Source organism: Aotus nancymaae, unplaced genomic scaffold (genome assembly GCF_030222135.1).
Source record: "Aotus nancymaae isolate 86718 unplaced genomic scaffold, 86718_ANA_hifiasm-v0.15.2.pri h1tg000044l, whole genome shotgun sequence".
In the NCBI taxonomy this organism is placed as follows: domain Eukaryota; kingdom Metazoa; phylum Chordata; class Mammalia; order Primates; family Aotidae; genus Aotus; species Aotus nancymaae.
In genome coordinates, this window is record NW_026988458.1 from 4696750 (window position 1) to 4768838 (window position 72089).

Below are 72089 nucleotides of genomic sequence, written 5' to 3' on the forward strand. Positions count from 1 at the left end.
GAACTAGGAAAGGGATAGCATTAGCAGAAATACCTAATGTACATGATGGGCTGATGAGTGCAGCAAACCACCATTGCACATGTATACCTATGTAACAAACCTGCACATTCTGCACATATATCCCAGAACTTAAAGTATAAAAAAAAAAATCCTGAACTGATTATGTTTCAAGTTCCCTGTTTAAAGATCCTCACTTAACATAAGTTGCATCAAAACTTTGAAAACTCAGATGCTTTATTCTTAAACTGTAATATAGAATCAGTGGTTGGTAAAGATAAATCTCACTAAATGAGTCTTTCTGAAACTACACTCACTTGGCACAAAAAGAGGAGGGGAATTATGTAACTTAAGCTTCAAGGTGGGGTGTTTGTCATGAGAATTTAATGCTGAATTCTTGTAATACACTACTCATAGACTGCAGAGATCCAGCCAACAGCAGGCACTTTTTGCACGACCATTTTTTTCCAGGCACAATCTGAACCCTGGTTATTCAAGGCTGAATAATACAAAGTCCTCCTTACAGAGTTCAGGACCCAGCAATGGAGGCCAGATCAGGGCAAGCTGAATAGGTACATCCATTGCTCCTCCAAAATTTCTCTGTAGGTTATAATCGCTTTTTAGAGTTTATTTGAAATTTTTCCATATCAAGTTCTTTTTCTTTCAGTTTTTTTTAGAGGGTCAGATGAAACTTAACATTTATCTTTTTCCAGTCTTACTCTTTTTATTTTTATTAAGTAAAAATTGTATGTATTTATAGTGTACAACATATTGTTTTGATATATGTATACATTATGGAATGGCTAAATAAAGTTATTCAACATATACATTACATCACACACTTTTTTTTGTAGTGAGAACACTTAAAATCTGTAGTAGCATTTTTCAGACACGCAACATGTTGTTTTTAACTGTAGTCACCATGTTGTACAATAGATATCTTGAATTTATTCCTTCTGTCTACCTAGAGTTTTGTATCCTTTGACAAACATCTCAATTCCTTCACCCTCAGCTCCTGGTAACCACCATTTTACTGTATCTATGACTTTTTTTAGATTTCACATGTAAGTGAGATCATGTGGTCTTTGTTTTTCCGTGCTAGGCTTACTTCATCTAACACAACGTCTTCTAGGTTCATCCATGTTGTCACAAATGACAGAATTCCCTTCTTTTGAAAAGCCAAATAGTATTACATTGTCTCTACAAAAAAAACACAAAAATTTGCTATGCATCATGGCGCATGTGTGTAGTCCCAGCTACTCAGGAGGCTGAGTTGGGAGGATTGCTTGAGCCTGGGAGGTTGAGGCTGCAGTAAGCCAAGGTCACACCACTACACTCCAGCCTGTGGTAGTGGTGGCATCAGTGTCTGAGGAATGCCACCTGTGGAATGGCCATGGTGCTGAGGCCTGAAGCATAAGTGTACATGGAAGGGGGCAGTAATGCCATTGGTACCCAGGGTGCAGGCAACCCTTCTGCTACTGCATTGGTAATGTTTGTGAGAGATGAATGTCTTTGAAACACCTGGGAAGCTGAGAACAAGAGCACAGGTGTATGCAAAGTTACAGTGGTTCTGGGATTGGGATGAGGCCTTGTTATATATGGCAGCTGAGCTAGTTCCTTGAATATAGATATGAGCATCAGGAGCTTGGCTCTAGGGCCAGGGTGCCAGCTAGCTCACTTTGGTGATAGCTGTTATGTCTGACACATGGCAGGCCCAGCATTGTCACAGAGACTGGGTCTGGAATATGGGTACTTGTGAGAAAGTGAGGCTTCAGGACTAGAACATGGGAGGACTTGGGAGAGGTGGTGGCCTCTTTCCTGAAGCAGCTCATCATCAGCTGCTTCTTGGAGGAGGAGGGATATGCAGGCACATCTCCCTCTCTGGGGTTCCTTGGTGGAAATGGTTACAGGTTGCTTCAGTGGCAAGAGATGTTGGTGTCCTCTGTCGAGCAGGACACTGGGGACCATGGTGGCTTCTAGTATGTCTGATGCCAATAGCTTCTGCCTTTCTTCTTTGCTCTTAACGATCTCCTGGCATCTCCGGGATGCCAATCTCACCAAATAGCCTTTCTATTTGAATCTTTTTTTTCTCTCCACTGTGTTGCTGAAGATTCTTTAATAGTCCCTTGAACCCTCTCTGGGCTGGTTTGGTTTGTGAATGACTGTCCAGTTTTGTTTATTTGTGGGAGAATGAAGGTTGGTGTCTTCATACTCTACCATCTTGGTCTTTCTTACTCTCAATTTAGTTTCTTGAGCTTATTTTTTCTTCTTTTCTCTGTTCCCATCTCTTCCCCTTCAAAGTTAGTGTAAGTGCAGAGGTATTGGCTGTATTTGCAAGTTGGAATGGGCTCCAGGTTCAAGGCAATTGGCTTGTTTGGAGGCATTTATGAGTAGAGTGATGCTTTCTTATTTTAGCTTGGCTTGGAAATGCCAGGACAGCCCTGGTTGTAGTCTGGTATTTCTGTTGGGGTTGCAAGGGAAATACTGAGGTTTCAGAAGTAAAACTTCAAACTGTTAACCAAATACTTAAAAGTTGACAATTGCCCTAATCATACAGTATATATATTGTGATAGGAGGCCAGGGGTGAGCTTGGGACTGCTCAGGCTTGTATATCTCTGTCTTAAAATATGCCTGACAATCAGGTCTATAGAGGAAAATTCTTCTTTGGCAGGTTTTGATATTTATTCCTTTCTACTTATACCCAATTCCAATATACTTCCTCCAAACTGTAACATAAATATTGAGGCACCTGGTTGCTTTCATGATGGACACAGTACCCTTTTTTCTCTTTATTTATTCCATCTTCACTCATTTTAAAAATGTTATTTAATAAATATCATGGTGGCCTTGTAGGTGCCAGGCAAATGCATTATACCACTGGCACAGGATAGTATGGTTGTACTAGTTGTAAAGTAGCTCCTATTTTGAGATTTCCAGGTCCACCTTCTGCTCAGCTACTATAGAAGATAGCATGGTCCCAGTACAACCCATAACCCCAAATACCTCATTACAGTAGCACCATGTAGATTCCCACAAATGCATTTCCCACATCTATTGCTGTGTCCTTGACATAAAGGAAACTGAACGCATGAAGGTTTGGGGTTGTGCTGCTGCCGACACCAACGATGGGTGCTGCTTTTCAGAGCAGCGGGGATATGAGGCAGAAACACTTAGGTAAAAGAAGCGACAAATTAATTAGCTTGTCAAATTCTTCTTTTCAGAGAGAACAGATGCAATAGACTCTTGCATAATGAAGTATCATTCCTCAGCAACGCTGAGCACCTAGGTGTTCTTCCTTCTCTTCAAATGCTAAATTTCATTCCGAAGGTTGTTTGTGAATTAGCGCACGTTTTACAACAGTTGTGTGAGGTGGACTAACATTTTGTAACATTAAATAACTCAAATAAGTCAAATTTCTCTTAACTTTATACACACACACACACACACACACACACACACGTGCGTATTTCCAGGTATTTTAGAGCACATAGCCAATTTTTTTACATGGAAACTTGATGGATATTGAACACAAAATTGTAAATTTTGAGAATAAAAGTATTTAATAAGAGTTTTATTAAATTTTCGAAAGGGCATTTTCGCTTATTTACATATTTTGGTGTAGAATTTGTTATTCATTATCACGATTTGAATTTTGCATGACTATCATAAAGAAGATTCATGTGCAAATAATCTTCAAATGAATTTCTATATAGACTGTTCTGACCATGAACAACATACTTCTATTTTTGGCTTAATTTAAAATTCTGTTGCAGTGAAAAACTTGAAAGGAGAATTTAAAAAATACTTTGTGAACCTAGTTACTGATTTAACTAAAAATTGCTTTGTAAGTTGTAGTCATTTTTATGATGAAAATAAAATGCTTTTATATTTTTTGTAACAACGATAATTGATCCTATACAAACTTACTACAATGTTTGAATGCTCAATGTAATGCCCATGGCTTATTTTCAAATTTACAAATTAATCTGTGAATTTTATCAAAATACCAGTGTCTATTGCTTCAGCAGTGTGATGTTTTTCCAATCTAAAATAACAGAAAACTTCCTACAAAAATTTAAAAGCTGTGGTGATCCCCTAAAATTGCTTACTTTGTGTCAGTAGAACACACATTATGTGGAAAAATCTTTATTATAGCCCCCTAATTAGTGAATTTTCTAAAATAAAGGCAAGAAAAATTGTATGAAATATAACTTATGAATTTTGTGTGTAACTATTTTGCTACTTATCTAAACCTCTCCAGACTAGCGAGACATTTAGGTCTATGCACACTCCATTTATTTTGCAAGTATAAAGATATGCCTCCCAGTTAGAAGGCAGATGATTCTTTATTCAGTAGTTTGCTAGTTTGGTTTGCACCTTTTAAAGATGGAGATGCGGGCCTCGATCAGTACTCCCACACTTGTCTCTGTGGTGTTCCACATGGGTGAGGTGAACACGCAGCTACAGCCTTCCTTGGCATTGACATTTGTCTCGGGTTCTTAGGCTTGTTTGTGGGAACTGTTGGGGAACGTATTTGAAGAATCAGTTGTCCGTTGAGGTTTTCAATGAAAATAATTCTGCTATTTAAAGGACCACTAAGTTTCCCACAGTTATTCCCGTAGCTTTTTGGTTCAGTTGTCAGCTAAGGGTACTGGTGTTTGAAGAGATAAGGAAGCCAAGATAGAGTTAATCTAGAGATGTAGTAATCCATCTGGAAGTGGTGTCAACATTCCAAGCATCCCCTTTTGTTTCCCATTTTCATAGAAAGATAACAGATTGTCAAAGGCAAAAAAAAAAAAAAAAAAAAAAAAAAGAACCTCACTAATTAGGACTCAGAAATTTGACATTGGGAAATAAGGTGGAGGGAGAAACCAATTTCCTCTGTCAGCGAGGCACCCTTTGAAGGTACCAGTACTATCAGAAAGCACAGTACCTAACACGTAATAGGTATTCAGTGAATGCACTCACTAATCAACAAATAGCAGGATGAGTGAAATGGACTTACACATGTGAATAACCACATGGAATAACTAAAATAATTAAATCCTGAGACAGGCTTGAAATTATCTTGATGCTAAAGGTGAAGTGAGAAACTGTGTAGCTCAGGCAATTTGGCATCTCTCAAGGTAACCAGTTCTGTGTGACAAGTGTTTTATCAGGACCAGGGTTGAAGAATACAACCTTGTTCTCAGTTGTTGCTGCCGCTGGGAGGCTACTAAACTCCTAAAATAGAGGAGAAAGTAGCTGATGCATCAAAACGTATTTTCTTTCATCTTTCTGCATCTTCTTAGAGTATTTAGTTGTCGTTACTATCTGTTTGGCCACTTTTACATACTGCCTTGATTTCATAAGCAGCATCTTCCAGAATTCAAAGGCAAAAACGTGAGGGAACCCCATCTTCCTATTTGATCCTCTTCATTTGAGGGCAGTGAATGCAGAAAGAAAAATGAGATTTTCCAGTTCCTACGATGTTTCCAGGGTTGAGGAATGCTCTCCAGAAAGCCTCCTTTATCAGGTTTCAGAACATAGTGGTTTCACTTAACACTCTTTCTTGCAAGTTACAACATAATTACAAACTTAACTCACAAATCACCAGTGGGCCGGGAATGCAAATTCCAATTTTATTTTTAAAAATCATCAAAAAAGGTGTGCTTATATGACTAGTATTCATTAATCTTTAAAAAAACAAAAAAGAGCAACTTGTTAAACTTTAAAAAGGCTGAGGTCAGTTGAGCCATGTAGGACTGCCTATGTAATCATAGCCCACGATTTTAAAAATCAAAAGCAGCCCTAGATCACGCTAGAGTCTCTGAGTTGGTGGCCCTTCTGGCTTTCTCATGTGCACATGGAGCACAGCCCTGCCTGAACTCTGGTTTCCTTATGCTGGTGGTTCCTTTGCCCGACTCATTGAAAGTTCTAGAACAATTTTGGCAAGTCCCTCCATTTAAGAAGATAAGAGTGTGGCACTTCCAAATCATATGAAAAAAATTCCAGAATAAAAAAATAAATTGATAAAAAGACTGGAAATCCAGCAAATCTTATGAAAATATCAGCAACCAGATTCCAAATGGTTTTACGAGTTCCAAGCAGTCTTGCATTTCATTTTGTGTGCACTCATTTACTAATAAATCTTCCCTAATTCTTTAAGACAAACTTAGTACACCACCAGGTCTAAAGCCACCATGAACATTTACTAATGTGTCTATATCCCAAAGAGTAGATTTTAAAAATTTAATCTTGACTGACTTTTAAATGTAAGCCATCCTAAAAAGAGCCACTATTAGAAAAATCTAAAGCATAATGTATTCTTGGTAGAGGCAGAGCAAGTGCTGATTCCATATGCAATTACGAGCTCCCATTCCCTCCTCTTTGGAGAATTAACATATTATGTAAATTATTTTACAAATATGGTGCAGATGTCATTAATAAAACATGAAAGTGGGATGTGTAATGCCAATTAGCATTTTCTTTGTATTTCCCGTCCAGTTGCGGCTTACAGCTTACACTGCCCTGAGAAAACTGTGTTACTGTCATCAGAAACCTCTGTTTAGTGGTTACAGCATGAAGAGTGTCTGTGCTGATGCTGGCTGGGGAGGTCTGATGGAGGGTCAGGAGGAGGACAGAGGATGGATGGTTGGGTTAAGGTCAGTGTCACCATGGCCTATCCCGGTGCCACATTCCAACTCCACTTTGTTTTCTGAATGATGACATTATGAGCTTGTTTATGGATGCTTGCTAAGCAAAAGGTCAAATTTAGATATGATAGAGTTTATGTTCTTCTATGAGGTTGAAATATTATTAGGTTGTGGGATTCAGAATTGTCATTGCAACATGGTTTGACCTTGAGGGATTCGTTCTTTTACTTTTTGTTATTATATTTTAAGTTCTGGGGTACATGTGCAGGATTGTTACGTAGGTATACACTTGCTATGATGGTTTGCTGCCTCCACCCACTCCGGGCACCTACATTAGGCATTTCTCCGAATGTTATCCCATCCCAACATCCCCATCCCCTGCTATCAGTCCCTAGCCCCTCATCCCCCAACAGACCCCAGTGTGTGATGTTCTCCTACCTGTGTCCATGTGTCCTCCTTGTTCAATATCCATGGTGTTTTTGTTTTTGAGGAGCAGATGCAAATTTTCTCAGTTCTAGCCTGGAGGTTTCTGATAGGCCATTGTAGAATAAGCCTGAGTTGCTACTGTTGTGGACACTTAAAATGAAAGCTGTTCACTTCAAAGTAACCCACATCTCTCAGTCCATCACGCATACTGTTTCAAAGAAAAAGAAGTTCATTTTTTTTTCATCAGTAGTGTAGGAATTGCTGTCAACCTTAACAGAGTCTCATGCTGATAGATAAGCAATGTTGATAAATTGCAGTGGAAAGCCCTGGATGAATATTACGCTGAAAGTTATGTTCCAAGTATGCATCATAAAATTAATTTCTCAGTCTAGTAGAAACAATACTCCTAATAATTAAAAGGTGTGTACTATCAAGGGGGCCAAAGGAGAGAGGAATGTAAATGTCTTGGCTCAGATCAACTCAGATGAAATTACATAGATTAAGCAGGGAAGGGCCCCTGCTGTTGCCTCACTTAACCAGATTACTGGGGGTAATGTGATGGTGACTGTGGATAGGGGGTGAGTGAACAAAGGCCAGAGGGTAGTCTGGTAACCCAGCCAGGTTATCCATGCTGACAATGGCCAATGACTGCTAGCATTCTCTTTCTCTGAGCCCAGTGGACCTAGGTAGCCAATCATTGCATACTTCCTCTTATGTTTTGGGGTTCTTTTTTGTTGTCGTAACACTTTGTAATGTCCTCAGCAGCTCAGAGGTGAGAAGGTGCATGCAAAAACCTCTGTTGTCCAGCAGGTAACATCCAAGAGAAGAAAATGACTAGTCCAGGGCCAGCAGATGTGCCAGTTCCCATGTCTGACAAAACGCTAGCAGGAGGCGGTACCCTCAGAGCTGTGGCACGGCTATGCCCTCTCTGAAACTTGAGCTGGTATTTAGTTTTCAAATATTTAACTTTAACGTGTTTAATATTTAGTAAGGCTAAAGGAATAAAATATGAATTATTGAGGAGATTAATGTTTTAAAAAACCAAAAAAAAAAAAGAAAAGTCACAGTCATGCAGCTTTGTATCAAAAACTCATTTCACAGGCATTAATTTTTTAATAACATACTGATTGTATGGTGAAGTACAATGTTTGCTAATAAGCTCCAATATTCAGCAGGAAGGCTTTATTATTTAGGGGGCGCTAAATAAAATCTTAGTTGAATGCTTTCTCATGTCGGTTTTAGAAACTGTTGAAAGAAATTCGAAGGGGTAAACTCTGATTTTTTCTTCTGATTTGTAACCTGAGTGGACATTGGAAACCGTCTGCCATTGGAAGCCTTCCCCACGAAGGGGAGGACCTGCTTTTTCAGGACATAACTCTGCAGACAAAGGGGTGACCATTAGAAATTATGTTTTCTGTGGGCAAAAGAAGAGGGAGGGGACCCTGGGTGGGTGAATGAAAGCAGAGTCAATAGGTGGGGCTTTGTTAATCAAGATACCCAGTGCAGGAGTGAGTACAGATGGCAGAGTCGGGGAGGAGCAGACGTCTAGGTGAAGGAAGAGAAAGGCCTGTGTTAATCCCCTCTTTTTGTCATAGATGTAATCTGCAATATCATCTTGTATTCCTCTTTTATATCTGCATTTGAGAAAAGGGAAGATCTTTCCTTCTCTTATTACAACCCACAGAAACTGTAATGCTTCCTAGCGTAGATATTTGCAATGGTGTATGGAGGTGATAATGCTAGAAAACCTCAGTGGCATATTGCTTTAAAATGAATATGGTCGATGGGACGTGAAAACAGTGTAGGTCAATGAGCTGCAATTTGGAGAACATTGACAGGATTTAGACCAACATTTAGAAAACATTGTCACTGGAAGAAAATTTTAAGGTTATACAATCAAATTGAAAAAGAGAGAGAGAGAGTCTTGGCTTTCTAAAATAAAAAGGTTAAATTGTTTTAAGGAGAAAAAGAGAAAAGACTTAGCTCTCGAGGCAAGCGCTGTGATTTCCTTTGTGCATCGCGACAGTGTATGGGGATTTATGCTTGCCCTTCTGCAGGGATGCGTTTCTAATGCATATTTATAAGTCTTCCTGAAGCCTCTGCAGCCGAGAAGTGTGGCATGTGAGGAGCCTGATCAGGAAGTGAATCCTGTGCCCTGGGCTGAGAGACTTCAATTATCACAGACGAGAGACCCTCTGTTCTCTTGGGAGAGACCAAAGCTTATGTCACTTTTAAAGATCTTTGAGACTCTACAAGAGCCATGTGCCTTGTTCCAAAAGATGGCATAGGGGTGCAGGCAGGGAACATTGCATTGGTGACAGAGAAAAAAAGAGAGTTCCAAAGTAAATGGGAAATGGCTCTCTAGAGATTCTATTTCAACATTCTGGACGCATTCCTTTTGTGTTTATTCTTTTGAGGGAATGGAAATTAGGTCCTGAGGTGAAGGGCAGTTGTAGTTGTGACAGAAACACACACTCCGGTACTTAGATTTTCATTGGAGAAAATTCCAGAGAGTATAAACACCTTTTTAAAAGACATCAATACCTGCTATTTATAGAGCTGGTAAAAATGGCTTGAAGTCAAAAGCATTAATGGCCAATGCTTTTAAAACTCTACACATGCGAAATAAACTTACAAAGATCTTTTAAACATGGGGTCAAAGGTCCAGAAATGTACATCTAAGTCAACCATCTCCATTTTGTTTTGTACTCATGGAAGGAGATAGTTAAAATGACCCTGAAAAGCAATTTTTACAGTAACTCTCACAGTCTGGTTTGACCTAACCTACATGTTTGCTTAAGAGATTTCCAGAGAATTCTCTTATGATTTTTTTTGGTAGCTTGTATATTTTATTTTCCTGAGATACAACTCATATTTGGGGGAAAAAAAATCTCTCAGGGTAGGCATTACAGTTATGAAAAACCTTTCACTGCAAATGTTTGTGCCTGGTTGGATTTAGAATTGCAGAAACGTTTTTAATCAGTATCATTTTATTTGAAGATTATGAAATCAAATAAAACTTTTCCCTTGGCCAATTTTTTTTTTTTTTTTGGAGGGGGTGGATTGGAAGCTTGAGAAGTTAACTTAAAAAACCGTTACAACACAAAGACATACATGCACACACACACAGGCACACACACAGGCACATACAAGTTTGTATAACATAGTTTATTTTATTTTATTTTTTTTTGAGACAGAGTCTCACTGTGTCACCTAGGCTGGAGTGCAGTGGCACTTTCTCAGCTCACTGCAACCTCCGCCTCCTGAGTTCTTGCAATTCTCCTGCCTCAGCCTCCCAAGTAGTTGGGACTACAGGTGCACACCACCATGACTGGCTAATTTTTTGTATTTTAGTAGAGATGGGGATTCACCGTGTTGCCCAGGCTTGTCTTGAACTCTTGAGCTCCAGCAATTGGCCTGCCTCGGCCTCCCAAAGTGCAGGGATTATAGGCCTGAGCCACCGCTCTCGGCCAAAATAGTTTATTTTTTAAATCTTTGGGAAGTTTTTGTGTGTATGATGTGGTTTTTCTGGTCAGATTGTGTAAATTTACTTCACATACACACACGGCATAAAGAACTGAGACTCATGAGGCAGAGTCCCGAGCATCTCAGGACTACCTATCGGTGTCCTCACAGAGGAAACAACAAATGCTTCTCCATTCCTCAGGTTCTTCACCCAAGCCCCAATAACTCTCAACAGATGGCCTCGCCTGCAAGACGTCAGGTGACCAAGATGTCAGGTGACTCGATATCTCCCTTTTCCTCCCACTGATCATGGCCTTTCGTGTTTATACCTCTCGTGCTGCTTCTTCCCTCATTCTTCCTTCTCTAGCTAGGAATATCCTCTCTCCAGCAGTGCTCCTCTTGTGCCACCATCCAGGATGTTCCAGACCTCCTCTTCAAGGCCACGTGTGTGCTAAAGCAACTTTCCCTCCATCACCACTCCCGATCATTGACTACGTGCAGCTGGCCCTCTAGCCCTACCACTTGATTGGAACTATTTGTGAAAATTGTTCACACACTTAAAATCCTCTGGTGCATTCTCCCCCTTTCCTCCCTCTCTTCTTTTGTCCTTCCTCCTGACTCTCCGTTTTACTTTCCACGATCTACTGCTGTCACCTTCCCAATTCATTCTTGCACTGAAACTTCTCATGGACGTGGATCCAATAGACTCTTCCCAATTGGAAGTTTCCTGACCTGGAGGTGGGTGAGTGAACATCTGCTAATCCTGCTTGAGACACTCCCTAATGCTGACTCATGTCCTCCCTCTGTCTCCGTGACTCGAATGCCTTTTATCCTATCTGTCTCTTGGACAATGTTCTCCATTTATTTTGCTCAGTCTTCTTTTCCTACCTGAACAACACATGTTAGCATTCCAGGGGTTACCTCTTCATTCCTCACGCTGCAAGTTCTCATTCAGCTATCCCATCTGGAATCACTCATAGCACCTACAGGGCACCTGTGCCTGGTCTTGGAGTTGTTTCTGCTTGTGTTATGACATCCCTGCCTCCGGGAGACAGATAGATAAGGAAATTGTAAATTGTCATTTATACTGCAATGTAAATGAAAATTTTTTGTCTCTTACAAAGAGTCAAAAAAGAGCACTGTCTTGCAGAACTTGTAGCTCAGCATGGCTGGAAAATAATAAAAAAAAAGGAGAGGAAAGTGGTATGAGGTGGGAGATGGGGATGTGAACAGGATTATGATGCATTTTACAAACCATTTTAAAGGCGTTGGTGCTTTAGTGTGAGTCACTTAAATATTTCCAGCAAAATACTAAAATATAGTCAGCCCTCTGAATTTGTAAGCTCCACATCTGTGGGTTCAACCAACCAGATCAAAAATATTCAGAAAAAAATTACAACTGTACTGAACATGTACAGACTTTTTTCTTGTTATTATTTCCTGAGCAATACAGTGTGACAGCTATTCACAACGCATTTACGTTGTAGGATTGTAAGTGATCTAGAAGTGATTTAAAGTGCATGGGAGGATGTTCGTTGGTTATGTACCAATACTATGGTATTGTGCATCAGGGACGTGAGTGTCCTCAGATTTTGGTATCCAAGGGAGATCCTGGAGCCAATCTTCTGAAAATACTGAGGGATGACTATGATCATCTTTGTACTTTAGAAGCTGAACTCTGACAGCTGGGTTGAAAACAGACCAGTGCAAACACACATGAGGAAGCAGAAAAATCAATGAAGGGTCCAAGAGACAACTTGAAAACAGTTCAGTCAAGTAGGCAGAGAGCATGGTCGTGTGAATTAGCATCAGGGCAGCTAGGACGGGCAGACAAAGAGCTTCTTGGCAGGTGGGAAGCCCACTAAGAATTCTTAACTTACTGCTAGTTTAGCATCGTCTGCAAAATTTGTCAGTGTTTATTGGTAGCTTTGGTAGGAGAATCCTTGGTCAGGTGGTCAGCCTTTGATTGGCCGCAGTGGTTCGGTGGTGTGGAACGGAGTAGGGTTCTTTGACTGAACAGCCAAGGTGGGCAGGCCTGGGCTGAGAGGCAATGTAGCGACCCTATCACAGGAAAGGTATTCTTGATGAGAAGAAGAAACAGAAGGTAAGAAATGTAAAACAAAATATTTCTGTGGCATAGAGCTCAGCTTTTTTTTTCTCCCATTTAAAAGCACCTCTCCTGCATTTCTGGCTGCATGAGAAAATAAATGTAAATTAAAAATATCTGTTTTAAAAAATGAAATTACAGGCTGGGCAAGGTGGCTCACACCTATAGCCCCAACACTTTGGGAAGCCGAGGCGGGTGGACCACTTGAGGCTAGGAGTTTGAGGCCAGCCTGGTCAACACAGCAAAATCCCATCTCTAATTAAAAAAAAACACAAAAATTAGCTGGATGTGGTTGCATACACCTGTAATCCCAGCTAGTCAGGAGGCTGAGGCACGAGAATTGCTTGAACTTGGGAGGCAGAGGTTGCAGTGAGCCGAGATTGTACCACTGCATTCCAGTTTGGGCGACAGAGCGAGACTCTGTCAAAAAAAAAAAAAAGAAACAAAGAAAAAGAAAAAGAAAAGAAAGAAAGAGAAAAGAAAAAAAGAAAAAAAAAAGACAGTCTTTTTCACAAAATGCTTAACACATATCTAAATAATTAAATGCCCCCACGTTAGGTTGGAATGTGTCCCCTCCCAAATTCAGGTGTTGCCAATGTGATGGTGTGAAAACGTGGGGCCTTTAGGTTGTGATGAGGCCATGAGGGCTCCTCCCTCGAGACCTGGATTAGGTCCCCTGAGAGAGGCCTTCTCTGAGGGAGCTCTTCTCGTTCTGCCCTTTTGCCTTCTCCCTGGGAGGACGTGATGCTGAAGGCCAGAATGAAAAGCAGAGAGCAGCCCTCCCCACACAGCCAAAACTCAGCGCCTGAATCTTAGACTCCCGGCCTCCAGAACCATGGGAAAGCGATACCTGTTGCTTATCAGTCCCCTGGTCTGTCCTGTTTGTTACAGCAGCACAGACAGACCAAGACACTGCATCACAGCACACAGTTCAGTAACGTGTGCACAGCTCTGTCTTCAAACAGAAAAAATTAGATGCTTTTATTGCTCAGAGTAGAACGTTTCTAACTCATGAGCACCTTCCGGAAGCAAAGTCCCCCTTGCCTGCAGAACCCCTCTGTTCCTGAAATCACATCCATCATCATGGGTGCTCAAAATTCTATTGTTCAGAGAAGAACGTTTACCTTTGTTCTGCCAATAGTATGTGAGCCCCCCTAGTCTGTGGCAGAGCTCTGCTAGGGCTGCAGATGCAGAAATGAGTCAAATTACCTGCGGTGGTGAAGGTCACTTCTAGGAAGACGAATCTGTGCGATCCCAGCCACGGTGCAATAGAGTGAATGCTTTAATAGAGCACCGAGAGAACAAGTCGATGCAAAAGGTTTCTGATCCCAAGCATCTGTTTATTTAAAAAATAAAAGAAGTTACACAAAATAAAAGTAATTTCAAGATATCTTATGTTACATGATACGCAAATTACTTTAAAGCTAAAGGCTCTCGTTTGGGAGGTACATGTGTGGACATCCACAGCCTCAGTGGCCCTGACTGGCACACCCACCTACACCCCGTACTTCTGAGAGAGAGGCAGATGCTGGGATCGGGAAACACACCAGTCGTGATCCTGCCTTCAGAGAGACCCACTCACCCAATCCCAGCGTGGTGTGTTTTAGAGAAGACTTAACAGGATGCGCAGATGTGGCGTGTCCCATTAAGGGACTAGCCTTTGCTCACAGTGGTGAAGAGATCATTTCAGTGGAATCTGATCTTGAAACATGGGTGAGTGTTTATCAGTCAAACATTCTGTCCTTCCTCAAACAGGAGGAAACATGGGGCAAAACCAGAAAACGGAAGCTCTCTTTGAAAGGAACTCAGCGAGTGAGGAGTCTCCGGAGATGAATAGCTCTAAATGCATTCTTTGAAAATGTGTTATTTACTATTATTATTCTTTTTATGGCAAAAAACACATCACAAGAAACCCACCCTCTTAACACGTTTCTGAGTGTGTGGCACAGCAGCACAGACTCTAGCAACAGCTGATCTCCAGAGCTTTCCATCTTGTGAGAGGGACACTCTGTCCCTGCTGACCTCTGCATCCCTGCTGACCTCTGCATCCCTGCTGACCTCTGCATCCCTGCTCTTTCCACCTCCTCCAGCCCCCGGGAGCCATCTTTCTATTTGGAGAATGTGCTGTTTTTTGATATTCCTAATTTTAAGACAGATCTTCATGTGAATAATGTTTATTAAATATAAGGTTGTGGTGATTTGGGGTGGGTTTTGGGGATCAGAATTCCTCCTCGCTCATTCTGTTCTCTGAAGATCCCTGCTGAGCTTGCTATGCACAAAGATGTCTACAGCTGAGAGTGAAGTGGAATGCAACTTCCCAGGCAGTGGGACAAACCCCTGATGCTCCCTGATATCTGGTGACTGCTGAATTCAACAATTGGGGTTAATGATTTAGCCAAGTAAAGAGCCAGTAAGCTAGGCTTTTTGCTTCCTAGTCTTTCCCTGAAGCCAGACTCCATTTAGCCATGTCACTACAGAGGGTATCAAGGCAGGCTGGGGATGAGGGGCCTCGCTCAGCCTACTGACTGCAGATCTCATCTGCAAAATGCCAAAGGATCAGGCCATCTACCAAAACAACTTCATGGAAGAGTGTTTTTCTTTTTCACAAGGCAGCGATCCTACCCACGACTAAGGCCTGGCCCAAGAGTTTAACTAGTCGAATTAGAACTTCCTCCAACGTGGCAGAGGGTGGGTGGCTTAGCGAAAGTTGTATGTGTGTGTCATACTTATAGCTACAGAGAAATGAAGAGAAACAGAGGGAGAACTTCCAGCCCAAATCCCTTCCTCCTTTGGGCAGACTCAGAGTGAGAACAGAAGTGAGTCCTTGCCTGAAATCTCATTAGGAGTGAGGAAGAAGGGGATGAAGAAGATACAGGTAAGAACCAGATTTCCCTGACTGCATTATTCTGCCCTCAGGGAGCTTAGAGTCTAGAGTGACACTGATTAAACAAAGTGATAATTGATAATGCAAATTAGCCTTATGCATAAGTAATGTTACACATGTCCAAGAGTGAGGATACTAATCTGGTGTAGTCAGAGAAGATCTCGTATTGGAGGCAGGATTTTAATTAAACTTTGAATGATGAATTCCATTTCAATAAAAAGAGAGAGAGAAAGTCATTTTAGATAGGTGAACCTAAAGCAATATTAACTCTTAAGTTTGTTATCTGATCTTTTAAGAAGTCCTCAGATATTAGAGTTTTGAAGTTGTGACAATGACCAAGTAGCCTCACAATTTATATAAACATTCCCATTTGTTTTGTAGAAAGAGATGTAGTTTTTGTAGAAGTAACCAAGAAACAGGCCTTCACCAAATGTCACCCTCTTCCATTTAACGGCTATTCATTACAGAGACCACGGCAGTAGTGTTAGCTATTGCCCAGATAATTAATAGTTTTTTTTTGTCATGAAGCACTTTAGTGATTGTAAATCTAGAATGGAAAATGTTAAAGATTCCCCAAGCATTAGAGGAATGGAAGTAGAAAATGTTTGCTGTTTGAAATGGCATCTCCTCACCCTCTGTCCAGAGGAGGCTGCACTTGGTGTCTTTGAGCCTTGGTGTATTGGATTGTATGGTCAGAGTGCTGCTACAGCCACATGCCCTGGGCAGGAAGTCCACCATAAACATTCCCGTCATGGCTTTGGGTGTGTGGGCTTTGGGCATTGCCCTAATCTGAGACAAAGGTGTGTGGAATTAAGCAAACTGGCCTTCGTCAAGGCTCTCCAGCATCCCACCATGCAGTCACTGTTAGCATTTTCATTTTTCAGATGAGGAGAAACCAAAAGCTTCTTGGAGATTCATCTGGATAAAGCTGGGTGTGTTCTTCACACTCCATCTCTCCAGGTCCAGCTCCAAGAGCCAGGATGCAGGATGTGGTACCTGGAGGCAAAGTCAATCTCATGTCACTCTTACCACACATGCCTGAGAAACTGCATCCCCTCCTGACTCAGGAACCCAGAGATTTTAGACCAAGACATTTACATCTGCATGGAGAGTTGGAAAGATCACTTCTTCAGAATCCAGTTATTAATTAAACGGCCTTCCAGAAATGATTAGAAGTCTCTCAGCCTCAATTTCTCCCTCTGTAAGCATCAGGAATCATGACATTTATCCCATATGGAATTATGATAATGTGTAGGTAATTTTACTATGTGTATATCTTTTTATTAAATAGATTTGCTAATTAATCAAACCCTATTTGTCAAGTGCCTACTATGGGCCATGAATGATGCTAGCCAAGGTGTAAGAGAGGTGAATACAGCAGATCCACTTCCTCTCTCATGGAGTGTACAATAGAAGAGGCAGGTGGCACACTTAAATACAAAAACAAAGGTGTGCGAATAGGTGCTCTGAGGGAGATTGCCATGAGAGTCCAGTTGGATTTTCTGAACCAGGGTAGTCCTCTTTGAGAACGTTGCATCAAAGCTGACATCTGAGGAATGATTGGGCAAATCCAGCAGAGAGGGAGATGGCACGTTCCAGGCAGATGCATGGGGAGAGCCCTAGGGTGAAAATGAGCATGGTGAGGGTGTGAAAAGAAGCCACTGCGGTTCAAGTGCACTGCACCAAGCAGGTGAGAGGTGTGTGGAGGCGTGGCGCGGTTCACGCCCTGGATGTCCCATGGAGAACAGGGGCTATGATCAAAGCAAGGAAAGCCACTCAGTGCCACTGCCTTCCACACCTCGTCCCTCTAGATTGTAAACTCCGTGAAGCTGGAAACCAAATGAACGCATTCATGCCTCTCCCATAGCAGCAGATACGTGGATTTGTTTGCTAAATATTTGCTAACTAGCATGTTGCAAGTAGTGTGGCTAGGAGAAGTACTTTATGAAGTGTATCTCTCAGGCTTAACCACAACGTAAAAGGGCCTTGAACTGCATGAAGAATAGAATGTTAATCTGTTCCATTAAACCAGGTGTGTTGCAAAATTAAAGGCAAATACTTCACCCAGTGTAGTCTATATGTATATTTGAGTAATGACAAATAGCTCCACATATTACATTTCCTTCCTTTTGAAGTGTTTCAGATTTGTTATTTCTAGTTCCCTTCGGGTTCTCCAGGATATTACAGTGATGCTGGTGAATGTTTCACGTAGCTCTTGGCTGTCATTTCACAGAAAAGAAAACAAATACAAAGATCTCAGGGTAATTGTCTATATGTTCTGGACAGGGATCAGTAGCCATTCTGTAAGCTTGCATTCCTTGCCTAGCAGACATCAAACCCAGCAGTGAATGTTTTATTTCATTGCTTATAATGTGAGCACTGGGGGCTTCTTCTCTGCGGACTTCATCAGAGTCCTGTTATGATTCCTCCTGCTACCTTTATTTATTGCTCTTAACACCAGAGAATGATAATTTGATATCTCCCTCCACAAAGGGTTTTGAAGAAGTAGAAAAGCTCGAATTCTCATTATGTTTTATATGTTTTCTCAAGGTATTTCTTGATGAATACATCCCTTTGTAAATTTATCATTAAAACAATTAGGCATAAAAATGGATTTGATGCAAAATTCTCTAAGCGGTTGATCACACAGTCGGGTTCCTTTTTCTCTATTTTGAGTAAAATAAATGCTGAGGGATTTGCTTTGCTTTCACTTAAGCCACCATCGTCATGTGAAAAGTGTTTTATTATAAAATTTTTTTTAGTGTTATCATTTAAGGAAAGTGAATGTTTGGGGGAGGGATAAATGGTAGGCTGGTACAAAAGAAAATTAAACTTTGTGTATACTGGGAATTCAGTTGCTACATAAAGCTTTATGTGTTATGACATTGAGAATATTATTACATTGATAAATATGAATTGAATGGCAATGAAGATACAGTAGTGACCAAAACAATGTCGTTTCCTTTTTTTTGTTTTTTGTTTTTTGGGATGAAGTTTTGCTCTTGTTGCCCAGGCTGGAGTGCAACGGTGTGATCTCAGCTCACAGCCATCTCCGCCTCCCAGGTTCAAGCCATTCCCCTGCCTCAGCCTCCCAAGTAGCTGGGATTACAGCCATGTGCCACCATGCCTGGCAAATTTTGTATTTTTAGTAGAGACGGAGTTTCACCATGTTGGCCAGGCTGGTCTAAAACTCCTGACCTCAGGTGATCCACCTGCCTTGGCCTCCGAAAGTGCTGGGATTACAGGCATGAGCCACTGTGGCCGGACTGCAATGTCACTTCCTTAGGGAGCACCAGCACCTGCACGTGGGTATTGGTACCAATATGAGCTAATTTAAACCACTTTGGCAGTTCCCAGTTGTCAAGTTCTGCTGTTTGCAATGACTAGAATCAGGAAGGTCTATAGATTTCCTGCCCCATGGTAGAGCATCTTGAAAGCAATTCACAGGCCAAATTCCACCACATTTTGAAACTTTCATTTTCCAGCAGGCAGAGAAGCAGTGCTACCACACAGGACGCAGGTCTTCGCAGTTTGAAGGCTGGTTGTCAGTGAGGTCTCGGTTACAGATAGTAAGAAGGCACCATGGTCAAAGACATGATAAGGTGAATGCACAGGATGGGGAGGAAGATGAGGAACATAACAGAGGTGAGTTTGGTTTGAGTGTCATCCTGGCATATGTGTTTTGACATTAAGGAGAGACATTCTGTGAGCACCTGGACGCTGGGTCTGCATCTGGACGCACCTGGCCACCTTCCTGCTTGCTCCCACAGATGAAACACTTGCTCTTCTCTGAGAATACCCCTCCCCTGTGCCTTTGGCCCATTACCTCTCCTGTAGTAAGGACCTCTCCCCAGCCCTTGCCACACTCTTCGTCATCAGCTTCCCCCTCTCTTCGGCACCAATACCATAACTGTATAAACACAATTTCTCCCCTCTTAAAGCAAACGCATAAACCAACACACTCTCAACTCCACTTCTCTCTCCAGCTGCCTCCTCTTTATTTGCTTCTCTTTGCAGCAAAACCCTTCAGAAGAGTGGCCTCTACCCTCTGTGTACAAATGCTTTCCTGCATCCTCACTCAAACACACTGATCATACTGTCATGGCCACTTCTACAGGACATTGCTGGTGCCAAAGGTCCCCGGTGACCTCCCTCTTACTAAGTCTGAAGGCCGGGGCTCAGCCTTCACATCCTGTGGCCCACCGTCCCAGTGTTTATCACTCAGGTCCCCCCTCTCCTTGGCGTGCTGGCTTCTCTTGGGTCCGGCACACGGCTCTGCATCTCCTCTGACACTGTTGGCTGTCCTGCTGAGTCTCTTTTGATGGCCATTCTCTTCTCCTGCAATGGCGTGGTCTTGGCTCACTGCAACCTCTGCCTCCCAGGTTCAAGTGATTCTCCTGCTTCAGCCTCTCGAGTAGCTGTGATTACAGGCCCGTGCCACCAGTCTGGGTAGTTTTTTTTTTTGTATTTTTAGTAGAGACGGGGTTTCGCCATATTGGCCAGGCTGGTCTCAAACTCCTGACCTTGTGATCTGCCCTCCTCAACCTCCCCAAGTGCTGGGACTACAGGAGTAAGGCACAGTGCCCGACTGCCTTTTTAATTCTTTAAGAACAGTGGTCTTGACCGTCTTCTCCTCTGGATCACTGCTCATTCTCCTGGTGATTTTTGTCCAGTCCCAGGGATGTAAATGCCATCAGTGTGCTGAGGCACCTGCAGGCCTCTTTCCCAAGCTCCAGCCCATTTAACTAGCTTGCATCTCAGCATCTCTCTTTGACTGTCTCATGGACACCACAAACTCAACATGTCCAAGACTGACTTCCGATCTGTCCCGTGTAAGCAGCTCTGTCTGCAGCCTTGCCCTCCTTGAGTGAGGCAGCAAGTTTTCCTATTGCTCAGGCCACCAAACCATCTATTAGAAAATCCTTTTGGTTTTGCCCTCCAAATACTCTGCATTTAAAACCAAACACTTCTCACTCCTCCACTGTGGCCCCTCTGCTCCAAGACACCAAAAACTCTTGTCTGGATTGCTCCAATCACCTCCTCGCTGGTCTGCATTCTTTTACTCTTCCTTGCTTCTTTTCCATTCTCACACAGCAACTAGAGTGAACCCTTTGATCAAAACCCTGCAGAGTCTCCCTTTCCAAGGGGAAAAACTGCCAGTTTTCAAAGGACTGCTAGGCCTACCTGGTCTGACCTCACTGATGACAACACCTCCCTCTTTTACCCGCTCTGCTTCAGCCACACTGGCTTCCTCCCTATTCTTTAAACAAACCAAGAATGTGCTGGCCTCAGGGCCTTTGCACTGCCTGGCTCCTCTGCCAGAACACTCTTTCCCCAGACAGCCTTCAAGCCATTGTCCAAGTCCTCTCAATGAAGTTTATCCAGACAACCCTGTTTAAAACGATGGCCTTCTGCTGTCCCTTCTGGCTCTCTTTAGTCTGATATAACTTTTTATTCTTCTGTATCATGTAGCATTTTCTAATCTGTTCTGTAATTAATTGTCTATTATTGCCCAGTATTTATTATGTATCTTCCTTCTGATAGAATGACAACCTATGAAGGAAGGCAGTTGGGTCTATTTTGTTCAGTAGTGTTTATCCGAGAACTTAGAACAGTGCTTGGCACACAGAAAATAAAATAACCAGTCACTAGCATTAGAATGACCACTGAAGAAAAGATAATGTTCCAATGTTGAAATAGAGGGTTTCTACTTACATCAGTGTTATGATGGCATGCAGACAGCAGTGATAAAAAACCGAGGAAAACTATTCTCTGATGGTGGGGGAGAAGAAAAGCCTTGGAAGGAGGTTCTGGGGCTCAGCAATTTGAGTTAAGGAGAGAAACAGAGCGGTTAAAAACCGAGAAGTGACAAGTAGCCCTTGGGCAGGAAGAAGGCTCTGTGACTTTTGAGACTTTATGAGTGAAACTGAAGTCAGAGGTTAAGTGGGGGCTTGATGAAGGCAGGTGCACATTCTGGAAACTGATAGATGTAACTCAGGCATTAGTTTCTAGGATGAGTGAATTTGTTCTTCTCTACCTCATTTTCCCAATTTGTGGAATGGGAATGATCTTGCTTTCTGAGTGCTTTCAAGTGATATCAAGTGCAAAAGAGAATGGCATGGAACAGCCCTGTAGGTGGGTGCTCCCCAGGGTAAGGAGCTCTATAAATATCAGGTTTTGCTGTGACGGTTCAGCAAGTCTGTAGAGGTGCAGCTGGTCATACCTGCGCTGCAGGCCTGCTTTCAGTCTGACCTATCAAAACGTGTGACCATCAGCAAAACACTTTCTATCGCCTTGCTTTTGCTGATTTGCATCGTATACTATTTATTGTTCCTCTGACAACAAGAATGCCCAGTGATTAGAAAGGTTAATATGGAAAAAATGGCTGATGCAATGAAGACCGGCTTTAGCTCAGAAAGCTCCCGAGAATTTCATATTCCAGAAGAATCTTGGAGTTAAAACTGAATAAAGTATTTTTCTTTCTGTTAGGAAAGAGACAGAAGATATTCCTCAGCCTTTTAGTATTGCTACTTTAGGAACTACGGTAAATTACATGAAATGCTACCCTACTTCAGAAGGATTGCACATTAGCAAATCTCTAAGTACTATACCTTTTCAGTTTTTAAAATAGGTTTTGCCACCTGATTGTCAACAGTTATCTATTGAAGTTTTTATCCTCCAATTAGATGTGAAAATGCCAGCAGAAAAATCTTTAGCACAGAGTTTTATATACTGTGAAAGTGATATAAAATTATTCATCAGTGTTTGTCTCCTGCATTAATTCTAAAAATTGTTATGATTAAAAAAATCTATGTGCAAAGTATTTCATTAATGTCTGGGTCAATTCTATAAGTACAAGTCAGTGCCTCTAATTTTGGTGGATTTAATGCACAGGATGAAACCACACTGAGGAAAATCAGAGAAAGGACATAGGCTACTGGACAAAAGGAAGCCTCACAGATGAGGGAAACTGTCATTGAATCTTAGATCTGAAGGATGTCAGTCCAAACCTGTCCCCTCAATTATGAGAACATGGAAGTAGGAAGAAGGATTTATGCAAAATGCAGGTAGAGTGAAAATGAACTAGCATCTTTAGCTGACCAGCAAAAATGTTAGTGCTTCTTTAATGACACTGGAAACTATAGATGGAGAATATTGATGGTACAAATAAAAGGACTGGAGACATAATCACCAGCCAACAGTTTGGGTTAGTTTACCAAAGACCCAATGGTCAGATCAGATGCCTGGTCTGAAGCGGGCGGAGGCTGGGTCTCACAGAGCCAGCTCGCAGGAGCAGAGCGGTTGAGCTGGTGTCATGGCAACAGGATGGCACTGCCTCACCTTCCAGCACAGACAGGGGAGGCCTCACTGACTTGTCCTTCCCATTGGTTCTTTCACCGTCCTCCTCTAGGCCCTTTGGACTTCCCTTCACTCCATCATTCCCATCCTGCCCCTGACGGTTCTGCTCACTCGCCCAGCTCCTCACCAGGCCCCATAAGGCCTCTGCAGGCTGGATGCAGCCAGCCTTGCTCGCATGCATGTAAGTGTTGATGGGATTTCCTTGGTTAGTCTTTTGCTCTTTCTGACTATTTTTTCCACAATTGACTTGAAATTGTTTGTAATTCTTTGTTTTTATATCCAACATTCTCAACTTTATCAAATTGCTATTACCAAACATAGTTTTAGCCAGGCCATTCTCCAGTGCCACAAACAACACAACAACAACACACACACATACACACATACGCACACACACCTCTAATGGTTTATAATGTCAGCAATAAATCTCAATCCTCTTTGCTGGCCTACAATTTAGTCTCAAATAGTATTGCTTCCTTATCTAATCATCTTCCTGGTGTGATTTTCTTTTCTGTGCAGGCTGATTATTTTAGGCAATCTTCTATTTGTGCTTTTGTTTCAGTCGTTTGACTACCTGGATTAACTTTTCTCTTCTTACCGATTTCTGTCAACATTTTATCATGCTTTCAATCCCCACAAGTGGACCAGCTTTTTTTATGGAACCTCTCTGAATCCCTGTCCTCCTGAAACATTGCACATGATACTCATGTCCATATTGTGTTTGAGTCAGTAGCCACAGTCTTCCTTGTGCTGGAATTATTTAAGCATTCATACAAGAAAGTGCCTATATATGAATCAAGGGAAAACCTCACGGATATGGTTTGTCCCCAGCCAAATCTCCCCACAAATTATAATTCCTACTTGTTGAGGGAGCGCCCTGGTGGGAAGTGACTGGCCCATGGGGGCAGTTTGCCCCATGCTTTTCTCATGATAGTGAGTGAGTTCTCAGGAGATCTCATGGTTTAAAAGTGCTTGGCACCTCCCCCCTCACTCTTTCTGTCTCCTGACGCCTTGTGAAGAAGGTGCCTGCTTCCCCTTCACCTTCTGCCATGATTGTAAGTTTCCGGAGACCTCCCTAGCCATGTGGAATTTTGAGTCAATTAAACCTCTTGTCTTTATAAATTACCTAGTTCCGGGTAGTTTTTTATAGCAGTGTGAAAACAGGTGAATACATTTACATACAGGATGTAGCTGAAGAAAGAAAAAATAAAAAGTTTTCAAGGCCGATTGACTAAATGAATTTTTAAAATGCCACTTGTATGTTCCCTGTCACAGATCCCTGCACATGGGTTAACAACATTTCCACTGGGATATGATCATCTATGAGTCACTCTGTATTGCTGTCTTTCAGGCATTTAGATGTATAATTATTGAGTAGATTTCAGTGATGTCATAATATATTATAATTTTTAATCTGGCCACTGGCTTACAAATGCAAGTTTTATCTTTTAAATGTATATCCAGATGTAAACAAAAACCTTTTAACTGATTTTTTAAAAGATACTCTTTCTAAAGACTGTGTCAAGCGTTCGAATTACAGTATGGAGAAACGGCATTAAAAGAACTCTTGGTAACCTCAGTTAATACTCCTGGTTTTCAGGGCCACCATTTGAAAGCTGGTTTCAGCAATTTTTTGCTCTTACAACTAGATGGTAAATAATACTAGAAAACATGCTGAAAAGGAACCAAATGCTCAGTCACTGAAATAACCTTTACCATAAAAAAATAAAATAAAAGCTTAAGGGTAAATTTATTCCTCATCTCAGGAACGAGAAATCCAGCTTCAAATATATACAGTAGTTTCAAGCTCTACTGGGCCAGAGTTATCCCATTAATTATGGATGACATTATATTTTAAACAAATACAAATTGTTTTGCCCTCACCTTTAGAAGTCCCTGAAGCAAATGTTTTATTCCCAGTGAGAATTACTTTGCATAGCTCAGATCCTTCAATTACTAGAAAAGCTGCAGTAGTATTATACCACCCCAAAATATAATGTTGTCTTGTGGATACCCGATTTTCCTTTGTAATATGTTCTGTTATTAATGAATAGGAAGAATATAGTTCTCTGTTCAGCTCCCAAAGATAACGCCATAGGTGGGATGGTGAGGGGAGACTTTATCTCCAGGACAAGGATTGCTCAAATTCAGACATTTTCCCCTCCCCACTGGGCTCAAAGCAAACATCACTGGCCACAATTAGAAAGCCCTTCTTTGGGGTTACTATGGACTGAGTGCTTGGTCTGGGTTATTTTATTCCACTCTTCTCCATTCTGTTTTATTCTCCTCTGAGGGTTCAAAGTGCTTTGAGAATCCATTTAATCCTTTCTTGGCTGGACTGGGAGTGGTGTTTGGACAGCAAGGCCTTGAGCCCTGCCCTTTGCTACAGCCCAGCAGTCACCTTTCCAGTGCGTTCACTGCCTGTGTCACCTTTGCAGTCCGGCTCTCAGATGGTGCGCGGTGAGAAAGAAGGGGCTTCTCTGCAGGAATGAACCATGTAAATCATTGTTCACACGAGAAGTCAAAACACCGACAGGAAAGGAAAGCTCACTTTGGATGCAGGGTATGGTCATCGGGCGATGGCCTGTCCTGACATCAGCTGCCAGTTTCCAGTTCACACCTTCAATCTTCACCACGCAGCTCCCAAATCTCTCATCCACCTCCCAACAGAGATGGTAGTTCAATGAAAAGGGATACTGGATCTGAAGTCAAAAGGCCCACATTCAGATCCAGTGTCTTGTCATTTGTCTTTTTGACAAACATCTGTTGAGAGTGTATTATGCTTTAGATATTTTTGCGTTCATTGTCTCGTTTAACTTCACAACGGCTCTTTAGCAGGTTCACTTGTCATCCACATTTGCTGTTATGGAAATTAAGGCAGAGATGCTGAGTAGAACAGTACACAGAGGACAGGCAGAAGCTGCCCTCTAAACCAGCCCCGGAGAGGACGCGCTCCTTGGAGACGCTGCGTCGCCCTCTTGCCAGCTGCGCGGCTTTGGACAAATGACACAGCATCCAGCCTGAGACTCCCATCAGAGTTTCAGTTTCCTTGTGTGAAAAATTGAGGATGAAGATAATAACTCCCTTGGGGGATTTTAGGGTTTGTCAAAAGAGATGTGAACATTCTTTACAAGTATTAAGGGTTTATAAAAAGTGAAGGCAGAAAGAGAGCACCATTTGGAAGTGGGGAGCTGGTGAGAGATGAGCCCGTCAGGAGTGCACTGTGCCTGTCCTCACAGCATCCACACTTCCTGCATATAAGTGGCAGCAGAGCTTGCGTTTTCTCTCTTGCCCTGGGCTTTATGAATAGCCGCTGACAGAGTAACAATGGTACATAAAATTGTTTCGGCATGGTGGCTCACGCCTGTAATCCCAGCACTTTGGGAGGTCAAGGCAGACAGATCACTTGAGGTCAGGAGTTCTAAAGCATGGGAAACATGATGAAACCCCGTATGTACTAAAAATACAAAAGTTATCTGGGCATGGTGGTGGGTGCCTGTAATCCCTGCTGCTCCGTAGGCTGGACCACAAGAATCACTTGAGCCTGGGAGGTGGAGGTTGCAGTGAGCTGAAATCATGCCACTACACTACAACATGGGTGACAGAGCAAGGCTCTGTCTTTAAAAAACAAACAAACAACAACAAAAACCCATAAAGTTGATATTAGGGCCAACTACAGTGGCTCAGGCCTGTAATCCCAGAACTTTAGGGGGCTGAGGTGGGAGGATGGCTTAAGCCCAGGAGTTTAAGACTAGCCAAGGAAATATAAAGAGACCTCATCTCTAAAAAATAAAATACAAAATTAGCTGGGCTCAGTAGCGCAATGATCTCAGGTACTCAGGAGGCTGGCAGGAGGATCGAGAGGTCAAGGGTGCAGTGAGCTGTAATTGCACCACCGCATTCAGCCTAGTGACAGGGCAAAACCCCGTCTCAAAAAAAAAAATGATATTAAAACAGAAGCATTTATATCACATATAAATAAATACATGGAAAATAGATAAATAGAAAATGAAAGAAAGAAAGAAGAAAGAAAGGAGAGATGGAGGGAGGGGAAGACAGGCAGGAAGGAAGGGTTCTCAGTGCTATTAAGTAACAGATAATAATCATAATGGTAATAGGTTTTGTGAATATCAAGACTTCAAGGAAAATTTTTATCAGCTCCTTATTGATAATGATGATTGAGAATAGCAGTGAAAATCTAGGCTTCAAAAACTAATCTTTTTTTTTTGCTGTCTGTCCTTGGGGCAGAAAAAATATTTCACCTATTTTAAAAAAGAAAGGTTTACAAAATATTTATAAGACCAAAAAAAAAAAAAAAAAAAAAAAAGAAGATAAAATCAATAGGTAAAGCAATCTGAGCAAGGAGAAGAAAATATAACAAGTAAGGCAGGACCCAGATGACCCCTGTGGTCAGACAGGCTGGGGCAGGCAACACCTCTTGCTCCAAGCCTTTCCTGCAGCCAAGTCAAAAATGGATACCGGATTCCTAGTGTGATAAGATTAAACAGGCAGCGGCCGGGCATGGTGGCTCAGCTCTGTCATCTCAGCACTTTGGGAGGCTGAGGTGGGCGGATCATGAGGTCAAGAGATCAAGACCATCCTGGCCAACATGTTGAAACCCTGTCTCTACTAAAAAAAAAAAAATACAAAAATTAGCCAGGTGTGGTGGCATATGCCTGTAGTCCCAACTACTTGGGAGGCTGAGACAAGATAATAGTTTGAACCTGGGAGGCAGGTGTTGCAGTGAGCCAAGATCGTGCCACTATACTCCAGGCTGGCAAAAGAGTGAGACTCCATCTCAAAAAAAAAAAAAAAAGATTAAACAGGAAGCAAACAAGCAGGCAGGAAGAGCAATCTTCTAATACTTACATACAAGTAGAATTTTCCCTGTGGGACCTCAAAAATTGCACATGTGAAATCATGGGGACCTCCGCATTAAACAGCTTTAATACATTTCAGGAGGATGGTTCTTAAAATGTCCTTCAATGCAGTTCTGTGAAAAGGCAAAGCGATGCAATCCAGGTATGAAGCCTTCTGATGGTCTAACCTGGTTCTAGTGAAAAATAAAGCTATAGTTTTTCTAACATTTCAGGAAAGGAAGTTGAGGGGATCATTGTTCCTCTCCACCTGGTGGATGAGAAACCGGGAAACAGAGAATAAGCCCAACCTGCCAGACTTAGAGCCAGGAGGCACAGGGCTGAGACACTGACAAAGCTCAGGGCTTGACCCACAGGCTGCAAAAATGATCTACTCACTGCCGCGGTGCCACTTTGCAGGATTGCCCTCCGTAGAGGCCAGTGAGAGATGGATGTGGAAACTGAGAGCTGATTTTAGGCACAAAGAAAGCTGGAGCTGCACAAAGATCGAGTTCCTTCAGCAAGGTAGGCAAAGGCTGCCAGCCACTCCTACAGTCTAAGTAATCGACTACTCATTTAACTATTCCACGAATTTTCATGATGTCTACTTTATCTTAGGAACCATGCTAAGCAGTTGTGTATGAGATCATTCCTGACTTCACGAAGCTTATAGTTACACCCAGAGAAGTGACACGGTGCATAGCCCTATAAGATAAGGAAGTCAGGGGTATCATGGGAGCAGAGGGCTGAAGAAGGGTCTCTCAGGGCAAAATCATTCACCATGAGAATCAAGGATGAATAAAAACTAGCCAAGTGAAGGCAGTGACAATAGACAGATGAGAAGGTTGCCAGATAGATAGCTGGAAGGACTGGGCCACATTTGTGGAAGGGAAAATATTCGACTATGCCTGTAAGGGGCAGGTGTTAGAAAAATGGTGAATAGCACAAAGAAAGTCAGGAATGAAAAAGAAAAAAGAAGAGAATAAAAACGGGAACAGAAAACAAAATGATTGACACATTGGTGTTATTCCTTTAAAAAAAATCAATGGGAGTGGCTTAAAACATTAAAAAACTCTCAGACTATATATCCAAAAAAGCAAAATCCAACCATATGTCACTAAATTTAAAAATACATGAAGAAGACATACCTGAAAAAGTGCAGAAAGGAAGACAGGACAGCAGTAAGAAAGGCAGGAAGAGAGGGGAAAAGGAAAGAAAAAGGGAAACAGACGTGGGTATAAATATAATCAGCCGAGGTATAATTCACCACCCTAATTAAAAAGAAAACGTAGATTTGAAAAATGCAAATGTATCATGGAAATAAAATGTCATTGAATTTTCAAATACGAGGAACATTTGCCTTTTTCCTCTAGCCCTGCCAGGCAAGATGGAGTATGGGTGGTAGCAATCAACTCTAACACCATTTGGAAATCAGATACGATTTTGGCTCCGGTGTTGCTGTGCTGCTGTTCTAACTGCCTGTAACTGTGGTCATTACAACTTGGTATATTTCTGTGCAAGGTGGATCCATTTTCACACACAGAAGATAATATTAGGCAGAGATGAGTGAAGATGCTTTTAAAGAGTGTAATTAAGTCAAAGGTCCCCTTTGTCTCATTCCAATAACAAAAGTTTGAAATGTTTAGGTGAAATGTTTGAGGCACTAAAATGAGGGTCAGTACAAGTTGGTTTTAGGGGCACCATATCTTTCTGCAAGAGTTCTCTTGGGGATGCTTTGATCATTGCAGATTTAGTCAATTGCCTCTACCTACATCTAAGCTTCAGGAAAGGAACACTGTGCCTTCCCCCCACTAGCAGAGGGGGACTGCCTGTGCCACCATCTAAGGCGGACATCTCCACTTTTGCAGACTCCAGGCCCTCTCACCTACTCCACGATACCGAACTAAAAATTCTTTCTTCCCTCCGAGCTCATCAGTTTTCCCTGTTCTGGATCACTTCCATGATGACATCTTTACATTATGAGCTTTCCTATCTTAAAAAAGTCCCAAACTGTGATCTGTCTCTATCTTGCTACTGCCCCCATATAATTCTCTGCTTCCCTTTACAAGTAAAACTATTCAAAACTGTTGTCTGTGTTCACTCTTTCTTCTTCAAACCCAATCCAAAATAGGTGATTGTCACGCCTCTCCATCTCCCTTCCCCAAGTCACTGACGGTCTTTTCCTCAATAACTCCGGCGTTTAATTATCATTCTTGTATTTGACCTTTCAAATGTATTTGGCAAAGCATACCCCTCTTCACTCATTGATATGGCTTCTTCTTTTGCCTTCTGGGACTCTGGGGCTCTGGGCTCCACGGATTTTCCTTCTATGTCATTGGTTGTTCCTTGGAGAATATTCCCCCTTGTCTCCAGCCTCACGAACTTGGAATAGTCAAGGGCATAGGATTTGCCCCTCTTTTCTTCCCTGGCTGGGTACTTCTCCTATGGGTTTTCACCCAGTATTGTCTTCTAAACACCATCTGTATGCAACTGATTCCTGAATTGCTGTCTCTAGCACAGGTGTCTTTCATAAAGTTCAGACTATATATCCCATCGCCTATTCCGTATTTCCATGTGGATCTCTAATTAGATACCCAAACTTAACATATTCAAGACAACTCTTGATCTTTTTTTCTCACTCCCAAAAGCTGGACCTTGTGCAGCCCTCATCTCAGCTGATGAGAATCCCAGTTGCTCAGTGCCAGGTACTTGGTGTTTCCTTCACTCCTTTGTCTCATGTCCCATATTGATTTCACCAGAAAATCCTTTGGAACCTACTTTCAAAATACACCCATAATCTTTTTCTCACCACTCCTACTGCTGCTGCTTGGTCCAACATTAGACCATCTTACTTCAAATAGCTGTGAAATTGAAAACAGGTACTCTTATTCCTTGTAGGAAGAGGAATCAGACGCATTCACCCTGCAGAGCATTCTATGGCATTTATTAAAGGCAAGCATGCATCTATTCTGGGAATCAGAGAGACTTATCCAGTTCGTAAGAGATATGCACAGCAGTATTTGTGGGAGGAGAGAGTTAGAAGAAACCTAGGTGTCCATCGCTAGGTGAACATGTAGGTACCATGTAGTGAAAACACATTGTTGAATTCCGTGCCACAGTGAGAAGCACAATTTAGCAACACAGAGAGATCCTGACAACAGCGTTGAGTGGGAAAACAGGATCTGTAGCACAAAAGTGTGTGGCTTAAGATCACACATACATGGTGTATCTTTCAAGGATAAATTTGTATCCAAGAACTGTTACTAAACACACTCGAGTTGATGCTTTGATATGGAAAGGATTGGGTCAGTGATGGACAATGAAGAGAAAAATAATGAAATGAAATAAAACAAGAGAGTCCTTGATAGACCAGTAATAGCACTGTGCTATATGACTCATCCAACTCTCTTCACTGGTGAGAAAGAAAGAGAGGATACTAAAGCTAAAAGAAGTCTTAGCAATTATTTTAACCCAATCTCTGCCTTAAAACACACACATTCTCTTATATCTAGCACCAACTCTGCTTCAGTCATTTTATAGAAGAACATCAGCTATACATTTAAGGAAATCCAATAGTCAAAAAACCCCTTTTATAGAAGAACAGAGCTTTTCTAGGAAGTCTGCTGATGGAAGAGGGGTAGATCAGGTTTTCTGAAATGGCTTCATGCTGGGTAAGTTATTTTAAAATGCCTATTGCTCAAAACACACACACACACACACACACACACACACACACACACACACACACCCAGAACTCTTTAAAAGCTGGAAAAAATGCGAATAAAATAAAACCAGAGCTGGGTGAAGGCAATCATAGAAGCCAATGCACCAAAATTTGCATGTAAAAGTCAAAACTGGCAACACAGTTTTGGGAATTATTGTGACCACTTAGGGGAATGAGAGATTGGGCTCCGAATCTGCTTGCAAATTTGCATAGTTGAATTAAAACCTCCTACACAAAGCCAGGACAATTGGAGGAACTCTAGCTTCAGAGAAATGGTGGGTGAAAAAAAAATCTGACTGCCTGCAGGAGAACCAAAGAAGAATATCTTGAGCTCTGTCCTTTTTCCAAATGGAAAAAAATATCATCTCCTTGAGAATACAGGAGCAAAGCTTGGTCTCATGCACCTGGAGTCCAAATATTCACCCCCTCATGCTCAAGGAGCCCCCCAGGCTGAGGTGTTAAACATTTCTAAGCAGGCAGCACCCATTATATTTTCAGGCAAATCTCTGAAGAAAGTCATCCTGAATCATGGTTCCTAGGGATCCTCACATATTATATTTGGCCAAATATCAGTGCATGTGCATGTACACATGCACACGTGCGCGCGCACACACACACACACACACATTACCATGAAATGAGAAAAGTCACTGAAAATAAGCAGAAGCCGCAGGCAACTTATTTCCATTCTCGAAGACTTCAGACACTGTAAAGATTAAATACCAACTAAAAATAGCCAAGAAAATTGAAATAATACAAGTGACAAGGAAGATATAAGTGACAAGCTTTCAGTACTGATGAAAATAAAGGAAACTAAGGACACACACCAGAAGAAAGTAGAATGGTATCTTTAAAAAATTAGAAAAACAAATGCAGTCCAAATTGCTGTACATGATAAAGAGATCACTCAAGATCAAGAGCGGAATAATAATACTTTTCAGAACAGCAAAAACTGAAAGCACTTAACAACCCTAGTCGTACCTAGAGAAACTTTGGCAAGATAAACTTCAGAAAGAATGCGAAGCATCCCAGGAGAAGATGTGGTAATTGAGGGAACTGAGAGCAAATGGGAAAGTCTAAACCAGCATTGACTTATACAACAATAATGGAAATGTCCAATTTCTGGGGCTAAAATTAAAAATATGGACAACGATAGCAGGTTAGTCAGATGGAGGATGATAAAAGAACATGCTTTGTTCTATTCATGTATAGGGTAGATATGTTAAATTCACTTTAGATTTATTATTTTAATTGGATATATATAGGAAGAGTCAATACAGTGAGGAAATGCAAGAAATAAAACATAAGCATGATACAGAAAACAGTAAAATAGAAAGCAAAAAAATGAGATGGTGGAAATAAACCCAATGCACTAGTAATCACAAGGAATGGATTAGGTAAAAGACAAAGATTTCCAGATGAGAAATTAAAAAAATGAAATTATATGTTTTTTTTGTTTGTTTTATTCTGAGACAGAGTTTTGCTTGTTGCCTAGGCTAGAATGCAATGGCATGATCTTGGCTCACTACAACCTCCACCTCCCAGGTTCAAGTGATTCTCCTGCCTCACCCAGCCTCCCAAGTAGCTGGGATTACAGGCAAGCACCACCATGCCTGGCTAATTTTGTACTTTATTTTTATTTTTTGGTAGAGGCAGAGTTTCAATATGTTGGTAAGGCTGGTCTCTAACTCCTCACCTCAGGTGATCAACCTGCCTCGGCCTCCCAAAGTGCTGGGATTACAGGTGTGAGCCACCGCGCCTGGCCCGAATTATATGCTTCTTGAAAGAGATATGCCTAAAGCTTAAGAACGTAGAAATAGAATACTTAAGTAATTAATTGAAAAATGTATGCCAGGCAGATAACAACTCGAAGAAATCTGGCATAGCAATATTAATATCAGAGGAAAAGCCTAAAAGGCAAAAACCATTATTACAGATGAAGAGGGTCATTACATTTTTATTTAAGTTTAAATTGCCCATGAGGCTATAAAGATCTAAATATTTATGGATGTAATAAAATAGCCACAAAATATAAGAAAAACTGACAGAATTACATGGTGATATAGGCAGATTTATTAATAGACTTGAATATATTCATATAACTTGGTTAGAAAGCAATAGGTCAGGCAGAAAATATTTAGTACTGATAGAAATATTTGAACCACACAATTAACAAGCTGGATTTAGTGGGCATATAATGAAAACTGCTTAACAATTTAACAATTTGAGAACCATTATTTTCATTACTACAAAGAACTTTACACAAATATCATGTGCCGTGCCACAAAAGAAGTCTAAGTGAATTTCAAAGATTACGTTAAAGCAGGCCACGTTCTCTGATTACAAGCAATCAAGCTGTAAATCAGTAAGATACAGACAACATTTAAAAATGCACGTGTTCTGACATTTTATAACTTTCTAATTCCTATGCCAATTATCGATTTAAAAAATTCAAAATGCAAAAGAAAAGAATGCACCTCAGCAACAATAAAAATTCCACATCAAAATATTTGAGGGAGTTCAGGTAAGGCCGAAGGGAGTGCAGGTTATGCGAAGAGAGAAAAGTAATAAAATACTACCAGGCTAATCTTTCCATTTCAGAAGTTAGAAAAAGTGTAACAGTGGAAGCCCAGAAAGTAGAAAAAAGGAGATAATAACAAACAGAGATTCAACAGAGAGGGTCAACAGTGCCAACACTGCTTCTTTGAAAACACCGAAAATAAACCTCTGACCAAGAAATGGATGTAGGCAGGGGTCACAAATACGCAATATTTGGAGATTATAGGTAGATTTCCAAGGTTGTTAAGAATTTTAAAATTTTAAACAAATTCCTAGAAATACACCAAAACTAGCATCAAAAAATCTGAGATTAGCTGTATTTAAATTAGAAAGCCTGAATAATCTTGTATTAAACAAACTGAATGAATATTTTAAAATCCTTCCACAAAGAGAACACCAGACTCATACAGTTTTACAGGTGAATTCTGCCAAATCTTTAAGGAGAACACAATTTTAAAACTGATACAAACTCTTCTCAAAATAGAAAAAGTGAGAGAAAACTCCCAGTCATTCTTTGAGGCTCATACAACCTCGATATTAAAATCAAACAAATAAAATATGAAAACTGAAAATCATGGGCTGATGTCATTCAGGAACAGATAGATGTAAGATGCTTACAGTTTTTGGCATGGTAATTATTATTACCCGTAATAATAATAACAACAATGGTAACAGCGGTAACTACTGGGTAATCCATGTTATAGGTGGCTTCTTGGTTGCAGTGAGTCAGCCTTCAAACCTGTGCTTCCTGGCTCTCTGGACCTCACCTTTCCCCCTGAACACCTTTGAGTGAAGGGAGACGATCTAGCTGACTTAGGGCCTCCCTGTGAGCCGGTGTGGAGGGACGTGAGGAAGGCAGGCAGGCAGGGCTGGTCCACAGGGATGCAGCTGACCACGAGCATAGTACCCGTACTGTGGGTCCCTGCCTTTGTCTTCTGTGCCGTGAGTCTGCTCAGCACCAGCCAGCACAGGCTTGGTTTGCAACTATCCCAATTTGGGGCAAAAGAGTCTTGGTCCTTATCCTTGAGGAGCTTCCAGTGTCCTGAGAAAGGTAACGTTCATCCAAAAATTAAACAAATAAATGCAAATGTGCAACCTGTGATAAGAAGGGCACGTGGCTCTGCGGAGCTGTAGAAGAGTCTGTTATGGGACGCAGGCTTTTCTGATGATGAGAAGGCTGCTTGGGGAAACACCATGTGATCTGAGTTTAAAGACACATGAAGAGTCAGCCAGTCACAGAAAGGAAGAGAAGACAGGTCTGGACGGGGCAACAGCAAGTAAGTCCACAGGCCCCACACGGGAGGGACCCTGTCCTACTGAAGAGCTGGTGTCCAGTGAGGATGCAGGGAGAAGCTCAGAGGGAGGCTGAGACGTCACAGAGCTCAGTCAACCAGGCCCAGAGCCCACGGGAGGAATGCACTTGAATGGAGAAGGTCATTGAAGGGCTTTAAAAAGGAATGACAAAGCCAAGAGAGCCATTATCTAAGACTCTTTCTGACTGTGGTGTAAAGAATAGAACAGAGCAAGGTTACACGGGACATCTATGCGACCTTTGCGTCAGCCCAGGAGAGAGATGACTGTAGCCTGGGCAAGGGCGGTGGTGGACTTGGAGATACGTGGAGGGATGCTGAGGTTTACGAAGGAAAAGGACAGAGCTTGATGATTACATATGAGATGTAAGGGAAACAAAGAAATCAAAGCTGGGCTATCAGACAGATGGAGAGGCCATTCACAAGTAGAAGCTAGTGGAGAAGGGCCAAATTAGGGGTGAAGAGAAAATAAAACTCCATTCAACACTATCTGCCTCTGAGACACTCAAATGGAGTTTTTTGTTTGTTTGTTTGTTTTTTAATACAACAAACGTTTATTTCTTACAGTTCTAGAGGCTGAGACGTCCAGATCAAAATGCCAGCAGATTCGCTGTTGTCTGGTAAGGGCCTGCTTGTTCATTTGCTGGCGGTTGCCTTCTTTCTATATCCTCCTGTAGTGAACAGAATGACATCTTATGTCTCTTCTTTTTATGAGGTTATAAATATCATCATAAGAGCCTAAGCCAGGTAGAGATTTTGAATAAGAAACACAAGTCTGGAGCTCAGAAATGAGTTCTGTGTTCGAGATATGACTTTAGTCCTCTGTGCATAGCTGAACATTTCCTCCTTTTCTTTTTGTTTTCTTTCTTAGGCAGAGTCTCAATCTGTTGCCCAGGCTGAGTGCAGTGGCATAATCTCAGCTTACTGAAACCTCTACCTCCTGGGTTCAAGCTATTCTTGTGCCTCAGTCTCCCAAGTGGCTGGGATTACAAGCACGCACCACCAGGCCCGGCTAACGTTTGTATTTTTAGTAGAGACGGGGTTTTGCCATGTTGGCCAGGCTCATCTCGAACTCTTGGCCTCATCTGATCTGCCCACCTCGACCTCCCAAAGTGCTGGGATTACAGGCATGAGCCACCGTGCCTGGGCTCATAGTTGAAAATTTCAGTCGTATCAATTATAGATGTTGAAAAAAATACAGAGAAAGCAGAGGAAAGCGTTTAGGATTAACTTTTGAGGAACTCCAACACTTAGGGTTTGTATAGAAGACTGAGTTCTCACTCAAAAGTGGGTGTTGAACACTGAAGACACATGGACGCAGGGAGGGGAACATCACACACCAGGGCCTGTTGCAGGTTAGGGAGGCTAGGGGAGGGATAGCAGGGGGTGGGGGAATTGGGGAGGGATAACATTAGGAAAAATGGCTGATTTAGATGATGGAGGGATGGATGCAGCAAACTACCACGGCATGTGTATACCTATGTAAAAATCCTGCACAATCTGCACAAGTACCTCAGAACTTAAAGTATATTAAAAAAAAAAAGAAAAGAAAAGAAAAGAAGGAAACCAGAAGAAGGTGGTGTCGTGGAGAACAAAGGGAAGAACCTGCTTTGAGAAGGAGGTTGTGGTCCCCAGGGTTAAATGCTGTTACTGGGTGAAGAAATTAGAGAACTGAAGCATTCCCGTGGCACCTAGTGCTCCGTGTGGCAGTGACATTAACGGGGTCTATTCTGGAGCCAGGTTGCAGTGGTGCAGGAAGACGTGGATTAAGGAAAGCTGGAGAGTCCTTTGGCCAACCTTGCTCTTGGTGCTACGCATGCCACATGCCACTTCCCGCTGCGTGTGCAAATGCATTTACCCTTCCAGGCAAGAGAACTGGTCTCCAGACAAAGAGGGAACCATTCATTTCCTACCTCTTTTGCGCATAGTTTCTTTGTTTTCAGTTGAGAAGGAAATTAAGGTTTGAAGAAAAATATATATCAGTGAATGTATCATGCCAGCCACCATGCTACAGAAAATCTGTAACGAGCCAGTCAAGAGAATAAATCACTAGGGTTTTATCTACTTTGGTTTTAAAACAAGAAAGCACTATACCGTCACTACATTACTTGTCTCCAGTGATGAGAGATGGGTTCCCAGGCACAATATTCACCTTACATGCTGGCGTTGCAATTGTTTCAATTTAGTCTCATAAACATTGTACCATAGTTTTTTTCATGCTGTAGTTTCCCTGTGGTATAATTAATATGCTGCCACTTGTACAGTGAATATCAGAATTATTAAAATTTGTTAAGATGCAGTTTCCCGGTTCTGAGGCCTTTAAATTCTCGTTCGTTGGTTCTGTGGTCTAACTCTGAACCATTTCTCCAAGCTTTACCAATGTAGTTGGTCCAGGAATCACACTTTGAAAAAACACTGGTCTATATTTGAGGGTCAGAATAATTATGGTTATTATATGAATATCAGCATTAAGCAAGAAACTAAATCATATTCATGACTTTTTTTTTTTTTTGCTTATTAAGATAGGGTACATTTTAGAGAGATTTTCACCGAAGGTTAAGAAAAGAAGCTATATCTTGCTAGGTTTCAGCTGGCCGGTAAACAAACATGGCTGCCTCTCTCTGTGTACTAAAGAGTTCACTGCCTCTCTAGAGGCTGGGCCCACCTGGGGTTAGGGGCATCCTTTGGGAAGGAGGGGGTTCTTGCTCCTCTTTCCAGAAGGGGCCCAGCAGATGGTTGTCACTTTTTTCTCCTAAGTAACCCTGCAAGGGCTGCCCTTTAAGAATCATCACAAGTAATATCTATAAAGCAAGGGCCTAGAATTGAGTTTATATTCTTAAAGAGTCAAAGAAGAAACAATAGACTGGATAAAGAAAATGTGGCACATATACACCATGGAATACTACACAGCCATAAAAAACTATGAGTTCGTGTCCTTCATAGGGATGTGGATGGATCTGGAAACCATCATTCTCAGCAAACTGACACAAGAACAGAAAATCAAACACTGCATAATATCACTGATAGGCGGGTGTTGAACAATTAGAACACATGACACAGGGAGGGGAGCATCACACACTGTGGTCAGTTGGGGGGACTAGGGGAGGGACAGTGGGGGGTGGGGGGGTGGAGAAGGATAATGTGGGGAGAAATACCAGATATAGATAATGGGGGGATGGAGGCAGCAAACCACCTTGCCATGTATGTACCTATGTAACAATCCTGCATGATCTGCACATGCACCCCAGAACCTAAAGTACAATACAAAAAAATAAAAATAAAAATAAAAAAATAAATAAAAGAGATAAAAAAAAACTAAGATGTTTTGTAATTTGGGTTTTTTGCTTCCTCAAATCTTTGAGATTCCAGGCCAAATGACAGTTGAGAAAAATAAAAAGGAAAAAAAGGGGTATGCATGTTCAAAATTCTATATTTAAGTTTTCATAATGTGATTACTTTTGCTGGTTCTATTAATCTTCAGAAGAGTAGCAAAATGCAAATGTAAGCATTTTAAGGCATTAAAATTATGCAGAAAAATCTGAGTAAAATTCTAAGAATATGTATGTATATGTAATATATAAATTATAATTTAAAACCTTTCCAAGAACATTTGCTTAATAAATAGAAATGAGAACAGAAATTTTTGCAATGCTAATTATTATACTACTCTCTGTCTCCAGATCTTACAAGATGCTAGGAAATATGTTACAGGTGTTCATTTGGAAACGAAATAATTTTTAACCTTTCTTTTATGAGAATAATGGAAGATTAAAGAAAGCCGAAGTGAGCGGTTCAGAAAGGGTGTTCCAGAATATTGTAGTTATTAATGAGTGCTCCTGTAGTGATGGAAAGAAAGCATCTTCACTCAAAAGCAATAAAGATCTTTACAGTCCAGGTCCAGTAAATGACTCAGAATAAGTCCACGCATTAGTTTTAAAAATAGAAGATGGAGAGGCACGGTTTCAACCAGGATTGCCTACACTACCTTTTCATTAGGGAAGAGGTTGTGATAATAGAAGTGCAGGCTTACTAAGTTACCTCTAAAGTATTTACACTAATAGACTGATAAAGTTCTCAAGTGATATTCTGGCATACACTGGCCTTAGGTCAGCTCCTCGGAATGCGGAGAGGTCAGGTGGGAGCTCAGGAATGCAAGCGAGGGTCTCATTCCCTCCACCTCTGCACAGTGGGTACCAACCCAGAGTCCTTTCAATCACCGTCTTCAGTCCTCTTCTTTCTCCAGGCAAAGGCAGGGTTTCAGCCACTTCCACAGCCAATGGTCAGAACCTTGGAAAACAATCACCAATGGTTCAGAACCAGAAATAAAAACCAAACTTCCTGAACGATGCTGGGTGTTGCTAGGGAAAGTGTGTAAAGGGCTCTCCTAGATACAAATATTTACTATTTACCCCCGGTTTGTGCCCCTTTCTTGTTGCCATTCTTTTGTGTTGGACTTTGATTTTAATGGTGTTGAACACATAAAAGGGCCCAATAAATTCTAAATAACTGGAATATGAGCTATGAAAAGCTCAAAATATGGGCATAATGTTCCCATTTATCAAGGATGCTGTCTGCCCTGAAAATCCTGTGTAGGTAGAAGGGACTGGTTTTTCCACACTGCATATTGGGACATGATGTACTTAGCAGCAGAATTACTTATTTAAACCTGTGCTAAGAAACAGCTGTCACTCAAGAGTGTTGTCCTGGGATCTGGCTGCAAGAGCACAGGGTACCCATTGCGTGAAGCTTGTGCAAAGTTCAGCTCTGTAAAGCAAAGTATCACAAACACAAGCAAACCATTACTCCAGTCTTATAAGTCTTGTTTTCCTTCAAAGGTAGTAGACTACACCTCGCTTTATTAAAAATGAGAAAGGAGGGCCGGGTGCATTGGCTCACGCCTGTAATCCCAGAACTTTGGGAGGCTGAGGCGAGTGGATCACAAGGTCAAGAGATGGAGACCATCCTGGTCAACAAGGTGAAACCCCGTCTCTACTAAAAATACAAAAATTAGCCGGGCGTTTGGCATGCTCCTGTAGTCCCAGTTACTTGGGAGGCTGAGGCAGAAGAATCGCTTGAACCCGGGAGGCGGAGGTTGCAGTGAGCCAAGACTGTGCCACTGTGCTCCAGCCTGGCAACGGAGCAAGACTCCGTCTCAAAAAAAAAAAAAAATGAGAAATGAAATGAAAAATGATAATCTAGGCACATGCCCTAATCATCCCAGTGCAGGTGAAGAACCAAGCTGTGGGTCACAGCCGGGAAGCGTCTCTAATCTCTGTGATTGGGTTCTGAGACACCATCACAGCTTCACGGATGTTTTACTGCGGAAAGAGTGCTCAGCTTTGGTTTGAATATCTGAGATGAGGATAAAAACGCTTCAAGCTTTCCTGAGGTGCTGCATCGCTTTTTGTTTGAAACTCTGAGGTATGGGTTTACATCACCAGTGGCTGTGCATTTAGTGGGGAGTGTGTATTCATCAGTGCCATTAAAGTGGCCCAAATTGAAGCTGAATCAAAAAGCAGCCAAGTTATTTTTTATTTTTCTTTCTTCTATATTGCTTTTCCCTCCTCTTTCTTTCCTTCCTTTTCTCCTTGCTTTTTCCCTTCCTTCCCACCTCTGGGCCACTTAAGGCTTCCCCACAGCCTGAGAACTATCTGAGATTACTGGAGTAATGTCAGAAAGACTCAAGTCAACTTGAATAAATCCCCCTTGACCAATGGACAATACGAACATCAACAATAGTAACTGCACTGAAATACATAAGATGCATTTAAATCCACTGGTTCATGATGATATTGAAAAACAAAAGAATATCTCATTTGCCTTCTTGTTCTTTGGGAAGATGTGAGAGGAAAACTAATTATTTGGTAACTGGTAAAGAAAGGGAAAGAGACCGGGTGCAGTGGCGCATGCCTCTAACTCCAGCACTTTGGGAGGCTAAGGCAGGCAGATTACCTGAGGTCAGGAGTTCGACACCAGCCTGCCCAACATGGCAAAACCCCATCTCTGCTAAAAATATGAAAAATTAGCTGGATGTGGTGGTGGACACCTGTAATCCCCATGACTTGGGAGGCTGAGGCAGGAGAATCACTTGAACCCAGGAGGTGCAGGTTACAGTGAGCCAAGATCACGCCACTGCACTCCAGCCTGGGTTACAAGAGCAAAACTCCATCTCATGGAGAAGAAGAAGAAGAAAGAACAAGAAGAAAAGGGAAAGGCTCAAGCGTTTGTCCTGCCTTTTCTAAAGGGACACAATGTAATGAGAGTTGATAAGGTGAAGTTTCATTTTATAAAAGTTTTCTTGCTTAGCAATGAAAAAAAAATAAGGATAGAATTAGAATATCACCATCTTACCATCTTAGAAATAATGGATTAGTTAACATCACAGTTAATGTCAGCTTTTAGGAAATTTAAGTGGCAGAAAAACATGTTAAACATTACCATAGATATGCAATCAGCAAAATTCTTTCAACAATAAATTGCAAAACAAAAAAGGGGGAGGCAGATTATCTAAAATTTAAAAGAGCCTTCGAATATATAATCAAGTGTTCCAGTATCTGTTTTATTTTAAATTCTGCTTTAAGAAAACCAACATAGATAGACAGGTTGGTAGGTTGGTAGGTAGGTAGGTAGGTAGGTAGGTAGGTAGGTAGACAGGTAGATAGATAGATAGATACATAGGTAGATAGATACATAGGTAGATAGATAAATAGATAAGAACATTTAGGCACTGACATATTTAATAAAATAAGAAATTACTATTTTGATTTTTTTGAACTGTGATAATTACATTGTGATGATTTGATTTTTAAGAGTCATTATCTTTTAGCCATTTTAATAAAATAGTTACAAATGAAGTGATATGAAGACTTCAAAATAATTTACTGATGGCAGTGGGGATGGGCGAGTATAGACAGGGATATAAATGGAACGAGATTGACAATGAGCTGAGATTTATTAAAGCCAAGTAAATGGGTGCATTTGAGTTCATTACACTATCATGTCTACCTGGCATATATTACAAATTTTTTATAATAAAGCATTTTTAAACAATTAAAACATGTATTTATTTTCTTTTTCTATGTATGCATGTATATCTATATAATAGATATCTCATTTTCTTCCTTTTTTTCTTTATAATAGTCTACATGTTTCTATGTAATTAAACACAACATGATATAATGACAGTTTATGGGTATGTCATAATTCTTGGACATTTAAATTATTTCTAGTTTTTCAGTGTTATAAAGAGAACTGCTCCGATTACCATGGTAGATAAATCTTTGTGCAGATCCTGGTTTATTTTATTAAGAAAATTTTTTAGAAATATGATTTCTGGATATGATGTGCACCAATTTCTAGTATTTTAATACTGACTGCAAAAATACCCTTCATAAAGTCTCTTCATTGTTAATAGTTATTTCAATGTCGACCCTCACCAATATAGGTTTCGTATTTTTTCATTTTGCCATTTTGATAGACAAACATTGATATCTCATTTTTACTTATATGTATTGCCTATAACTTATGGTCACAGGCCTATATGGAAAACAATCAGGACTCCAAATCTGGAATCTTCAAAAACAATTTAGGATTGAATGCATAATTTTAAACAAAAGTTCCACATTTCATATTGATCATCACTGAAAACTCATGATATAAGATATTTTTTCATTTTCATATCTGTAACAATATATGTCTTTGTACATAATATCCCCAATAATGGTCTGTATTCAAATAAAATAATTGATGTAATTTCTGAAATGCTGTTTTAAAAAAGCAACAATACTTAAAAGATAAATACATGGAAAAGAAACACAATTCATTAACTTATGTCATTGTCTCCTCCATGCATTGATTGCACATACATGCTATGTGATGTTCTTCATATTAATACGCTTACACATATCAATAGTAGTAGTCCCCTCCTATCTGGTGATGTGTGGCCTCCAATGAGGATGCTGTTTACTTTCCTTTGATCCTGACATATCCATAAACCTTCGTTTTCTAAAAGCAAAGACTTTGATTTTCCCACAACACAAGTCCAGGTCAAATCTTCTTTGTCAGACGGTTCCTGGGATAATCAGGGCGAGTCCAGTCTTCCCTGCCTTGCAGCTGTCTCTGCTTCTGTCTGACAGCTCACAGCTCACACCCCCACTCCCCTGCCCCTGGCGGCCCCTTGCCTAGGAGGACGGAGAGTTATCTGCCTGGTGCTGCCTGGCTTCGTGGCGTTCCTTCTTCCCATCCCCATCCTGCGTCTGTTCACAAACTGTGCTGCTGTGTGCGGACGCTGACTTGACCTGGTGAATCGGTCTGAGAACACCACCCCCAGGGGCTCTATGTTTCCTCCAACTACCTTCTTCAATGCTTATGTAAAAAGTCCTGCAGACGTGACGTGTGCCTGTGAGACCCTGGGAAGATACCTGGACTTTTTCTCTTATTGGGGATGAGCAATTGATCACACTGTGAATAAGAAAACCCCAATGCATTATTTTAGATGACAATTAAAAAAGCTTGAATGATTCACCTTTAATTTTTTCAGTCGCTGAAATTCTGAACATTAGTACCTCATTCCACTTTATAAATGTTACTGATTTCCATAAGATCAACGTGAATCCAACAGAGCGGACTTTATTTCCCAAATGCACCGTCTTCCTGCTTCCCTGCTCTTTGAGATCTGTTTTGAACAATTTTATCTGCAGGGATTAGAAAACTCAAACTCAAGATGATCCTAAATGTAGATTGTAGAGCAAGCAAAAAACAATTAAAAAGTGAAATACGACCTTTCTCATTCTTCCAAAGTACAGAGCACCTTACCAGCTGCCAGAAGCTCATGTTTTCTTCGCTCAAGGCCTATGTAGCTTCTGTTGGTTTTCTCTGGCCTAGAGCCACCCTTTCTTCAATTTATTGATTTTTTTCCACTTAAAGTTCATTTCAGAGACATCATTCCAGACTCTACTTCCAGCCGACCCACTGTGTTCTGGACTTCCAGTGTTCTCCCTTACCTAACTTATGATTGTTAATAGATGATCTGAAAGCTCCCTGCAGGCAGGATTGGAGTCATTCTGTTTACAGTTCTGTTTCCAGCACCTGCCCCTCCTGCCCACATATAGCAGAGGTTCATGGCATTTTGTTGAAGCAAATCAAATTCAATTCTCCATCCCAAATCCCCACCAAATCTCCTCTGCATCCTTGTTTCCCAGCCATCGAGGCATCTGAACACGGAGGCCCTGCCTTCCTACCACACGTCTGAGAACCAGCAGCCCCTGGCCCCAGTGGGCAGTTCCCCTGGCCTCTCCAAACATCACGTACTGAGCAGAGGCAGGTGCTCTGAAGCTGCGGGCCGGGACAGGTTCACATCTTGCTTTCCGGAACTCCCACATGGGCACACACTGCTCTCCTGCACAGGATGGATGGGACCAGACGGAACTCCTGGGGCATGAGGCCAGCCCTTTGCTGTTGCCTCCTCCATGGCTGTCTCTGTGCTGGCCTCTCAGAACCACCAGCTCTGACGCACCAAGTCTTGAGGCCACTCTTTTGAGAAGTGCATATGAGTCCCAAATCTGATATTAAATATGGTAGATAGAGACATGGAATCCTAGACTGCAACTTGAAGAAGAGCAGAGATTTTATCTTCTCCTTCTGTTACCACTCATAGCACCTCCCAAATGACTACAAGTACTGTAGCTGTTTAATTAATATTTGAAAAATAATGAACAAAGTAATCCAAAACTTTGGTGCCTTTTGCCATTTGTGAGGAAATGTTTTACTGAAATCAGGCAAATCTTGCTGAAACTACTCTTTAAAAAAAAGTTTCAATTTGTTTCCTTCACCAATAAACAGATTAATAACTAGGAACAGTGAGTGTGATTCCATCATCCCACAAGTCTTCCTGGTGTCTCAGGTGGAAACAAGCTCTTTCCACGCTGCGTGGCCATTCTCGGGCGTTTATGAACTCTGCCCATTAAGAGTGTATGGGTTGAGTGTTACGTACAGTTGATCCTCATTACTTGTGGATTCTGTATATTTGTGAATTTGCCTCCTCACCAAAGTTTATTTGTAAACCCCCAAATTAATTCTCTTGACGCTTTTGTAGTTCTTCACTGTGAAAAAGAAAGCAGCCAACACTTGGAGCCCCCCAGCATGTGCGTTCCCGGCTGCGGCGCACAGGGGCTCAGCTTTCTCGTTTCAGCCCATACTGTGAACCTGCATCCTCGCCAGGGTCTACGTGGTGCCGTGTGCTTCACATTTTCATGCTTTTTGTTGCTGATTTTGCTGTTCCAAACGGCCTCTGTGCACTGTGCACTGTGCTGAATCGCTACCGAATGTTCAGAAGAGCAAGGAGGCTGTGATGCATCTCACAGAGAGAACAGGCGTGTGACCTGAGCTGTGCCACGGCGTGAGTGACGGAGCTGCTGGGCGTGGTCCATTGCTAATGAGCCAGCAACATATCCTAAGTGAGGTGTCTTTAAACAGGCACACACATAAAACCAGGTTGTGTATTGGTCAGTTAATAAAAGTGTGACCAGAGGCTTACAGAAACCCAACCCCGGGTGCAATGTGAACAAGAACGGATTACGCCTCATGCTTGACTCTCCCATTCCCATGACTGCATTTTAGTATTTGTCTTTGTGTTCCTAGATTCAAATGACTTTCATGGGACAGCCATGGTAAATTCATAGCAGCTGTTATCCAACCTGGAGGGGCCAGGATCTGAACCTGAACTTCCCTGATGTAGAGACAGAAAAGAAGCTGTCACTGACTGAGGGGCACTGTCCACCAAGCCCCGTGTAAAGGAACCATGAGTGCAATATTCCCTTACATGCTCACAAAGACCCTGTGTGGTGGAAACCTCTCTCCCGGTGATTTGTGTTTGTAAACACCAAAGCTAAGTTGTCCAGGTTGACACAGTGAGGAAGAATCAATGTTGAGTTTTAAATCCTGATCTGTGTGACTTCAAACCCTGTACCCTAAACTACTCATATGCCTCTCCAAGAGCTAAAGAATTAGAACAATTTTATCTCTTGGGAATATTAATACCACCATGCCGCCAGCTCCCACTTGAATAACTGGAAACATTTCTAGTTTTTATTTATCTAGGTTTTATTTAGGTTATTATTTCAACCATTTTCAGCGTGCTTCATGGCTTGAAGCCTGTTAAGATGTGTGTGTGTGTGTGTGTGTGTGTGTGTGTGTGTGTGTGTGAGAGAGAGAGAGGGAGAGAGAGAAAGGGAGAGACAGAGACAGAAGCAGAGAACAAGAGATATTTTCTCCTTTCCCTCTCACTTTCTCATCTTTCATTTTTATCCTCATTTATTTTTAAAATGTATTCAAATTATCCACATTTATTTTCCCTTAGATTTTGGACCAAATAAGCCAGGAAGGGCATACTGCTTATGGTGCCACCTCACTTCCAGACCCAGGTTGGTAGGAATTCACGTGATGCCCTCTCCACAGGTCCCCAGACACCTGGTTCTTTAATAACGCAGCCCTGGGTGGCCCACACGGGAGTTTTTCTCGTTTTGAACATCCTCCTGCCTCCTGTGAAGCTCTCTTTACTTCAATCCAAAAGCATGGAATAAATATCCAGCAAGCCTTAATTATTAAAACAGGAACAGTAAAATCGAGACTTTTCCCTGCAACGCTGAAGACATAATTGAAACCAACTGTGCCCTCGGAGCTTAGTTAACTTTCACAATGCATTCCTTATATGACGTGTAGAAAGAAAACTTTTTGTCTTTTACCCTTTTTCAAAGGCAGAAAGAGAACAAAGATATTACGCTCACAAAATCAACTTCTGTGAGTAGGGTACCTCATGTTTTTATGGCGGATCTAGTGTTACCATTTTGGAAGTTCAAATGGTAAAGGTGAAGCCTACAGTGGGGAATGTGTGCTTCCAAGAAACCCCCAGGACAGGGTCAGGGGAGGAAGAGCGTGTCTGTGAAACACATTCTGAAAGCTTACAGACAGTCCCAGCTGCAGCACCGTTTGCCACGGGAGCACGGCCACGTTAGTGTTCTGCAGTATCGTCCTCTTCTGAGTCCTCGCCGCTCTTTGAATTTACCCTGAGTATTATGCGCTCGTTTACTGTTAGGAGAGGCGACACCCTCTCCTGCGTGGCCAAGTGGAATGTAAGCTCTAGAAGAACTCGATTCTTTACTGCATTTCTGCATCTAGTGTTTGGGACGTTATAGATGCTCCTTAAGTAAATGTTGAATGGATGATGAGCAGAAACAATCTGAGTGCTGGGCTCTTTCAGAGCACACACTGGAAGAAATAATCAAGTCCAGCTTGCCAATCAGCTTGCTATTAAACTGCCACCAGTCCATTAATTTCTGTAAGCTGCAGACCGTCTGAACATAAAATAAGCCATTTTATAATTTAGCCTCATATACCTCAAAAGAGAAGCATGAGAAAAATGTAATTGGTCTGGAAACTTACCTGCGGGAACTTCATTTATTGCAATGGCCGGGGTGAGAGATTCTGGAAAATTGGTGGATAATTTTACACCAATTCACCTATGATTAATTCAAACTCACATAATCTCATGAAGAAATATGAAGGAAAATAGATTAAACTGCCATCAGCCAATGAATTGCCTTAATTATATTATTATATATTAATCGTATTAGTTATTATAGTTTATATGGAGAATAATTAATGAGAAGCAGTGACTTCCTTAGAGGGAACAAGACTCTGCAATCCATTGCGTACTTTGTTATTGCCCTGGTTAGACAGTCGGTTAAAATAAATCGTGCATATTAAATTATTTTATAAGGCCTGCATTAAAATGAGAAGCGTTTATTACGTGCAAACATCGGTACCATTATTCTGCTTTGCAACGTATCCCACAATATTCGCCTCCTCTCCCCACACAGCACAAGTGAAGACAAGTGGAAGGACAAAGATAAAAACACCTCAGACGCTATGCTGTCTCCTTTACCCTGCAGGACAAGTTTAAGTTCTCAAAACGAATGTTTCTCCAATAAAATAACATTTTTTTGCAAGGTGAGCAGACATTGCTAATGCACTATGAACACCCCATTGGCAATATATTAGTTTTATGCTAGCTTTTAATGTTTGTGGCTAAAATCGAGTTGATATTTCTTCAGAAATACAGCACTTCATATCCTCCGCTTTATGAGCTAACTGACGTCAATCTACTGTGATTAATAGCCGGAGATTAAAAATAAATTGTTTTTGAATACTGTGCCATTATAGCATCTAAAATAGCCCCAGAAATCATAAACAGGGGCGGCCAGGGCCAGTCTCTGTCTGCATCTGCGATGAGACATCCCTTTGTCACCCTTTCCGGTCTGTAAAGCCTTCTAGAAAACACAACTTCTGTGAAATCTAGGTTGTCAGCATGAAAAGCAAATTGGCAGAACACAGGGTTCTGTTGCTAAGCGATCCCTGGCAAATGTGATACATGTACATTATGGCACTTGATGACACCATCAGGAGAGGAGAGGAGAGGAGAGGAGAGGAGGAGAGGAGAGGAGAGGAGAGGAGGAGAGGAGAGGAGAGGAGGAGAGTCGAGTCTGCAGCTTGATGGAAATGCACAGTTTCCAAGAGATGAGAAGCAGCAGGGAGAGCGGGGTGGGAGGGTCAGTCCTGCTTGCCCGAGAGGCCAGGTCTGGGGCTGCTGTGGTTCTGCCTTGTGAGTGGTCCCTGCAACTGGGAAATAGGTGGACATTGTATTTAATATTTACAGTCTCAGTACTCTCTGTTCCTGTCTAGTTTCGGGAGAGCATGATGATTCTGCTATTTCCGTTCACGAGTGCGTCAGAAGGGCGACTTAGTAATAGCTGTGTGCCCAGCTGACCAGCATTTTATAGGGATTCTTGAGAGCAAAAGTAAAGAGGACATATGTGTTTAGTACCACTGCATGTGCTGGAGGAAGCATCTGGTAAAATGCCAGGGATTTGGTGAATTTCAGTACCAAATTCTATCCAACCAAAGAGCTGCAAGAGGCTCTGAGACCAGCTGGCCCAATTTCCTTAGTTTGCAGATGGGGAAACCAAGGGGTAGAGAAGTTAAATGGTGGCTCCAGGTCACAGAGATGATCCCTGGTCTGCTGCCACCCAAGTCCAGCCTTTAACTCTTTGCAGGGCATCCTGGGTGACACGGTGATGTCTCTGTGAAATAAGCTACATGAAAGAACAGCTGCACTGACCTTTGAGAATTGTAGAACCTTCATTTCTTATCCCTTTAATACCATGTAAGGTTACCCTTGGGGATACAGCACAGACACAGATTAAGAGAAATTTGATAAAATCAAATGAAAGTTTTGATTGAAGTATTGCCAGCTGTGATTAGGTGGAGTTGTCTCAATGGCTTTCGTGTGCTCTCTTCTCTCCATTGGCTTGGCTGTGGATATTTTCCCTTGCTTTTAACTAAATTGGTCATATTTTCTGGGCCATAATTCCAAATTGGAATGGACACCTTCATCCAGGTATTGCAATGCTTCAACCTGACAGGAATGCCCCTGATGGCAGTATGTCTCTTTCTCTATTTTTACTTATTAACTTCATATGCTTATTTATGTTTGCCTCTGTGTAACTGCTGAATGGTCATGCCATGAGAAGGTCCCCAGGACAGGCAGTAGTTAGGAAATTTGACAAGAATCATCAGAAATTTACAACACTGATGGGAGAAAGCATTTCAGCACAGTATGTTTTTCTGAAATTGAGACATCCTATAGTATAACAACAGGGGCCTGACAGTTAAAAATGGACCGGATGAAGGACTGTATGTCCAACTTCTGCATCATTTCAGTAGGGAATACTTTATCAGATGTAAAAAAACAGCATATTAGAAAGCCTCATATATTTCTTAATACTCCGTAATTGACACTTAAAATTGTCTTGCGTAATGACTTAACTATGTTGAAAGTGCTTAGTACAATGTATATTTATTATTTCTTCATCTGTAAACTTAGGGTAATAACAATAACTACCTCAGAGGTTTGTTGTGATAATTAAATGAAATCTGTAGATAAAATGAATATCCACAGTAATAATTAGCTAATATGCTGCTGATGATGACGGCCTTTCATTTTAGTGAGCTAAGAGGGATTCTGGAGTCCACAGATGTGTATATATATGTATAGCTATATATATCAGATATATATTTATATGTCAGATAAATTATCAATCACCCCATCCTCACTAGTTTCCTGTTAATCCAGATTATCTATTTTATTGAAAAAAAGGCTTACCCAAGAGGAAATTTCGGGAAGAAAAGTGTGCCGAACTTACAGGTATATATTCAGCAGACTCCAGCCCGTGGAGTCTTCTGTTTCTTCCTGAGTCCCTCAGATCCATTTCTACATCAGTCATATTTGACCTAAATCTCTGTGACCACATCACATAGTTATACATTTTAAGTCAATAAAAAAATTTATAATAACCTAACAACATTTTCTATCTCCTATGGGTAGGTAAATAGGAACTATTGCACATTTTAGTTTCCAACTCTAATAGTTTATGTCAGTAAAGAAAAACTGTAATGGGATCAGTTAATTTGCCACTATTTTCAATTCACATATAATGCATACTATCAAATCTCATAAAGATTGCTTGGCTGTAATCATGATCTTCAATTGAAAAAAGCAGGTTCTACCATCACAAAAATCACTGGCTTGGTGTTTTTATGCCTGGGACCGAATTCCAAGTTTAAATCCCAGTTATCACTGGTGATTTAAAATTTCATGACTAAGATTTGAAAAATCTTCAGAATTTAGTGGAGTTAATATTTAGTAAATAATAATTATTTTCAGTACTTTGTAAAAAGACCTCATAATAAAGGAGTTTCTCTGCTTGAAAGTGCTATTGGTTTAGAATTAAAAATTGTATAAATGTTTACTCACAAGGTCTGAGGAAGACAGACAAGAAGAGAGAGAGGGAGGTGAGACCTTAGGAGAGGAAGTCACGTTTAGCCATTAACTTTTTCAGAACTGTCAAGTGACAGATTTTCATTGTTGCCTTGTCACAAGATAATTAAGCTCAAAATTAATTTTAAAGATAGAAAGCAAACAAAACCATGATGCACATAATTACCTATATTTACCAGACAATCAAACTGAAAGCAAAAATGTCAACCCTAGGATAAAATCAAAACCAAAATGTTATAATATATGGGAAATAGTGCTATAGGACACTATTCATCAGAATCTGTGCCACACAGCAAAAACAACACTCAAAAGATAATTAGTAGCCTTAGTATTTATTTAATAAAAAAGAGTAAAAACCAAGGTAATAAACACACAACTGAATAAACTGGAAAAGAACAAGAAATATCATCTAACACAATAGAAAGTACTAATAAAAATACAAATTTGTGAATCAGAAAAGAAAAAATTCTAAACGTGATTGTTAAGAAACAAGAATCTTAACAGAAACAGAAAGGATAAAAAAATAGGTGAATTGTAAGAGATTATTTTGCTTAAACCTGTGCACATAAATTTGAGAATCAGGATAAATAAGTGATTTAGTAACACCAACAAAGTTGATCCCAGGTGATAAGAATAAACAAAGCAAACAAATTAATGGAGCAAGAAATAATGAAAGTTGACTAATTGCTGGTTCCCACAATGCAGCAGGCTTAAAGAGGTTCATAGGGGAAGCCCCAGCAACCCTCCAATATTCAGGTAACTTTAATGCTATCTAAACTGCTTGAAAGTGCAGAAAAAAATTGCCAATTCCGTATATAATTCTCACATAGATAGTTAAAGGAAAAGAAATCAAAGTTATAGATCAATTTCATTTGTCAATGATGATGTGAAGATGCTAACTAAAATGTTATTTTATAAAATCCAAACTTTTACTTTAATAAACACCCCATGAAGAAGTAGGGTGGTCTACTTTTAGAACCCAAAGATGACTCAATATTAGGAAATTCTATAATTTTTATATGAAAACAGTAAAAAAAAAAAGAATCACAAGCTTGTCTCTATTGAAGCTAAAATTTAGTATCTATTTATTTAAATTAAGCATCTATTATTTCCAATTTAACAAAATAATTACCAAAATAGGAATAAGTAGATAGTAGCAAAATGCAAATATTTCTCTGTATCAACTCAAAAATCCAATATCATATGACACTGAAAAGGCAAATGTGAGCAGTGTTGTTCCTGGTAAGATCAGCCACAGGCAATGGTGTGTACTATCGTCACCATATGGGATGTTTCAGAGAAGCTATCTGCATTGTTAGGTAAGGGAAAGGAATAGGGACAAAAGTTTAGAAAATAAGAAAAAAATAAACCAGGAACATATTTATCACATACAAGATTTCTGTATGTGATAAAGATGGCATTGATAATCATTTGTGAAAAATGATTTGATTGCTTAGTAAATCATGTTAGAACAATTGCAAACGGCTATCATCTGCAGGAAAAAATAATAAAGTGAAATTCCCTTTATTTTGGCCAATACCAGAATAACTTCAGCTGAATTAAACACTTAAAAAAACAATAAAAATAACCCGACAAACATACAGATATTGCAGGTTTACATGAGGACTTGTTTCTTGATCACTTAGATGGGAGAAAACTTTTCTAATAATGCTCAAAAATCAGAAAACTGAAAAGGACCAATGTATTTGTCACATTATACTTGTTTAAACCCTTCATTAATAAAAACACCAAAAAATAAAGAAATGACATGTTTGAAAAAAATATTTAAAACACAAATTCCAATGCCATAAATTGAAAACGTTAGTCTAGTTAACCTTTAAAATTCTTACAAGCTCTAAATTTCCATTAACCTAATGTATTTAATAATTCACATTTATTGAGCCACACACAAGAGACTTACCCTAAATGAACATAAAACAGACGATTTGTGTTAAATTCCTCACCCTTAAAAGAATCCAGAATGTGGTTCAGGCAGCAAGATAAATCTGTGAGCTGATTAGAAGACCTTGGAAAACGAGCACCAGGAGTTCTTAAAGGATGGTGTTGGTTGTGCCAGCATAGTCTGGGACGTTCCTGAATCCCTCTATAAAAACAGCCATTATATTTCTCTCCCCATCCAAAAAAGAGTCAGTCAATACCATCAACATTTACAATGAAATAAAGCAATACGCTATCCCCCGAAAGATCACATCTAAGTCTCTGGAGCAAGCTAGCAATGTCCACGAGGCCATGTGTTGCCAGCACCCATGCGAAGAGGAATGTCAGAGAGCACTAGGGACGTAGACATGAGGACCCCGGGGATGTAGACATGACACAAGGACCCCAGGGATGTAGACACAAGGACCTCCAAAGAGCCAACAGACAGAGCAAGGGAGACCTGCCAATTTGGAGGGACCAACTGAAACTGGGAGGATTTTTGTGAGTCTGCGTGCAAGGGGTCTACGGTAAGGTCTGAAAAGGCTGGGTCTGGACCCTATTAACTCCTGAAATTTGTCTTCCAGGGCATCCTTCCAGGTTAGAGTGCTGAACTGAGGAAAATTGCTTAGAGCAGCAGTCCCCAACCTTTTTGGCACCAGGGACCAGTTTCATGGAGGGGATGGTTTCACAGACTAGTACTAGTCCTTGGCCTGGGTGTTGGGGACCCCTGGCTTAGAGGATTATAGCCGAGCAAGATAATGACCACAGAAAAGAAAGAAAGAGAAAGCCCGGATTAAAGTGGAGGAGAGGAATAGGGACAGGTTATGTCAAAAAGCAAGCTGCCATACTTTTTTAAAACTATGCAAAACAACATAAAAGGGCGTCCTTTACAAGATAATAATAACAGAGCTATCTGAAGCAAACCTCCTTCTAAAAATCCAGGAAAATTAAATTTACAAAAAAGTAACAGGAAAGCATGGAGGTCAAATTCTATACAGTGATACTTTAAGAAAAAAGAGAATAAGAAGTTGAATAACATCTTGGTAGACAATGAAAACAAGATAAAAAGACATCCTGAGAAAACAGCAAAATTGTAAAGTATGATTTCAGAATGAGGTAAAAGGTTTAAAGAAGGATATGAGACATAAAAGAACATAAATCATAATTACAAACATTTCAGCAATCAAGTAAAACATTTAAGAAATAATATAAGTCAGCCGGGCGCGGTGGCTCACACCTATAATCCCAGCACTTTGGGAGGCCGAGGCGGGTGGATCACGAGGTCAAGAGATCAAGACCATCCTGGTCAACAAGGTGAAACCCCGTCTCTAGTAAAAATACAAAAAAATTAGCTGGGCATGGTGGTGTGTGCCTATAGTCCCAGCTACTCAGGAGGCTGAGGCAGGAGAATTGCTTGAATCCAGGAGGTGGAGGTTGCGGTGAGCCGAGATCATGCCATTGCACTCCAGCCTGGGTAACAAGAGCGAAACTATGTCTCAAAAAAAAAAAAAAAAGAAAGAAAAGAAAAGAAATAATATAAGTACAAAATAAAAGTTTTAAAAATACAGACTTAAAATAATGATTGAATGGACACAACTTATATTGCCTTCAGAAAAGTAGAAGGTAAAAAAGGAAAAAATTAAAAAGACAAAATAATCAAAAGCATGAAAGTGACAAACACTGAAGACAGATAAAGACAACTGAATTGGAGACTGGTGTGTGAAATCAGAACAACAGACAATGACACAGACTAGAATTTGCAATCAATAACTTTTAATTAACAATATTCCACTTGACCCAGCGATCCCATTACTGGGTATATATCCAAAAGATTATAAATCATTCTATTACAAAGACACGTGCACACGTATGTTCACAGCAGCACTGTTTACAATAGCAAAGACCTGGAACCAACCTAAATGCCCAATGATGATAGACTGGAAGAGGAAAATGTGGCACATATATACCATGGAATACCATGCAGGCATAAAAATGAAGAGTTTGTGTCCTTTGTAGGGACATGGATGAATCTGGAAACCATCATTCTTAGCAAACTGACACAAGAACAGAAAATCGAACACCGCATGTTCTCACTCATAGGAGGGTGTTGAACAATGAGAACACATGGACACAGGGAAGGAAGCATCACACACTGGGGTCTGTTAGGGGGGACTAAGGGAGGGACAGTGTGGGGTAGGGAGGTTGGGGAGGAATAACATGGGGAGAAATGCCAGATATAGATAATGGGGGGATGGAGGCAGCAAACCACATTGCCATGTATGTACCCACGTAACAATCCTGCATGATCTGCACATGTACCCCAGAACCTGAAGTACAATAATATATATATAGATAGATGGAAATATACATATATATATATATTTGAAGCTACAAATCAAAATAGCTCATTATAAACCAGGGAGTATCAACTGAAAAAACTAAACTAAAACATACACTAGTAAAATTACTAAATTTTACAGAAAAAATAATAGTAATTTGATAACTAGGTAAACTAAGACATGGCTTATACAGGAAAGCAGATTAGATTATCATCAGCTTTAAAAAAAAAAAAAAAATCAATGTTTTATGCCAGAAGAAAATGGAGGAACATGTTTAAAATATCCAAGGTAAAGAAAAATGTGAGCCAAGAATTTTATAGCTAGCAAAGCTGACCTTCAAGCATACAAACCTCAGACAAACAATTGTCAATGTTTAATAATCTACGGAATTTTTTCCCCTGACTTCTTCCTACAGAATCACCTAGAAAGTAAACTTCAGAAAACCAAAATGACTACAGACAAATTGGCATTACTCTAAGTAGAAAGAAATAAATGTGTAATCACTGATGGGACTAAGACTAAATGGGTAAAAGCGACAGCATAGTATGAAATGGTTACAGGACACGACACGTGGTAAAGTAGAAGATAAAAATCGGAGAGAGAGTAAGCGTACATACATACATTTAACCTACTGTTTACAGTCAAACTCTGATGGTAGCCGAGTACTGTTATTCTGAGACTTATTTGTGCAATGTGGGAAAGCCATGAACCTTTTGGAGATACTGTAAATTATCATCTGTGTCTTTGAGAGCCAGGATTCTTGGTATTAAAAAAGAAAGATAGAGATTTAATTAGAAGAGGTGAAATATGAATGCTTTAGACCTGAAGTTTAAATGGAAAACATTGGTAGGTACTCAAGAAGTATTTTATCTTTAAATAGATAATTAAATTACATATCTACCTGTCTATTTTTCCTAGCTTTTTCTATTGGAAAGGCCTAACAGTAATGACTAACTAAACAGCAATGTATGTCCTTAATGTCAAGACTGTGGCCTTGAACTATCATTTACCATTTAAAGAAACAGAGTTGGAACATCTTGATATACCAGATAATACAGAAGCCATCAAAGATTTGTAGACTCACTTCAAAAGACTCAGGAGTTTATTTTAAAAGGTCCCTTTGGCCAAATATGGGACAAATTGAGCTTTGAAAGGGATAAAAATGATAATGAATTGAAACCCAACAGATAGATTTAAATTCATAAGTTCATAATGATATTAAAAATTAAAAACCGGCTGCATTTTGAAGATGACAGGGAAAAATTTATTGTCTTGAAAACTAGGTAAATGCAAGAAAAGACTCAGGCACTTGTCCTTGCTTTTAAAGTGTGAAATGTAGCATTAGATAATTAAAAAAGAGAGAGAGAGAGATAATGAAAAGGATTATTCCAGATAGATTTTAGAAAGATAGAATTAGGATATCATTCTTTTGCAACCCTTGTGAAAGAATAAGTGTAGGCTTTGACCATAAACAGCAGCTACCACCAAAAATGAATGAAACTTCAATATTTTGTGCTCTCTGATAAAACAATAGAGTGGCGCCCATATTCTTGCCAAAGGGATCAAACCCGAGTCTCATGAAGTTTCTAGATACAGCTGTCAATCTGGAGGAAAAACAAAAGGTAGAGAATTGAATTGAACTGCACGAGGAACATACAATCAGCAAAATGCATGCTGAAGGAGATGGTACTGTCAGAAACTATATCCAGAATTTTCAGCAGATACATTATAAGGTAAATAAAGGTCTGTGGAAGGTCATGTAGGTAAAAGAGACTTAAAGGACAAGTCTAGTGTGTTAGTTCATTCTCACATTGCAAAAGAGGTTTAATTGACTAACAGTTCTGCAGTCTGCACAAGAAGCATGGCTGGGAGGCCTCAGGAAACTTACAATCGTGGTGGAAGGTGAAGGAGAAGAAGCGATGTCCTACACGGCTGGAGCAGGAGGAAGAGAGAGCAAGCGGAGGCACTAGACACTTTTTTATTTTTAGACAGAATCTTGCTCTGTCACCAGGCTAAAGTGCAGTGGCGTGATCTCAGCTCACTGCATCCTCCATCTCCCGGGTTCAAGTGATTCCTCTGCCTCAACCTCCTGTGTAGCTGGGACTACAGGTGAGTGCCACCATGCCTGATTATTTTTTTTGTATTTTTAGTAGAGATGGGGTTTCACCATGTTTGCCAAGATGGTCTCGATCTCCTGACCTTGTGATCTACCTGCCTTGGCCTCCCAAAGTGCTGGGATTACAGGCATGAGCCACTGTGCCCAGCTGGTGTTAGACACTTTTAAACAACCAGATCTCATGGGAACTCACTCACTATCACAGAAACAGCAAGGGGGATATCTGCCCCCATGATCCAATCATCTCCCACAGCATTGTAATCATCTCCCACAGCATGGTAATCCCCTCCCTCCTCCAGCATTGGGGATTACCATTCAACATAAGGTCTGGGTGGGTGCATAGAGCCAAATCATATCATCTAATTTTTAAAAACCTTTTTAGTGGGCAACCTTAAACAGTAGCTTGCAGGAATCCACACTTGGGTGATTAAACCATAAAGAAATGCAAGGAAGTGACTACCACAAAAATGAGGATGCAGAAGGGGTCTTTGGGAGGGAAAGGTCCCATGGCGCCGCTTCTGAGGGCTCTCCCAAAGATCTTCCTCCACACCCGGATGGGGAATGGCCCCTTGTAATGTTCTGCTCAGCCACACCTTTGTGCTGGGTGTTTTTTTACATGTACGTTTTATGTTACCATAAAAAAAAATCAATAATGTAAACAATAAAAGAAAGATTATTATAAAAAATAATTTATGTTCATCTATGTGTGTATTTGGTAAGTATATACTGAGCAGTTAGGGTGTGCTGGGCACTGGCTCTATGCCAGGTGGAGATGGACACTGTCCCCTTGATAGAATGTCAAAGGGAGCCAGAACATGAAGAATGAGATAAATGTTTGGGAGATTTCAGGAACCTGGGATCTCATCCAGTTAAAGAATTTTCTGAACCTTGTTCATTATTCCAACAAATTTGAAAATGAGAGAAGATGCTCAAAGGTGTTTATCCCTGAAGCAAAGACCTGAGTGTAACTGTTGCTATTGCAAGGGTAACAAAACCCATCATGAGCACCCTCCATCACCTGTGAGGCAGAGACCACGAGAGGCACTCTGTTACAGTCTCACGTCCCATAGGTTTTGGGCTAGTCAAAGCTCAAGTCAAAATTTAAAAATGAAAAAGGTAGAAAATGACTGAAAGTTTGGCCAGGACGTTTCCTAACAGCATTGACAAAAAAGAAAACTTTGTAATAGAGCCTTGAATCAAATCTAGATGCTTCAAACTTGTATCATGAATTAGAAAGCAAAGTGGCTTGGAATGTTTTTGAGGCAAAGAACAAAAGTAAAATCTCTGCATGGTTTTATCTTGTATCCATGATATAAGACAACAGATTAACTCTCAGAACAGATTTTAAAGGACATGTCACCATTGGCAAAGGATTTGGGCATTGGGAAGATATCTTTAGGTAGCAGCCCTTGATCTCTTTGTTTGCAGCTATTTAATATAGCATTTGTGTGTAAGAAAGGAAAGTTTCTCAGCAGCCGTATTGTGTGCCGATTGTCTAATCCCAGTAAAATCAGAGTGCTTTTCTTTTGTTCTCCAGAAGAAGGACACAGGTCTATTTCTTATAAACGGAATCCCTTAAGCGTATGTTGCCTGGTTATCACAGCTGTTTGGAAATTGATAGCATTTTTGACATCAAAGTTTCCAGGTGAGAGCAAAGGTAAAGACAGAAGGGTAACGGGGCAGACAGAGACTAGATAGTTTTCTCTTTGCCCGCAAATAAAATGCCTCCCGCGTATTCCCACTTAATCCTGAACCCTGCTGACAAGTAGAAAAATCAAATGAGTTTTCTGCTTTCACCCAACACGCTGCTTGATGGAGATGATGGTAAACTTGAGGAGCTCATGGACTCCAGTGGCAACGACTGGGTTGAACTTGTGCGACCTGTGTCTCCAGCAGGGAAGAGGTTTTCTTAAAAGGAGGCAGTACAGCCAGTGTCTGTCATTTTCCCTATGCTCCTCAATGAACAAAGCAATATTCTTCAGCCTTTCGCTGAAGCTGGCTTTATTCTTTGGTTTGGAGAGTTAATTTAGATTATTGTTTGTGTGTTTTTCTATGCTCTGTACCTGAAGGATAGTGTCTAGTTGTTTTTGATACAACAGTATTTAATTCATTGTATTATGCTTACAAAGCAACATTCTGGAACAATAATTATAGGACCAATACTCAGCAGTGGCTCTTTTCTTAGCTCCTTAGAGCTCCTTAAATGCTGAGAGGATGTATTTTTGCAGCTAAGTGAGTGGGCCAGCAGCCACGTGGGATTCACATCTCGAATCTGCCACGTGCCGCTTGTGTTTATGGGCAAGGCTGTTAGCCTCTTTGTCTCTTCATTTCTTTCCTTGCAAAATGAAGCTAATAGCATCTTTCATGTATTGTGATGCAAATTTATGGGAAATTCTGTGCTTAGCATCATAGCTTTCCCACAAAATAGATATTTATATCAAATCAATAGCATGCTAGGGGTTTTATTTCTAGTGTTCCCTTACTTATATATATGCAAAGGCTAGCAAATTCCACCATGTCTAACCTCTATTTGGGAACCAATCTTTAATCTTATTAGAGTATTTTTTTGGGGTTATCTACTTTGAGAAAAATTTAAAGAATAAAAAAATCCTAGGTCTCTACTTCTTTTTTGTCGTGGGGGGTGGGCAGAGACAGAGTCTTGCTCTGTCACCCAGGCTGGAGTGCAGTGGCACGATCTCGGCTCACTGAAACCTTCGCTGGGCGCCTACTTCTGATTTAGAGAGGAAAGGCTGTGGCTGACTTGATTATATGTTTTTGTGGTCAGTGATATAGAAAAATTAGTTTATATTTGATATGGACAGAAACAATCTCTACTTTGCATGTGTACACAGTGGGGAGGGAGCAGCTCTGTCCTGAGCAGAGCAGGAAGTGAGGGGAACTTGTCAACATCCTTTCCCAGGCTGGCCCTGCATCACTTCATCCTTCTCTCAACAGCATCTTCTCCACCAGGAGAATTAGCCAAGGAGATACCAGGACAGAATATTAACTAGAAAATGGCCAAAGGATTCAACTCTGGGTTCACTGCCAGGTCGGCTGGAAGTGGGGACAGAGAAAGAGAATCCAAAAGAATGGGAAGTGCAGGACCCGGCATGCAGACGGCCCTTCTGTGGCCACATGCCAGAGCCTCGTGTGCCCCTGTGCATGTGTGAGCTCCCAGGAGAAGGGCAGAGAGCAGAGATCTCACTGAGGTCGAGTGCCCCCTGCAGAGTGTGTGGCTGTGAAGCTTGACCTGGGATGCTGTCCTTCATCTCCATGTACGTCAGTGTTTTTGAACTTTGGCAGAGCAAGACTTGGCCTTGGGGAGACTGAAGGAAAGGCCTCCTTTAGTACGTAATATGCATCCACAAAATGCTCAGTGCAGGCCTTGCATACCTTGTCCCTGGGCAGCGGAGGAGTCGGGAAAGGGGGTGGGAGTGAGCAGGATAATGTGCCTCTGACCTGGAGAAGTGGGGAAGAAGCTCCAAGGCCCAACCCCATCCTCAACTTGCTCTACCTCGGTGTTGGGTCCCAGGAGAAGCAGAGTGACCTACTCCTCCTTGGGGAACCCTGGAGTATTGCCATGTCTTTCACTGTTGCCTGGGGCACAGGAAAAGCACACCAGAGCAAGGTCTGCAGAATGTTCATGAGGGCAGAGCGAAGGCAGGAGAGGGGTGGGGAAGGAGAGAAAGCATGCCCTGCCTGCTCAGCCACTCAGGGACCCAGGCCTGCTCTCTTACCCGCCCCCTTCTCTGGACTCACTCCATCCTTGGCTGGTCCTGTCCTTGGCTTCAGTTAATACCGATGGACTGAAGAAGAAGCTGTCACAGGAAGAGAATCTTGGTTTGGGAATCTCTATTCACCGTGTCCTCTCAGTTGCAGAATTGGAACCTGGAAACCCTTGTCAGGTCCAGATCTTCTCTCTGACCCAACCCCCTATTTTCCTCTCCCTTTCCCTCTTTTCTTCCCTCACCAATACCCAGAGTTCCTGGAACTGAAATCCCCTCCAGGTCCTCTTCCGCTCCTGAGAACTGAGGCCCCCATGCCCAGCTCCTCTCCAGTAAAGGTCCAGGGCTGGAAGGACATGTGAGCTCCAGGCACCATATCTCCTGGGCAGTGTGTGTCCAGCAGTGCTTGAAACCCGGTGTGTGGGTGTGGATTTGTTTTAGCTGGCCATCACCATTAGGTTTTTAATTGAATTAAATAAAATAGAAAAGAAGTGTTGACCACAGGTGGCAAATACAGGTGTTCCTTAATGAAACTTTTTTTCCAGTGGGGTGTGCATGTGAGTGTTTATGTATGTGTATGCCCACACATGGTTTTGCAGTGGAAAATGCATCTCTTATAAGAGGTCATTGTTTAAAATGTAGGAAGTCAGAGCGGTAGAGTAGATGCTCCAAGAGGCTAGGGGCTACCTGTGCAGGACTCCCCCAGGGGATAGATGTGAGATTGCATGGTTTAGACACCAGGACATAACGCTGCCCACCACTTTCCTTAAATAAATCACTGATGGCTTCAGACACAGCAAACTCAGTGGCCTTTTTTCAATTCTCATTTTATTTTGTTCAGTACTTGATAAATTCCTTATTGTGATTCTTTTCTCCTGGCTTCCCCACTTGCTGTTGGCCATTCCTTGGGCCCTTTGGTCTTCATTGCCGATCCCATCAACTGAATCATCTCCCAGGTGAAGGCTCTGGGGGAGTTCCTACTCATAGCAATCTGGACCATGGTTACCCACAGGATCAGACTCACTGTCAGACTTTTTGTGTGTTTACAGTGCTACATCTTGATCATGTCATAGTCTTCTGTTATTGAATATGGCCTGCTGGCAATATAATTAGTGGACATGTTGTATGTGGCTGTGTGGTATATATAGTGTATCTGTGTACACTATATATAAAGAGAGAATGTGTATGTGTCAGAGACACAGAGAGAGAGGCAGAGAGAGAGAGAGGTGGGGGGTGCAGTTCCTGAGAGTCTCATCAGTTTGAAAAAAAATTGTAAACCACTTTGCACATAGACAGTTATGTGCTGATGCACTATGTGTGATTATCTACCATAACAGTGAAGTCACAACAGCTGTAACAGTGAACCTTCAGTACAGAGTCCCGTCTCTGGTCAGGGAAAGCTCTGAACCAGTGGAAGTTGCTGGAATGGGTGGTGAGTCAGCCTGAGGCTCCGCCCCGGTGGGCTGGTGCTCTCTGCAGGGGGACTTTGAATGTGTGGATGTCGTTCTAGGCAATGGCTGTGGAGGACAGTGAAAACCTCTCCATGCTGTCTGAGCTGTTTTCAAAATGATCCACAACATGAGGTCCTCTCTAGGTCAGCCCTTCCTGTAGACTCCATTGAGTAATTTTATCTGCAGCTTGTTGCTCCTAATCCCATAGCTGAATTGATCTTCAGCGTCACATCTGAAAGAGAGAAATGAAGCTTTTAAACTTGCTGCCAATTCAGAGAGCTCCTCTCCTGGGTGTTGTCTATGGTCTCGGCAATTATATTTTTTTATCTAAGACATTTTTATGTGAATAAAATAATCTCGATTTCTTAAATGAGACAATTAAACTCCATTTTACCTGGCTTCCCTAGGGCTGGGAGGTCTTTACACTGAAAGAACATCTTTGTTCAAGCCTCTGATAGAATGGCTTTCATTCTTTTATTGACTGACATCTGTGTTCTGAATTTCTTACGCTTGTGTCACACAGACAGGACAAGGTGGAGTGGAGCTGCCACCCTGGGGGTGCCAGTCTCAGTCACTTAGACTTGCATCCTATTTGCCCATCAGGAACTGAGGGTCTCACTCTAGTTTTACATGGCGTGAAGGTCTGGGGTATCGGTAGCTCTTTTTCTCCAGCCTGTACCCTGCTGGGGGCAACAATGACTCAGCTGCTCCAGTGCCAATTCCTGCAGTCCAGGATGTACTCTAACATTTTCTTCTACGTGCAAGGCCACGTAGTTTGCAACCCTGCTTATCACCGTGAGGCTCTAGGGCTGAGTGGTTAAAGTCACAGGTGACGTCTGTCGCAATGGGGAAATTCCTTACTCCTCAGGGTCAATTTTATTATTGCTCCGGATATTCATCCTCCTTTCCAACAGTATATCAGGCTTGGCCATGGGACTGCAATATCCCTCCTGATGGAATAATTGGGATGGCCCCCAAAGTCTAGCACCCACTTTTCGAGTGGCATGCCACTTGTGTGTCCAAGTGTAACATGAGAGCAAATAACCTGCGTCATCTTTGAGTAGACATGTCAAGAGCCAGCTCACGAGTCCCCTTATCTTGCCTTGCTTTGAAGACTCGCAATGTCCCAGATAGTGACTCCATCAGACTTAGTCATAAACTTGTTGAGCAGAGCCAAACCCCAGACAGATCTGTAACGTGAGGGAGAGAGAAATGTGTGCTGCCACAGCCTCTGCAATTTGAGGGGTGTTTGTTAGTTAACAGTGTACTCTCGACTGCCTGGTGGATATTTTCTCACCTGTGAGTGTTTCCTAACATGTCACCACTCACTGGCACCTGGAGCCTCTCTAGCTCTTTTGTCCCTCAAATTATAGGATCTTGGTTCTATTTCTCCTTCTTAGGTAATGCTCTGCTGTATACATTTTTATTTAAAAGGTTGCACAGTGGCTCTTCAAGAAAGGCCTCTGGTCCAGGAATGTTGATCCGGGTGATGGAGAATGCATGACTGAGGAGGGTGGCTGGGATGACCTGGAGGAGATGTAAGACCGAGAAGGGCCTGACCTGCCCTGGGAGGAGGCTGCACACTGTAGGTCCAGGTGCTGAGTTAGCTCAGAGCACCAGCGGAGGCCCTGTAGGGTCCTCAAACATGAAAGCCACAAACAGCTTGCCCCTGTACATCCTTCCACAAGCTTACAGCCCATGTGTTACCATGGACACTACACATTTGCATAAATCTAAAAAGACAGGGACTAGTAAAGGAATTCACCCATACCATTATACTGGTGTGACACAGCTTTCACAGGTCCTGTGCAACAGTGCCAGAGGTGGACAGTGAGGAAGTTGGATGGGTGAGTTTTGATCATTTAAGAATGTATCCCTACTTGAAATTCATGGGTAGATGGTGTGTCTCTGTCTATGGGTTTACATGGTGGGGCATGTTCATTTTGACAGGTTCATTGAGCACAGACACACATATCAGAAAATAACAAAGGAAAGAGGATACTTTTTGTTGGTGGTATTGTCTAAAACATGAGGGCACTTCAAGATGTAGATGGGGTGTCTGGCTTATGGTCTTCAGAGAAGCAGAAAGTCATGTGCACACAGAGGCTGAGGGCCACACAGCATGCTGTGATTTCATAGCAATACAGACTTGTATGTCCCAGAATGCACTGGCCTTGAGGAAAAGTCAAGGAAATGACCAACGATGAGACTGAATAGCTAACAAAGCTATTACCAGTTTATATTAATGTCCTTCCTTAGGGTAGTTTCTGTTTTGTTCTGAGTAGCTTTTGAAGTTTCTCTGCTCTGTGAAGGTCCCATCTCTAAACCCAGGTCCACTCCCAGCTCTGGAAAATTACACTTTCTTGGACAATTCACCTAGTTTCTTTCTTTCTTAATTAAAAAAAAAAATCTATACAGTGAGGGTTTTGAAAGTACCTACTTTAAAGAATTGTTTAGAGTAATAAGTAAAATAATTCACATGCTTAGAACACTGCCATGTACTCTGAAGCCATTAATAAATAGTAGCCATTCTTCTGGTTGTGTTATGTTATTTAATTTTGTCATTAGTGGATGCAGTTTGTGATCGATTCTCTTCTCCATCCAGCTTCACTTGTCCTTGCACTTACCTAAGGGTCTTTAATAACTTCAGATGTTATTCCTATTCTTCTTCTTACTAAGAAAAAGTTACAGTGACTTGATTTCCCTCCTGCCTGAAACAACTAAAGACACAGTCAGAACTGTGAAACAGGGGTTTTCTGGCACTGGGCATCAGCCAGCACAGGACAATGACCGTCAGAGGTGGGAAACAGCATCACCTCTGGAAGCACCCCCACCTCCAGTCGGGAGAGCATGTCCAGGCTGCTGTGCAGCGGAGGTTCCCCAGGAGGACCTGGATCATTCTTGCACTGAGGAGGTGGAGCTGATAACGCATAGAGGCCAAGTAGATACAGCATCCCAGGAGGGAATCAGGGAGGGAAGAGCTGCACCGAGAGATGGGACTCTGAAACCCGCAGAGGCCTCCCTCAAGTCTTTAGCTGAAGTACATCACGTGAGCATGAGGAAACTACCCTAGGCTGGAGAAAGAACCACTCAAAACCACCTGAAGGAATAGCCATGTAGCTCACAGAAGGCTAGGAACATCATGTGTTTTTACCAACCAGGGAGAAAAGTGCTTGTAATTCATGGGACATCATTAGGACTCACAGAAGGGTATTGCCTCATCAGGAGGCACATGCAGCCCTAAACTAAGGCTGTTTCAGCCCCACCTAACAAACAACAAAATATCTGTCTATCTATCATCTATCTATGTATCTATCTATCTATCTATGTATCTATCTATATATCTATGTATCTATGTATCTATCTATCTATCTATCTATCTATCTATCTATCTATCTATCTATCATCTATCTATGTATCTATCTGTATATCTATGTATCTGTCTGTCTGTCTATCTATCTATCTATCTATCAATCAACAGAGACAGATGCCAGACAGATCTAAATATGATACAGATGATAGAATTAGCAAATAAGGACATTATAATGGGAAGTGTAGCTGTATTCCATATGATGAAAAAAAAACTGCAGAAGGAAAATGAGCCTGTCACCAGCAGAGACTTAGAAAATATAAAAATAATTCAAATCAAGCATCTAGTGTTGAAAGTGACAGTGGCTAAAATGAAAAATATGTCAGGTGAGGTCATTAGCAGATTAGACCTTGCAGAGGAAAAGATTAGTGAACTTTAAAAAACATAGAAAACTATCCAAAATGAAACACACAGAAAAAATAAGAGACACAAAAAAGGAACAGTGTGGTGATTTGTGGCACAAGTCCAGGTGGCCTCATGTCTGTATAATTAGAGTTTCTGAAGGAGAGAAGAAAGGAGAAGCAGAGAGATATATTTGAAAAATGATATCCCAAAATGTCTAAAATTAATGAAAAGTATACACTCATCGCTTGCAGCAGCTCAAACATTCCAAGCATGTGCATGCACACACACACACACGCACACACACATACACAAAGACAAAGACGTCGAGGCATGTCATAAACAAGTTGCACAAAGAAGCCCTCTTAGCCCAGCGTCCCAAAGTTTGGCATGGAAGCAGATGTCTTAATGCTTCTCCCAAAATGCACCTTGCTGTCTTTGTTTCAGCCCACCGTGAGGACGGTGGGGAGACACCCAGGACTTGGTCTGGAGGGTCACCATATGACACTGCCTTGCATGGCTTATTACCCTCGCTGCTCTTTGGGCTGAACAGAAGCCACGGCCCCCAAGTCGTCCCCAGGCACTTTCGGTCTTTGCCTACTTTATCTGGAGCTCTGGGGCTTCTTAGGCCACACCACCTCCTTTGGCTTCCTCCCCCTTCCTGGACACCCTTGTTACAGTCTCAGTTTGGATGCCCACTGCAACAGAATCTCTAGTGACCTGCTCTAATATTCTGTGTGCCTGTGGTGGGCAAAGTGTACACACCAACCCTTCCTGTCTGCACCCCTAGAAACTGAATTGTTGATTCCACTTTACTACTCCTGACTGCCACCTAATTCTCATGGCCATTGGTGGACACAATCAGTATTAAACCTGTAGTCTGTAGCCATGGTAACCATACACCACGCAGGGGCTGGAGAGATCATCATTTTCCCCATGGACACGATGTGTTTTATTTCACGAGAAGACTTTGCACTTGCTTTTCCCTCACCTGGAAACACTTCCCTTCCCCCTTCACTGGGCTTTGGGCTTTCCACGCCTCATGCCTCAGTCCAGATGCTCTCACAATATCGCGTAGATTTCCCTGCTGTTTCCTATCACGGCGCCATTGCTTTCCTTTGAAAACCTGATCACATCTTGTAGAGAAGCTCGTTTTGATGGCATGCTCTCTTTCTCTTTCTCTCTGATTCTTAAAAATGGTAGGGGCCTCAGAAAGATAAAAAAGAAGATACTTTAGTCATGAACCCAGAATGCTGCACCTCAGTGCACAGATTCACGCCATCCACCAGCATTGCCCCACTGGCCCTAGGAGGGAAAGCTGAGAAAACAGCCTTCCTCGCACCTTCTGAAGCATAAAATGGAAACCTCTAGTTGATTACACAGATCACTGTCAAACCTCTATCTCATGTTTTACCCAGACACAAACTTGGTTAATATTTTATGAATCGCTCATCAGTATGCACAGCAATAACGGCTGTGGCAAAAGGCGGAGGCTGTCGCCTGTGCCATTTTGAGGACTTTATAATAAAATTGCTTTAAAAATAAAAAAGCATAATTGCTTGCAGACACACCTATATAGAATTAATGCGTTTGTGAGTCAAATGGAAGAGACATAATATCCTTGGATAAGAATGGGGTGTGTTTCCAGGACCTGTGGGATGGGGGGGCTAGGGGACGATTAGCAGGGTGTGGGGATTGGGGAGGGAGAACATTAGGAGAATCACTTACTGTAGATGATGGGGCAATGGATGCAGCAAACCACCACGATGACACATATATACCTATGTAACAAACCCGCACCACCTGCACATGTACTCCAGAACTTAAAGTATAACAAATATTAAAAAAACAACAATGGGGTGTGTTTTAGTCTAAGAAAAGAGAATATACCCTTATCATGGTGTCGAAAATAAATTAAGTTTTGGCCTGACCAATAAAAGCATAGAAATTTTAGTCTTGTGGAACACACCGCAAAAAAAAAAAAAAACCATGAGAATTGGTAAACTTACAAAAATACTGACAGCAAAAGACATTTTCATATACTTATACTTTTAAAATACAATAATAAAAAATGATTTGGTTATGAGATGCAGGTAATTTGGAAATGATAGAATGTGTGAGGTTTGTGATTTATTTTGCATTAATTAGAAGTCAGGGATTATAAAAAGATATTATTTTAAACAAAGTGCTATTTAAAATAGCTCAGTCATATAATTTATTACTTAACTACAGTTTAGGAACTATTTTCACTGCACTTATGTGTTCTCATACACAGATAGTACATATATTTTTGGCTTCATGAATTTTATTAGAATATTTTGTTCATCAATTCTGTTTCATCTTCAACATATACAGATACCTTGAAGACTCTGTATATTCAAACAGTCTACTATTAGACGTTACATCTGTAAGGAACATTTAAATGTGTTTTCTCTGCTTCCTTCCTTCAATCTCTCTCTCTCTCAAGCAAAATTTTCCCTCCTCTGTATTGAAATAATATGAAATACTTAGATAATTTTAAAAACATTGTGTTTTGGAAGGGGGTATATGAAAATATAATCTACCCTATGCTGAGGAATACTTTGGAATAGAAAACACAATTCCAAGAGTGAAAAGGAATGTTTATAACAACAACAAATTTATTCAAGAATAAAGATCCATGGCGGTGAATATAAAAAAGGACAAAGAACTTGCTGGTTACAGTTTACAAAACTACAACAGATGAGGCATATTAATAAGACTGCTAGAAAAATAACACTGAAAAACCATGAAAGAGACTTTCAAATCCTTTGAAATTCCTAATTGGTTAATCCCTGAGAGTTTAGGGTTATTTTCCCCATTTATATAGATGAGGAAATTGAGGGATTCTATGGCTTAAGACCATAAAATGAGCAAATAAAAGGGTAAGCTGGAAATCAACAACTCTGTGTTCAGACCACAGAGAAGAGGCAGCTTCCATTTACAGAAAACAAAACGAAGTGAATCCATTCCTGTTTACTGAATAACGGGTTCAGTTGACATATATGCAGATTTGCAACAGACAAAATCTGTTTTTGCTCACTCTGGCTTCTCCTACACAAAGCACAGTGCTGGGCACAATAAACCTTTGTTAAATAAATGGATGGAAAAAAAAAACAACAGATAAACAGGCTTCTGAGACAATGCCCATGGTGTGTTGGGATTGTTAACATCTGTTCTCAAATGTTCTACCACTGTGTTTCCAAAGAGAACCTAATCATGAAGGCAACACTGATGAGCACCACGGCCCATTCAAATGGCCACTTTTGATGCTAGCCTAGAAGTGGCCGGTGATTACTTTGGAAAGACAGCGTGCATGTGAATCCGTCAGCACAGAGTTGACTCTGGGCTTCTCAGTCTTATCCCACTCTACTTACTAAAAGTTCATTTTATTTGTGTTTTTGGACTGAACAATAATACTGTCTCAGAGCAAATATTTCCTATTTACGTCTTCTTTTTAACTTCCTGAAATGGCACTGGCAGCAGTTGCTCACTACTTGGGTCTCTGGGTTTTTAATTGAGATTGCGATCCATGAAAATAGATGTAAACAGCAGAGGCTTAATCACTGAATGTGCTGCTTCCCTGTCCCCTTTGCCTGACCTTCCTGTTGACTATGTAAGGTGGCCAACTACCCCGAATGCTAGCATTTCATACAAGATTATTTTGTCAACTTAGTAATGGATTCAGAAGGGACAGCACCCATGTCCCCTCTTCACTGTCTTCACATGGTGCAGTAAATCTGACCAACTTCATCTTGTGTTCGTTCTTCACGTAGAATTAGCTGCTGAATTAGAATTGAAGAAAGCCAGATGAGATGGGACTGAACAGAGGTGTACCGGATGTAACAACTGACAGAATGATTTAGCCTCAGAGGAGGGAGGCCAAGCAGTTGCTGGGAGAGCATTTTCCCCTCAACATCTCAGCATGAAATGCCTTGGATAAGGAGACCCTTCTGGTTGGTTCCAAGTTACAAAATATAGAGAGAGGTTAACAGAAAAGCAAATAGCAGGCCATACAAATTATGAAAGAATATCAGAAAGCTGCCAAAAATGAATATCCACCAGTAAGATCAGAAAACTTCCCATGCCAGGGTTGTCTTCTGAAAAGACAGACAAAGAGGGACACACTTCACTTAAGGTAATGCTTTTCTTGACAGTTACCAGAGGCTGGGAGGGATGAAGAGAGGTTGGTTAGTGAATACAAATATAGAATTAGATGGAAAAAATAAGTTCCAGTGTTTGATAACAGACTAGAGTGACTATAGTGAACAATAATTTATTACATGTTTCAAAGTAGTTAGAGGAAAAGATTTTAAATGTTCCTAGCACAAAGAAAAATGATAAATGTTTTAGGTGATTATTCACATGGTAATTACCCTGATTCGGTCATCCCACATTGTATGTACCTATCAAAATATCACACTTACCTCATCAATAGGTTCAGTTATGTATCAATAACAATTTTAAAATAAAGGCGATGCTTTTCTGGAATTATAGTGTGCAAAGTTACTGATGGGTGTTTAGCTTTATTTAAAAATTTTTTCAAATGTGAGTAAAAATTTTTCATTTTACCAGCTAATTTTTTTTCTATGTATTCACAGCAGCATTAAATTGGTACATTAGTGATTTCCATTCTTGCCTTTCGACAGCAAAGTACATTTGTAATTATATTTATTGTAAACACTTCAATCTATTATCACCAAAATGTATTTTAATGCACTTTGATTTAAAAAACAAATCCACTCAGCCATGGTGAAAGAGGTTTTTGCAAGGAAAGAGAATGCTGCAGATCTGAACACGGAAAATGAAACACAACTCCAAAAGGCATGACAATCACAGCCCTCAATCCTCCTCCCAAAGCTTCCTTCAGGCTTTGCCCTTCATTCATTGGCCCCTGTCCTCAGAAACACACCATCAGCAATGACAAGAACAGCTTAGAAACTTGTTCAGATTTGCAGCATCCCTCCGCGTTATCCCTGCATTTTTCCCTTGTGACTCCAGATACAAGGCCAGGCTCCCGTTTCATGAGTTCATTTGGTGAACTGGGCCAGCTCCAGCACAGCGTCAGGCTGCCCATCAGGGCTTACCAAGCGTTGGATCTCACTGCACTCCTTCAGATGGAGCTAAGCATTGTAGCCTCTGTTTCATGCCGGGTGTCTCATTTGGCAAACATGGGTTTGAGTTTTGACTCTCAGTTCTTTCCCAGCTTCAGATAAACTCTATCTACAGCTGGCGATCACTGGGCGCACCTCAGCCTGCTGTCTTCAGGTCCCTCGCTTTTCCAGGCAGGAGCTGTCCAAGGATTCTGTCTTTCTGCTTCTCTGAACGGGCACTGGCTGTCTTCATCCCGTGCTTGTCAGACAAGTTGCTGAGGGCTGTGGCCTCTTTCTGATCTTGCCCTTCACATTAGAGAGTGCCGTGTACGTCTAACAAGATGCTCCTTCACCCTCCTTTTTTTGTTGTTGTTTTTTGCTTTGGTCTTGTTCTTCTGATCACCTGAACATGGTGAAATTGGATTCAGGTCTGACCTTCTGCCTTGGATCTGTGCATTAGAGATTTGTAGCCCTCCTTGGAT